The sequence below is a fragment of the Phalacrocorax carbo genome, chromosome 1 (assembly GCF_963921805.1).
Source record: "Phalacrocorax carbo chromosome 1, bPhaCar2.1, whole genome shotgun sequence".
NCBI classification, from domain to species: Eukaryota; Metazoa; Chordata; class Aves; order Suliformes; family Phalacrocoracidae; genus Phalacrocorax; species Phalacrocorax carbo.
The window spans coordinates 147,895,143-147,967,231 of record NC_087513.1 but is presented as its reverse complement, the minus strand read 5'-3'; the positions used below and the strand labels follow the sequence as shown (position 1 = coordinate 147,967,231).

Sequence of the window (72,089 nt, the reverse complement as noted above, 5' to 3'; positions counted from 1 at the left end):
AACCAAAAGTTGTTTCAAAAGTAGTCTGAGCTTTACTTTTTTTTTTCTTTTTCAGCAAAGCTTTTCTTCTTTTTTTCCATTTTCAAATATTTGTACTTTGATAAGAAATCATTATTCTTCTAGCAGTGATGAAGGTGAAATGAAGACATTTGGTACATTTCACTCTGACTCCCGTTTTCATCAGTAGACGAAGGTTTCACACAAGACTTTTCACACAAAATTTTAATCCATTTCACATAACCAGCAATCTCCTGACAGACTATTTCTAAAATTGTCATCAGTCATTGTCCCTATAATTCAGAAGCTACTCTGTTTAGATTGCCCCATTTCAGACAAAAAATAGCACCCATGTTGCTCCAAATGAGAGAAGGTCATATTCCTAATGGAATTGAATATAAATCCAATATGATTTTCATGTTACACATTACATCATTAGCTACAGATTTGTAGGGAGAGAGCTAATATATTGAAGATTGTGACATAGTTCTTTTTCTCAAATGGACCTAATTTTTGAAGTTAGGCGGCACTGAATTTCTTCTTATAAGAATATCTAAAGTATTTTTCTTTTATTGGCTCCTTCCTTTAAGCAAAGACTGCAGACCTGATGAATATTTCATAGGTAGAAAAACACCTATGATACAGGGTTTTACCTACAAAATCTTTGGGGAAAGGGAGAAAATGGCAGGAAGACACTGTAAGGACAGTTCTTTTAAGAAGTCTTTGGAAAAGGGTCCCCATTTCATTTTCTACATCAATAATGCCTCCTTCACCCCTTAATACTTTCTTCCTTTCATTTTATTCCATAATAGTGTTCAGTCATTTTTGTACTTCTCTTTGTATTAAAGAGTGTCTCCTGAGCCGGCTAAACCATTTTAAAGCTAAAAATTTAAATAAAAAATTCTGAACTAGAAAAAAAAAAGACATCCAAATACAGTGGCTGTAAATTTGTACAAATCTGTTATATGGGAATAAAGGTTGGAAAAAAATAATCAAATGTACATTTTAAATTGATTTCTTCCTTCTTCTACTCTTTAATCCTAGTGGCGCTTACTCCTGGATTTCAAGAACACGTTTACACTTAGAAGTGGCAAGAGTGACAAAAATACTTTATTTCACTGAAGACTGTCCCCTCTTAGATATGAGGTTGACTCTCATGACCATGACATGTAGAACTCTTTTCTGACTGATAACCTCTAATAGGCAACAATGACAAAGAATCAAGAAGGAAAATACAGCCAATAAAACCTGTTCCAAGGAAAAGTAAGAATATAAATCTCTCTATAAAGTCCACTGACAGCTCTTGTCCTTATATAGAAGTTTCTTAGGTAATATGATGATTAGAAAATGCATAACACCAAAAAAATTGAGAAAGACTGAAAAAATACCCAAATCTATTCCCTCTACCTACAAGTCATTTCATCTAGTCTTGATTTGAAACCATTCTTTGTCATTCTGATCTTAGACTTGGATGGCACATGGTGGAAAGTAGCTGACTGGTGTGTCCAGCCACTGAGATGGGAAGCCCAATATTCAGATTACAAATTTGTACTTGCAACAAAAGAAACAGTAATGCATGGCAACACTACTAAGCTTTTTACTGGATGGAATAAAAGCCTAGAAAAAAAATCCTTGAGGCTTAAGTTGATGTTCCTCACCCAATCTAAGCCTACACATTAGGTGTTTAAATGCCTAAACATTGGATGGCTAGGATAAGCCCCCTTTCTTCTGGACTTCTTAAGGCAACCAGTGTATACTAGATTTTCTACGTCTATTAGATTTTCTAGACTGTCAGTCATTCTTGCTGCTTTCTTTACCATTTCTCCTCTTTCTAAGTGCAAATTACATACTGGACTCAGTATTTCCAATATTTAATGTAGAATTGGGGAAAATTGCACTGTTTTGCTCTGCTTTCAGTCTTTAGGATTGTGTTAGTCTTCTAAGACTTCATATTTAGCTGGTTCTCTACCTTGCCACTATGTCTTCTTTCAGTGCACTGCTTTTTGGTGTTGGGTTTTTATCTTTTACAAAAAAAGACTCTTGCATCCTGAAAACACGACCTACCTTTTTGTTTTCCCAAATGTGTGATCTTGCATTTAACTGGAAAGCACTAATGCATGTGTAAGTGAGCCCATCTGATTGTACAATACAGATCACTTGCTAGATTTTTTTCTTTGTTATTTAACATGTCACAGCTGCTCAAATTATCTGCAGACTTCACCAGCAAGAGCTTTTATTTATTTCCAGATAACTAGTAAAGATACTGAATAGGCCTGGGTGAAGGATAGTCCTGTTTCCTCTCCTTTCAGGATTTAAATTACCAGATGACTTATTCTGCATCTACAATTACTTTTTCTGATCTCTCACTTGGTAAGTGTTTAATCAATTTACTTTGTATAGTGCACAAAGGCAAATATTTTAGAAAGACCTATTTTGAAAATGCAATAATGTTCATCAAACAAGATTGAAATTTCATCAGACAGTTGTATCAAATTTGTGCAACATAACCTTTTTTATATAAAGCCATGTTGACTCTCGTTAGTTAGGCTACTACCTTTTACCTCTTTCCTAACTGCATCTCTGTCTACCCTGTTCATGACTTATCTTGAGATCAGTCAGCCTAAATGACATTTGTAGTGACTTAGATTGTTCTGCTTAATTTTTTAAGGTACTGACAGAACACTCCTGTTGTGCCACATCCCTCTGAATCTCCTCTAGCATTCCAAATTGATTTCAATACAAATATTTCAGAAAATATTTTGGCTAGTATTTTAGTATGTCTTAATATAATTTATGTGGTTGTATAAATTTGGGTATGCCTTTTCAACTGATAGTGATTTTGTTTCTGTCAACTCTGTTCTTTTCTGAAAATTATTTTCTTAACACAGTTTCAAAAACTGTATACTTACGGGAGGGCAGTTGCCATCTATATCTGCAGCAGAAATGTTTGAAACTTTAGAAAATACTTTGTCTTGTAGTTTTTTCTCTTTTTTCTTTTCCTTTCTTTTTTATTTTCCTTTTTATTTTCCTTTTCAGTTTTCGTTTTCTTTTCCTTTTCCTTTTTCCTTTTCCTTTTCCTTTTCCTTTTCCTTTTCCTTTTCCTTTTCCTTTTCCTTTTCCTTTTCCTTTTCCTTTTCCTTTTCCTTTTCCTTTTCCTTTTCCTTTTCCTTTTCCTTTTCCTTTTCCTTTTCCTTTTCCTTTTCCTTTCTTCTTTTTCTTTTTCTTTTCCTTTTTCTTTTTCTTTTTCTTTTTCTTTTCCTTTTTCTTTTTCTTTTTCTTTTTCTTTTTCTTTTTTTTCTTTTTCTTTTTCTTTTTCTTTTTCTTTTCTTTTTCTTTTTCTTTTTCTTTTTCTTTTTCTTTTCCTTTTTCTTTTTCTTTTCCTTTTTCTTTTTCTTTTCCTTTTTCTTTTTCTTTTTCTTTTTCTTTTTCTTTTTCTTTTTCTTTTTCTTTTTCTTTTCCTTTTTCTTTTTCTTTTCCTTTTCCTTTTCCTCTTCCTTTTCCTTTTTCTTTTCCTTTTTCTTTTCCTTTTTCTTTTCCTTTTTCTTTTTCTTTTTCTTTTTCTTTTTCTTTTTCTTTTTCTTTTTCTTTTTCTTTTTCTTTTTCTTTTTCTTTTTCTTTTTCTTTTTCTTTTTCTTTTTCTTTTTCTTTTTCTTTTTCTTTTTCTTTTTCTTTTTCTTTTTCTTTTTCTTTTTCTTTTTCTTTTTCTTTTTCTTTCTCTTTCTCTTTCTCTTTCTCTTTCTCTTTTTCTTTCTCTTTTTCTTTCTCTTTTTCTTCCTCTTTTTCTCTTTTTCTCTTTTTGTTATTTTAATGGATATTAACCATAAAAACTTAAATTAGTCACACATTAAGGTTAGCCTTTTAAGCTTTTAAAAACCAGGATATGGAAAAGGTTACCTTCTTAGTGCAGTCTTTTATATTTCTGCTTTTCACTCTAAGTATATGTCTTACCTCTAAGTGTGGTAAAATATAAGATATGTCATAAAATATACAGTATGTCTGAGATAATGTTTCTGCAGGAAATGTTATATCCTGACTCTGAAGTGCTTGAAACAGTCACCTTCCCAACAGATTTTCTTCATGTATTCAATCGCACTCTCATTTGTTTGTTTTTATATCGGTGAGCACCCGGTAATATTTGGTTGGACATAAACAGCAGGAGGAACTCACGTAAGCAGAAAGTCCGGAAGTTACTATGACTTCTTGAGGTACCAATTCCATACCAGGGTTTATTCATGTTTTACTGTCTAAAGAATGTCCTCTCTTCAGAAGCTCATGGTTTAATGCTAAATAAAGGTGACCCAGCCTTTTTTTGTGCTGCCATCTGTCTGCTGAATGTCACTCAGAATTATGATGTAAAAATATTACTGCATTTTCAATTCCAGCTGGTCTTCTGCGAGGCTTCAATGTTGCACAGCCTTCTGCTGCAAGGACTTCGGTAGATACAAATGACTGTACTGAAGGGTATTTTGAGAGAGGGGGGAAACAAAAAGACTTGGATTAACCAAAGTGGGTTCAGTAGAGGGTCTGGAGCACTTCCACCAAGAGGCATCATAGGACACTCCAGTTTGGAAGGGACCTCCAAAGATTAGCCAGTCCAACCTTTTGTGAGAAAAAGGAGAGGCTGTGGGAGCTGGGCTTGGTTGGCCTGGAGAAGGGGCAGCTTTGGGGGCACTTCATTACTACCTTCAGCTACCAAAATAGAGAAAAGACAGATTCTTCCTGTAGTCATAGAGCTAAAGGAAGAGAGGCAAAGGACGCATGCAGCAGGAAGGGAGTTTCCCACTGGGTGTAAGGAAAAACCTTTTCCAAGGACTGTGGTGAAAAAGACAGACCTTTACAGGGACTCACAACTCTGCTCTACCTTTGAAATCAGCACTGCTTTGAGTAGGGTGCTCAAATAACCCACAAGGGCCCCTTTTAATCTGCATTACTCTGTGGTTTCAGGGCTGTTCGTAACCCAGTGGAGACCTGCATGGTTTGCAAGGTCAGTCTGTTCTGCTGAAAAGAGCTCACCCTTGGGATAGCCCATCCACAGGCTGTAAGTTATATTTCAGTTCAGGATTTGAGCTGCAGGATCAGTAATGAGGATGGTAGACCCTTTGCAAAAGCAGGAAGCTTGTTCGTTCTGAAACAAGCCTCATGCCATTACCCTCAGTTTCTTCCTCCTGCTTATGACCCTCAACTTCTCTTTTGCTTTTATTTTACTTCAGTTCTGCACATACTTTTCTCTCAATTCCTTCTGTAGATGAATCACCTCTTCAATGTGCCTGGGACTACTCACATGAGTAAAATTTTTAGGACATGATGGAGTTTTTTCAGGATTCCTGCTGGCCTAAATCCAAAATGTCTTTACATCAGCAGTTACATTTTCATTTGTATCTGTACCTTGCCAAGTAAATGGAACCCTCATCCTGACTGTGATATTTCACTGCATATGCAAAATAAATGATAAGCATTAATACTAATGATCCTTTTGTCTCATACACTTAGACTTTACATCCACTACACAGCCACCTCACTTAATTTTCAAGATGACAACAATGTTGGCACTTGATTTACTTTTAGCAGAATTTGATAATGCTCAATTAGCCTTCTGCTCTCATTAATTTTTGGTGCTCATCAGTATTGCCCTCTAATTTACCATGAGTGCTTAAGAGAAAGTAGTAAGGAGTAGGCATACCCTAACAGCTTTTTTCATTCTGCAGCCCCTAGATCATTTGAATATAAAGTAAAAGGAAGCTGTGGATCTCACTCTCTTCCTACATGCACATTTTGTAGGTACCACAAAATCACTAGACAACCAAATTAAATGTGCACACATTAACAACTGCTTTGGAAACCATCACGGCAGATGGGATCGGTCAGTCTGATGGAGCTGCCTCATTTGTACTTAAAATTACTCATTTGGTAAAATCAGTCCCAAATTTAGCACCCTGTGTAACTCTCACAGGCAAATGAGAGATTTAAGTACTCACAAAGGCTTCTGAAGGAGCTCCTGAACAGCTCATTTCTGTGCCTGGACTAGTCAGGCAGGGTTTGCCCCCAGAAGCCTTTAAAGGTTACTTCCTTCCATACAGAGAAGTAATCACAGGCCAAAGTAGAAACTACAATAAACATTAGGCCACGCTGTTTCTGGTCATCACCAGAGCTACTAATTTTCCAACCACTGCAAATGCCATCTTGTAAAGTAGTTATTTATAAAGGCAGAACAGCACTTTCTTGCTCTGAGTGCTGTTTCCCTGCATATTTTACTCTACCGTACAAACAGAATCACAGAACCACAGAACGGCAGGGGTTGGAAGGGACCTCTGGAGATCATCTTCTCCAACCCCCCAGCTTGAGCAGGCACACCCATAGCAGGGGGCTCAGGAACGCATCTGGGAGGGGTTTGGATGTCTCCAGGGAAGGAGACTCCACACCCTCCCTGGGCAGCCTGTGCCACTGCTCTGGCACCCTCACAGGGAAGGAGTTTTTCCGCATACTCAGGTGGAACTTCCTGTGTTCCAACTTGTGCCCATTGCCCCTTGGCCTGTCGCTGGGCACTATTGAAAAGAGTCCAGTCGCATCCTCTTGACACCCACCCTTCAGATATTTATAAGTATTGATAGGATTCCCCTATTTAATTTCATTTCTATTTCAAAAATTTTAATGTACAATTTAATCTGCTTTCTTTGCTCTAATTAAATATAAGATATCAAGATAATGCTTTTACTTACTGAGTTTAGTAGTTTTAATATTAGTTCTTTCCTTTATACCATTAGTACACTTCTGAAATTTGTACTTAATAGAAACATAAACATTTTTATTTTGAACATTAGTTTTTGAAATATTCATTATTGACCTTCTGGCTAATTCTAGTTCTTTTAATATTGATATAATCTGAAAACTTGTGTTCCTTATAATTAATGTATCTATTATTAATAATTAAGACCAAATTTGCCTGTTACTTTTCTTCATAGTGAAGACAAATTATTTTCATTTCTTATAATATTTTAAAAATTTCCTTTACCTAATAGCTACTGTATTTTAATAAATATTTTTCTTCAAAGACCAGCTCAGCCAGGTATTGATACTCTCTGCCTGCACAGCCTGCTCCATTACAGTACACAGTTTGTGATGGTTCAAGCACCAAAATAGATAACTTCATATCAACAGAGAAAATCACAATTATCTTCACCATCAGAAATTGCTGCCTGCTGTTGCTTAACCAGGTTTCATCCCCTGTGCGACTGTGGTTGCAATCTGCCTCCTGAAAAAGAAAGACACCTACTAAATCCACACTTTTTCTTCTGTATTTAAAGATACATCAAGATCAATGTCTGGAGACCTGTTGCCATCTGCCTGGGAATAAATCTCTGCATTTCTTGAAGAACTGTCATCAAAAGGCGAGAGAAGTTCTAGGCACCAGAAATTGAATTCCTCTGAGTTCAAGTGGATAAGAAGGCAAATTTCTTTAAGAATGAGATTAATTTATCACTGGAACAAGTTACAAAGGATGTGATGGTTTTTGCTGTACTTCACAGTTTTCAGTTAAGTCTGATTGTCTCTATAAGTGTATGACATATTTCAAGAAGATCATAGAATCCGAGAATGGTTTGGGTTGGAGGGGATCTTTAAAGATCTTGTAGTTCCAACTGCCCTGCCGGAGGCAGAGACATCTATCACTAGACCAGATTTCTCAAAGCTCCATCCAACCTGACTCTGAACGCTTCCAATGATGGGGCATCCTCAGCTTCACTGAGCAATGTATTCCAGGTCCTCACCACCCTCACAGTAAAGAATTTCTTCCTTATACATAATCCAGATCTACCCTCTTTCAGTTTAAAGCCATTACCCTTTGCCTTATCACTAAAAGTCCTGGTAAAAAAATCTCTCTCTGTCTTTCTTGTAAACCCCCTTTAAGTAATGAAAGGCCACAATGAGGTCTCCCTGGAGCCTTCTTTTCTCCAGGCTGAACAACTCTGACTGTCTTAGCCTTTCTCCACAAGAGGTGTTTCATCCCTCTGACCTTTATTCTGGCCCTCCTCTGGACCTGCTCTAACAGGACTATGTCTTTCTTGCACTGGGGACCCCAGAGCTGATGCAATACCCCAAGTGGAGCAGAGTAGAGGGGGAGAATCACCTCATTCAGACCTGCTGGCGATGCTTTTTATGCAGCCCAGCATACAATTGGCTTGCTGGGCTGCAAGCACACATTGCTGGCTTGTGTTCAATTTTTCATCTACCAGTATCCCCGGAGGGACAGTGTCAAAGGCCTTACAGAATTCAAGATGGATGGCATCAGTTGCTCTTCCCTTATCCACCAATGCGATCATTCCGTCGCAGAAGGCCACAGGGTTATTCAGGCACAATGTGCCCTTTGTGAAGGCATGTTGGCTATCTCTAATGACCTCCCTGTCATCCATACACCTTAACATAGCTTCCAGGAGAATCCATTCCATAATCTTACTGAGCACAGAGGTGAAGCTGACTTGTGGGTAGTCCCCAGGGTTCTCCTTTTTACCCTTTTTAAAAGTGGGTGTGATGTTTCCCTTTGTCCTGCCACTGAGGACTTCACCTGACTGCCATGACTTTCAAATATTTTGGAAAGCGGCTTAGTGACTTCATCTGCCAGTTCCTGCAGTACCCTGGGATTCATCTCATTGGGTCCCATGGACTTGTATATGTTCAGGTGTCTCAGATGGGAAAAAACCTGATCTTTTGCTACGATGGGTGGGACTTCATTCCCTAGTCTCTGCCTTGAGATTCGGGGACTTGAGAGATGTGGGAAGAGCAATTGCCAGTGAAAACTGAGGCAAAAAAAAATTTTTAATACCTCAGCCTTCTCCATGTTGGTTGTCACCAGATCCCCTATTTCATTTACCACAAGGGTACGATTACTTTTGTTCTCTTTTTCTGACTGACATACTTATAGAAGCCCTTATTATTATTGTTCACATCCCTTGCCAAATTTAGCTCCAGCTGTGTCTTAGCTTTCCTGATCCCATTCCTATACTCCTGGGCAATATCCCTATAGTCTTCCCAAGATGTGTTTCCCTGCTTCCACTGCGCATGCATTTCCCTTTTGTGTTTCAGTTTGACAAGGACTTTACTCAGGCGTGCTGGTGTCCTGCATTCCTTGCCTGATTTCTTGTAAATGGGAATGGAGAGCTTCTTTGCTCTAAGAAAAATATCTTTAAATAGCTGCCACCTCTCTTTTGCTCCTCTGTTCCTGAGGGCAGTTTTCTGGCGGGTCCCATCCACTAGTCCCTTAAATAACTGAGTTTGCTCTCATAAGGTTTAAAGTCTTGACTATACTTTTCGCCTGGCCTATATCCATCAAGATCATGAATTCCACCAGGGCATAATCACTGCATCCCAGGCTACCGCCAGTCTTGACCTCTCCTTTAAGTTCCTCTGAGTTGGTGAGCAACAGGTCCAATAACACATCTCCTCTGGGTTAGGAAGTTATTCTCAATGCACTCTAAGAGTCTCCTAGACTGCTTGCAGCTTCCTGTGGCACTTTTCCAGCAGGTGTCAGATATTAGACCTAGTGCAAAATCATGGTGTTAAGTTCTGTAGCATGTTGCATAAGAGTTAAAGAAGATTTTCACATTTTTCCCACCTAAACCCAAAAATATGAGCACCTCTTAACAATATATTCTCATCTATTCTATTTTACTGCCTGATATTCAAATTGCAGTAACACTAATAGTATTTAAACACGATGGCAAAGATCAGGAGAGGAGAGATACATTCAAGACATGTTCAATTACCTCTGTAAAACCAGTCAAAAATAATTACTTGTATAGTCAACAACCTTTCCAGAACTGACAAAATATATCATCTTTCAGTGACCTTGCAATAACCACCCTGAATCTGGAAAGTCTTAATATGTCCGTGACAATATCAGCCCCAGTGTGAATTAGGTTATTAGCTTCCTTAATTTGTATCATTACCAACTGTTTACAAAGCCTGTGTCTTTTAAGATGGTTAATTAAAAAATATTAACAAACATTTTGCAGTTGAATCACAGCAAATCCAACTGCTGTTGTCTCATCTCACATTTTGTTATGAAAAATTATTCATCACTTCAATGAATTACACCTGAATTACACTACTGAATTACTCTACCTGAATTTTATGCTTCGCCTTCAGCAAACTTTTCTACAGGTCCATCAGCATCATTGTGTCTGAAAGCACACTTGCAACATATTTACCTCCCTGTGAATCCATGTGCAGGTCATGACTCCAGAAACACAAACATAAACTCTTTCCAACTGGCCTGTCTATGTGTAAGCCCTTTCCTTTGGATTTGGAATAATGCCAAACCAGAGACACCAAGTGCTGAGATGTTTGACTCAGTGAAATATAAACATCTCTGCTGGAAATAAACTAATAGTAAAATAGCATAATCATTAGCTTATTAAGGTTACCCAAGACGTTGTCGGGGAATGTTCTCATTCCTAAAGGAAATGCAGTGTTTGCATGTATATCCCTTGTCAAAAAATGTATAGTCTCTTGAGAGAGAAGCTGGCATCTGAATGAGTAATAATGACACAAAAATGAACTTTTTCTGGGCCTCTAAGCATTTAAGTTAATAACTATCAGTATTCCAATGTAAAATCTACCACTTTGAAAGTCAGTTTAAAAAGAAGCTTCTGATGTGGCCAAGTAAACTTGGGGGTTGGGTTTTTTTCCTTTTGAATTCTTCCTTCTGGATTCTGGAGGAAAAGCATTGCCTTCTAGTAAGTGCTGCAGAGGTTAATAATCTATTCAGCTTGAATAAAACAAAAAGCATAGTAACATCTGACACATACAAGGATATAGGAGCACATCAAATGAATGCAAAGAACTGGCTGCTGAAAGGCAACAGTTGCATAATATTACCAAAGTAATGAGAAGTGTGCTACATATTAATAAATATGTGACCTTTTTATCTTGATTATTTAAAAATCATGTTATTTTAAAAATGAATAAACAAATGCCTTGTTTATCCTTACATAAAACCATAGTTTCCCTTGACAGGCTATATAGAATGATTTCTGTATTAGTAAAGTGGAATGCTGCTGTACAGGTCATTGTAGCATTTATCCCACTGATCTGTTTCTCTCATTATTTTAGAAAACTGCACATCAGGACAATCATCTTTTAAGCTAAAGCCTAAACTGGAACAAGGGTATGCAAGTGTATTCATTTATACATAATGACATTTTAAATTCCTAAAAGACAAATATAATTAAAATTAGAGAAGAAATAAAAGAGAAAAGAAAAGCTGTACAAGTAAGATTTCATTTAAGATGGTTATATACTTTAATGAGACACAGTTTCTTATTTAAAGTTGTAAAGATTTGATTAATGTTTTATTATCCCTATCATTAATAACCATAACTGCAACTTCAGAGGATTCATATATATATAAAAAAGGCAGTTTTTGAAATTGCAAAGTAAAAAAAGTGGTCTACAACTGCTCCATTTCACTACTGTTCTGTTTGTAATTATTTATCAGACGCTTAAGCCTCTGGGCCAATTCAATACAAGTAATTTATATTATAAAATAAGTGCTGATGGTCAGTTAACCTAATATGACCTAAGTGGCTCAGCTTATTATGAGGGAATTTATCGACTTTCCCGCAAGAGTTGAATTGTCGCAGGAATTCATACCTCAAAGCCTCGAGTCCTACCATGTGTTGCAGAGACAATACCCTGAGCTGCCCAGGAGTCCCGTGCAGAAAGTGGTGGTGTTGTGAGCCAGCTGCACCAGACACAGCACAGAGGACACCACTGAAGTGCTCAGTTCATGCAGGGACTTATATTCCAGAGGCACAGGCAGAGCCGCATTGCTTGGGCAAGGAGATCCAACTGCTAAGGGCACTGGGCACTGTAGCCTGATGAGTTATGTGGAGAGCTTTACCCATAAATCTGGCAAATTCTGATTATCAAGGAGCCTCTAGAAACCCTAGCTGAATCCATCAGTAACATGCCATAGGTATCCTTGACCCCAGTCTCATTTGCCAGACTGAGAGATTAAACCATGTCCCTGTAGTTGCGTATTACTCTTGGAATAATTACCCTGTAAAGCATCAAAGTTGCTGGTTTTCATAAAGGATATCATTTATACAGCAACAATGGCAAAGACAACAGGTAGAAGTGCATACATCATTAATCTTTCCAGAGCCTTAAATAGCTATTACGAATAACCTAAACAAACCAATCTCTCCTCCCCCACAGATGTATAGGCTTGGTTAGTTGAATGGCAGAGGGAGGAATGGCCTCCCTTTCCTTATACCAATCATGTGGCAAAATTTTTTTTTCCCTGCAGACCAGCAATTATATACCTCAACTCAAAGTAAAACCATGACTGAAGAACAGAGGTCTCATGAAACATCATGCTGTGATAAAGCAAAAGGCATATGGGATGTGTAACAGTTAGGGATAAACAGTCCACTTGTAAATCATGCTGACAATCTTCTTCCTTCTCCCCCCCCACCTCCAGTTTATTATTATTTCTATTATTATTTCTATCACTACAGCTATTATTTGAATTCCAGCAGCTCCTATTGACTCCAGCTAAAATCAAGCCTCTATTATAATAGACACTCTGTGGACCCAGCTACCATCCTGTAACACTTTCAACTGTATAGAGAAGATAAACAAAACGTGATAAATGACATATTTAGTTCCTGGTCCATAAATGGGTAGCCAAGGCTCTGAAAAATCAAGTGACTTGCTGAAGCGTGCAAAGGAAGTTTGTGGTAGAGACAGCAACTCACCACAGTTGTCTTACATTGCACTTCTGTGGTCTGAAGTCCAGGATCATTTTGCCTGGTTTTGGCTCTTTTCTCAAGGACAAAAGCTTGCTTATAGGAGAACCAAGTATCATGCAGAGAACTGATACGGTATAAAGCCTGAGTATAATATTAAAAAAAATACCATTTCTATTAAAAAATCCAATAAAAAAGGATCAGGCTACATTCCCGGTAGCTTAGTAGGTACCACAGATACTTGAAATTACTAGAGGACTAGAAAAGAAAATATGAAAAATCTGCAACAGTCTGAAGTAGGTATTTTAAACAATTCAGAGAAGTTTGTAACTGTGCAGATTTATTCGCCATTAGTAGTGGAATAAACAACAAACCACTTAATGTCACTGCTAACAAAACCAGCAAAACTTACCTACAAGACGTGTGCCTCACAAGGAGAAAATTGACTGAGCTATTACCAGGAAGGACAACTTTCCTGACTGAAATAATCACCTAGCTAATCTACCATCGTAAATCATAGCATATTACTTTTTCTTGGTCTTCGTGAGAGGTCATCTTCAAGTAACTCTGGCACTACATCATATGGTGGACTCTGGGGTTTTTTTTAACAAGTAGGCACATGTTAACACTTATCTTTTGTTTATATCTCGAGCTTCATTTCTGTATTTGAGTTCATTCTCTTTGGGATGTATTCAAATGGTAGACAATGCATCATTCTTACACTGATCCATTCACGACTATTGTATTAAGAAAGCATTGTGTACTCTGAATAGGTTAATTGGTTGGTAGCTTAATCTAAGTGGGAGACTTCTGAAGACAATACGTGTTTTTTTTAACCAGTGGTGTTATACACTGAACTATTTCATTCATTTGTGTATGCGTTTCTCTTTCTTTTTTTCATTTCAGAATGCTATTGTATTTTGCTTTTATTTGCATGGGCTTCTGTAAGAATGTTGCTATTAACTTATTAGACTGCAAATAGGTTGCACTGCTTGCTAAATGCTGCCTGTTTTCTTTCCACTGAATTCTCTGCATGCCATTTAGAATTCTGTTTCTAATAAGATTATCAAGGAAATAATGAAAACCAGTAGGATTGTTCAGCTAGCAAGTTTCCTTGGTGATTAATGAACTAAATAATAATGTTTCTCTCTATGGTCAAATTCTGCCTCCAGCTGCACCAGTGAGAAGCCAGTAGTAACTCCCTTGATGCCAATCAAGCTATTCTAGATTGACGATGGTAGATTTAGTTACTGTGGTATAAATGATCAGAGAATTTGATTTCACATGTGTCAATAGTTTAAGGCTTGTTTGTGGTTTGTGGGTCCTTCTTTGAGAAAACGGTATACTGTATAGTCTTAAAAATCAGACAGCCAAGAACCTTCCTAACAGGAGCAAGGAAGTCTCGCTTTAACCATAAAGCACAAAAAGAGAAGATCGAGCCAAGAGAGACTGATTGTGAGGCAGGCTTACACACATGAAGAATGACAAATGATAATGGTTTCAATGCACCATCCTCATTCTGGCTTCAGGGTTCCTTTCAGACCAATGCATGTGCACGCTGGGTAATGTTTTCCAACATAAAACCTTGCAGTTTATACAGGGCTGGATGGAGCATCATACTGGGCAGAGTGGGAAAAAAATGGAAATTTTGTGCCATCACTCTGTAAGACTCAGTAAAACAGTATTTTTTGTCACTGGATACAAAGAGCAGGTCTAAAACGAGTTCTGGGTGGCACGTGTTTCAACATAGTAACTCTTTCCTACACAGATCAAACAATTAAGTTTAGATAATCACCTGCCATCTGCCTAAAGCTCTCTTTTCAGATTATCTATCAGGTAAACCTACCTAAGCTCCCCCTTGCTCCCGCAAGAAAGTTTAATGAGGGATAAGCCATGATCCATTTGCCTATTCCCTAGGGCTTGTCAGCTTCAAGAGTGGGTTGGTACTAAGGGAGGTGGGTAGGAAAGCAGGTATCTTCTGGTGTTCCAGAAAGAAGGGTGAAATCAATTAAACAGCCTAAAGTGTTACAGGAGGAATGGCCCTCAAAGACCCCCAAAAATACCCTGTGCTATTCTTCAGGATTTTTCCATACTGAAGTCAAACATTTCAAAGGTATTTCCACATCATTTTCTTTTAGAGGTAGACAGAAGCAAACAAAAAGCAGCGGTCAAACTCAACAGTCTCTTTAACCTCCTTCCTTCTTTCCATTGCAATTTTGTTTCAGAAATCCAGAGGGTCAGGGGTTTTTTCTCTTTCTTAAGAACAGAAAGTGTAGAGGTTGCCTCTTCTCTCTAACTCCAGCATAGTTTTTGACAAGCAACCATGTAAGATCAAATCGTAAAAGTCTTTCTACAAGGTGATGGATTTTTTTTTCCTACACCTATCTTTTGTTGCCATGTGTGGAGACTGAGGATTGACAGCATGCTTTTCTTTCTCTTAAGTACACACTCTCAGTCAAGGACTTGATTAACGCATTTTTGCCAATAAAATGGGCTGTAATTAGCTTTTAATAACCGGTGTGTTTTTGCTATATCAGCATGTGATTTAGACACTTGAGTTATTTTAAAAGCTGTATTCAGGAGCTCAGTACCACCTATTACATTTGGGGCAAATAAAGCTTTTAGAATAATGTTTGGAAAAGCAGCACCCTGTAAATATAAGGTGGTGTTGCACCATATGGAGACTGGCTCTATGACATATGGTTTGAATTAACAAGTTTAAAACTGTTAGGATCAGTTTTTCTTTCACTGAAGGCAAAAAAAAAAAAAAACCCACCACAAGATACGTACAGTTAAATAAGCTTCAGTAGCGGATACAGACCCAGCTTGTGCCAACATGTGCTAATTCACTTAAAATACTATTTAGGCTATACTAGTTGGTTTGGGTTTTTTTTTTAAGCAAACCATATTGCCAGCTGCAAATGTGTTTTATTACTGTTAGTACAAGGGCCATCGTCATCACCACCATCATTATGATTGTGGTCCTCATTAAAATAAATGATTGGCCCTGGTTTTGTATTAAAGCTATTTGAAAAGACAAGGCTGAATGACAGATGAAAACAAAGGATGGAAGCGGGTCTTCTGATCTCACCTAATTGAATCTTTGTTGGCTGAATTGATCTGAAAAAAGTTCAAAGATCTGGGATCCATATTACATAAACATTGTTTCGTTTAATCAAAACACTCTTTGAAGTGCCATGCTTGTAGACCACCTGTAGCTTTGAAATCTGAAGTCATAGGAAAGCTTCCCTGATGGTCCAGAGTTATGATATACCAGAGAAAAAATAAAAACAGAAAAGGGAGAGGTCCATGAAAATCTATTTTCTATCAATATTTCTCTTAAGCACCTTTTTACCCATGTCTATGTTAAGTCACCTGGAGCAGCAAGCAAAGCACTCAGTATAATGGAGTGCATTTTTTTTTCATGTGTTTTCTGTCTTGTTTCACAGCTTTAATTGCTGTTGCATTTAAAGACAGTTTCAAAGACAAAATAGCCATGAGGTGCTTTGGTCTCAAATAAATGTGGCAATACTGTGAGAACTTCCTTTCTCAGGACTCATTTTGCATCTGAGAAAGTTCGGCTGTGTACCGAAACAAGAAACAACCACGACGTGTATTAAAATAGTGCAACAGAATAAGGAAAAGAAACGGAAAGAATCAAAAATAAACTTTCAGGGCCAGAATCTCTTCCAGGCATGCAGGTTATTGGCACAAAGGGGCTACAACATAGCACTGATGAATGCTATCTCATTAGCATCAAAAAGATAAAATTTCAGACCTTCATGTCCAGTGGGTCAGATAGGATGAGCATTCTCCAATCCTATTTTCCTAGGAGTTTCTAGGTGGAAAACAACATATAGTTTGTGATAAACAAACCATGTGTCCCCCACATAGTGGGGACATGACTGGCATGCTCTGCTTTTCACCAGTCATCAAGCATTATGTCTTCCCTTTGGAATCATAACCATCCAGTTTAATTTAGAGAAGCTCAGAAGTTGCTAAGGACTAGCAAAAAACAGCACAGGATCACTGAATTACAAGTGGTGCATTTATAGCCTGCTATCTATAACTCAACCTGTGTTGGAAAAAGCTGAGAACCTGGGCCAATTTTTCCTCTCAGTGATTCAAATCTCAGAGAGGAAAAAAAGTAAACACACTGAAAATTATAAGAGATTAAGTTTTCTCAAATGCATTTTATACCTAATTTGCTGGTATTGGAATTGTGGGAATACAATCCTGTAGACCTACCTGGAAACTGAAAATCCATTTCTATATTTTTCAGATAATTCCTAGTAACATTCAGATTTCCACCCCGCTTATAATCAGTGTCTCAATTCCATGCATCCGTTTTCAAAATCTCATGTCCTAGTTATAAAAAAGAGATCTTCTAAATCTGGTTAGGTTATTTAGCTACACGCTGCCATTAAAATTGATCCTTTTCTGGTTTAGAATATCCTATCCTAGTGGCTGCGCCCTAATATTGTACTGCAGCTCTCAACTGATTAGAAGAAAAGGGACAAAAGCCCACTGCGTTGGTCTACCTGAGGGATTCATAGCAAGTGAATTCCTGGGATGTTCAGAGCAAACAAAGATCTGTGCTCCTCCTTACTCTGTAAATTACCTCTTTATTGCGGCGTAAACAGTCAAGTCTCTTTTTGTATGTAACCTAGGTCTCTTCCTATATGGAACTTCTCAAAACAGGGTGCCAAGCGCAGAACTCTTATTTTAGAGTAAAATGATCAAATAATAGTTCTTTTATTAATAAAAGAGAATGAAAACATAGTAGTCTTTGGGTGCTGCTTTAGTGATAATGCATGACACAAGTCTGTATGAATGCAAAATGTTGAGAAACATCAGGGAACAATCCATACCTATGCCAACCATAATGGGAACAGTGTGTGGTCCACTGATTGTCTGTCACAACACACTCAGCAATTTTCAAATACACCATTGACACTTTATCTCATTCTACAAAATATAGTAGTATACCACAGAAGAGTCTAAGGTCTATAAGGTAGAATATATGCATGTGCTGTCATGTAATTACACACATATTCTATAAAGGCAATGTAAAATAACAGAAATCTAAAAAATATTACATATTATTCCTTAAGATCATTGTGATCTTTTTCTTTCATGTTCTTTTTCTATTTGTACTATAAAGCCCAGTATTTAAAATAAAGCAAGCATGATAGTTTTACGTGCAAACACATATTAGAAACACCCAATACGTTGACTCATGCAAATAAGGATTTGCCCTGTTCATCTGCCTAAGGTACAGGTGTAAAAATTGCTGGGTTTGCCATTTCAGAAGACATGCGGCCCTTAATCTCTTGTGCTAGGGTGTACACAAGATAAGTCTGCATGAGGCTTTTATGTATTTTTGTCCTGCATGTCACAGTCAACGTGTGTATTTTGGAGCTGTGGAACAATGCTAAAAAGTTAATGTACAACAGATTTATGAAATATATAGGGATAATAGCTACCTCTGTGTGAGTCTTTCTGTATAAATGTCCAGATAGAGAGATAGATGGATAATTTTGGCAAATTAAATGCTCTTCCCTTGCTGATAACACATCTGCCACCAAGTGTGCTGTGTGACAGACATTTGCCCTTCTCTACATCAATACCTGATAGTTAGGCAGAAAAGAGGCAACATCATATTAGCATATCTATTTCCCTCTCTTTCCTCTACAGGTGCTAAATAATTAGTACTGGTTGAATTATTCATTGCAAATAATATTCATTGTGAATTTAGCCTTTTTTTTAATTTTGCTTACAAATAATTCAAGAGGCAATCCTGAATTCTGCAAATATATTCGTTACTCATAAGTATTCAACAAATACTTGGACAGAGCTCTTTTGACCTAGAAAAACACTGGTTCATAAATCAATTTCTTCAGACAATTATAATGTATAGCTGGCCATCCAAAGTAGATGTCATGGTTTCTCTGTCCTTGTTGGTAGACTTTAAATTTTTTAAAAATGTGAAAAGTGCTAACTAGCAAATAATCCACGCCAGAGTAAATTTTCTGGCTCATAACCTTTTATGAGAATTTTGAGATTAGCAAATAGAAAATACAGAGAAGCAAGAAATCTGTGAATATGCTAGTGAATCTATTCTTCATTTTGCACTGCCACTCTGTAATAGTTTAAGTCTAACCAAGAGTATTTGGAGAAAAGGAGTTACAGTGTGACTGTCTGTATTTGTAGTAATTGAGTCCCAATCTGGAATGCAGCTGTATCAGAAACAGTAAATATAGTGATAATCTAATAGACTAGCATAGGCAAATCTACCTGATTGCAGCTAATTGGGATAAGAATGGCCACGCACAAATGCACGTTCTCTCCAGCATTCCGGACTGTAGTTTCCTATTCAACTATTCAACAAGTTGAGAATTAAGAGTTTCTTCATAAGCAGTATAAGTTTTCCACCAGTGTATGCATATACAGATATACATATCACCTATTATTATAAGCTAGACAGAAACCTCAGAAAATTTGAGCTGAGAGAAACTTTTGCAAAATAAAAGAAATGAAAATGTGCTTGTAAGACAACTTTAGAAGAGAGGTTACTGTTAGCCCGCTTACAGGTGAGGTATCCCTAAAGCCTTTATTAAAAAGAAGTTGTTCTCTGATCCAGAGTTCCTAAGCAGATAGAAATCAAGGGCTGTATACCAAGAAAGGCCATGCACAATTTCTTCTAATCAAAAAAAATGGAAGAAGTCAATCTTAAAATCTGCCAGTCACTCAGCTCTATATTCATCCAACACAGGAGGACAAATTATAACGAAGTCTATTGCACTCCAGCTTCTTCTGTCCTTATGCATTTTTTTAAAGGCTTCACGCTCTCCCTTACATATGAAAAGAGGAAAATTCTGCTGATTTTTTTATCACTATGGATGAGGAGAAATTCTGCTCAGTTATGGACATCCTGCAGGTTAACCCCCGCCGAGTCTATTTGCTGAGTCTTGAGAAGGTTACTGGAGCAGAAATATCACCTACCCTTCCATACAGAGTGACTACATGGCTTGAAAAAGTTAACATTTCAAGATTACACAATATTGAGTTCAATGTGCAACCTTCCAACTCTGTAAATCCCTCACATTTTATAAAATGGAATATAATCAAGTGGTCTAATGTCAGTCACCATCCAAAGGTAATTGCTTCTCTGGAAGAAAAAAATAATAATTTTGCAATATTCAGCACAACATTCTTTATCATTTTTGGCTAAACCAGTTTTATTTTGAGACCCTGTATATTTTAATCTGTATTAGAAACATTGCTAAATTATTTTTCTTTAAAGTAACCTCAACTTTTAGTGAGGACTTTAGTCTTTCTGCTGTTGAAGAGCATTAGGGCAACAGAAACACCACAGATCCTTTGAGCCCACAGACATTATTATTTACCAGATTGAGATATATGTTATTATCCTGAAACACAAACATGGAATTAGCCTCACACCTCTTTCCAGCTGCAGAGAATATAAAAATCCCCATGCGTGACTGAATGGTTTCCCATAAACAAGTGTCTGAACATCAAAGTACGAATGTGACACTTCAGCCAACTGCCTCATGACAAAGCCAGGTTCAACACAAGACCTGATGTTCCATGTAATTTCACTGACTATGACACCAGTGAGAACGCAACTGGTAAGAAGACAGCACTTGAAAATTCTCCCTGTGAGGATCCTTTAGACAGGAGAGGAAGCTTCCCTTAGTTCACACGGGAAAAAAAGTAAAATGTGGCAATTTATTCACGTTCAGTGTTTGCTTGTGGCCACTTGTTTGTCTCAGACAGCACAAATCCTTCACTGTCACTTAAGCTGCTAGCTACTTGTTGCTATTTTGCTGAAGGTTGCTTCATCCTTGATGCGTGAACTAATGAGCCTGCATTATTGCTCATTTTTTAAGGAAGCATGTGAATAGTCAGGCTGCAGTATTGCATTGCATTTAATGTGATCTAACTTTTGCTATTGCCGGAACGGTCTGTCCTGCTCCTCTAACCATCTTCTCAGGCCGGGCATTTCTTCTATTTTCCATATGGTGATAATGAAAATAGGCTGGATCAGCCAGTCTTATTTTGGAGTTAGTTTTCTACAGGTTCAGGGAATGAGAATCTAAAACAAGGGAGGCTGTGAAGATGGAGGCTGCCATTTTCAGCAGCATCTGAACTAGGTAAGAGAGAATGTGAAACTGCACCTTCAGGTTTTGGGTGCTTACTGCTGTCAGAGTAGACTACAAGACATATCAAAAGAAATACCTTTATTCTCTCCAGAAACTTGTTTCCACAGGTCAGATTTCATAATTTCCAGCTCCCTCCTAATATAGGGATATAATTGTGCATAGCGTGACTGTGTTTTGAACAGAAATTAAGGAACCAGACGTAGGTAACTGCAGGCCTGTTGAGGGCCTCAGGCAAGACTTGGTAGAAACAGGTTTACCCCAGAAGCACACACTGGCAGCAGCATGACATAGGTTAATCAAGTTCTCATTTTGTGGCTCTCCCAGTGGCTGACACACTGCGTGCTGTCAGGCCTAAGGAACTGAACCCAAAATCCTGTGCTTCTAGTTCAAGCCATCTTGACAGCATTTCTCCTAAAGTAAGGAGCAGCAGTGCTGTCTCCAGCCGTGCTTAAGCTGTGTTAAACTTAAGCTTAAGGACCGCCCAGCTCGTAATTGGAGCTCTTTCCTATTTATTCAGCATAGTTTTTTCTTTCCAGTTCTTTTATCTCACCAGGTCCCATCAAATGTTCACCCTCAGATGGCACATTTTGCCACTAGTCTCAGAAATGTGGAATTTTAACTTTTTTTTTTTCAAACCTCCAAAAATTTCTGCCTTAAAAGATTGTTTTACTTTTGACTAGTTAATTACTGGGCAGCTGGAGACAACACTTATGTTTATTGCAGTGAGACACGTTTTTGAATACAATTTCTGTTGAGCTGAGGCCAGAAATTTTCTTTTATCCTTCCCTTGTAATTGTTTTTCACTATGAAGCTGTGCGTAGTCTTCTTCGTATTAACACAGGCTCAGCAATATTATATTCTTCTGACCACACAATATACTGTTGTACTCAGTGCTGTCCTCTGTGAGGGGACTTGAAGGCTGATGCCCCTGCAATCATGTCATTTATACTAGTCAGAGCTCTGAGTTTAACTTATCCCAAGGCATGCCATCTGTGAAGCAGAGACAGAATTCTATGGCACAGCAGAGCAATTTACCCTCCCTATAAATTTCATGTGTATTTCTAATCTTTTATATGTATTTTTAAGTGCTTTTCCTTTTCCCTCTGAAAATGGCAATAGTAAAATATCCTCTTCATGTGAGGGATTTCATATCATGCATTTCTCTGTGTCCCTGGGCTTTTTATCAAGTTATTTTCTCTTTTCCATATCGTCCTAATGAGCAACTCCTGTTCTTTATAAGCAAAATAAAAGAAAAAAGATGTGTTTGCTTCTACCATTAGCTTTAAATATTCACCACTGGAAATAACAATTCTATACCAAGCCTGGTGGTTGAGGCTTAATCTAAAGTGCTTTTTATTAGTACTTGTGATGTTGACTTTGCTGCTATCCTGGAACACAGGTGCCCTAAGAACTCTTAGACTTGCTGTACTTGCTTTGGCGTTATCATTCACAAGCACATATATGCATTGTCTGCACTATACTAACAAGTAGCCGGTTTGTTGTAATGGAAGATCATCTAAATCCACTAAGTCCTTTAGAGCAGTTAGAATGAGCTGCCTTGCTCTTGTCATGTCAGCCTTAGACCTTTTAGCAAAAGCAAGTAACCAGATGGGAATTTCTGGAATCATGACCAGAGTGCTGGAGATTAAAATTGTTCTTTTTTTTTTTTTCAGGTATATCTTACAGATGATTCCTCCTAATTTTGACAAATCTAGACTGATTTGTAACCTAGTGGTGAATGCAGCTTTGATAATTTCTTGACTATGAAGAAAACCAATGAACAAGGTAAAGTTCTTCCCGTCTTCCAGTCCTGAGCTGGTAGCTTATTCTCTACATGGAAGAGATTTTAGTTATTTGAAGTGTGAAAGAGAATGTGACTATAATTTGCCTCTGCTTTAATAATATGTTTGTATCATATAGTCAGTTAATAACTTCATGGCTGAATTACTTCTCATTGTCCACTATACTTTTCTTTATTTTTTATTTGATTATGCCTTACATGTTTTCTACCTACACGCAATATTAAAAGGAAATATCCATCAAGTTATTCTATAGAATGGCCAGACCAAGGCCAAAAACTTTACATCACTACCAAAGGCCTGCTGAAAATAGATCCAGTTATTTATTTTAGAGATCTTAAAGGGAAGATTTTCCTATTTGGACTTAGTTCATTGAATTAATGAAATTCACATATAAATTGTGAGAGTGACATATCTGTAAATCTTCCCAGATATCTAAAGTATTCAATCATTTGTATAACTGAGAAACAATGAAAAAATTAATAGAAGTGGAAACTAATAGATATTTTATTCGGGAGACACAGATATGTGTCTTCTATGACAGGCAATAAATGTTTACAAATGTTTACAAAAAAAATCTCAGCTTGAATTACTTTTCTACTCACCTGAATAATTTGAAACATCTCCAAGATCTTGGCTGCTGCCGCTGAAAATACAAATATAGTAGATTTCTAAATATACAATGATGTAGTCTATTTACTGATATTTATTTGTGATTTCAAGTCCTTTAAAATAAACATGGAAATTATTCTTCAGTAGAAAGCAATGACTGAGTATTTTCTATTTTATACAGAACTGATAGTGACTTCATACATAGACTGCAGCAGTGCACAGTTATGCAATGGGCTTGCCAGACTCTTCCACACATGGTATGTGGACTTTATTACACAATGAAAACATAGATGTGAAAGCCATAGCAGCAGGTCATCCTGTATTATTACACAGTATGTATTATCATATGTACAGGTAAATTTAATAAGTATCACAGGCATATAAAAAAGCAAATGCTAGCAAAACCAGCTGCCAATACCCAAATCAGGAAAACGTCACTAACAAACTTCTTGCAATTCTTTTGTAAAAATGGTGAAATAAATATTTGATTATATGAGAAAGGGAAAATGAAGTAAAATTATCAAGTGGAAAAAAAAAGGCTTTACACAGACAGGAGCTGAAAGACATCTCTTACAATAAGAGGCCAAGCAGCTCAACCTACTCAGTTATCAAAAAGGCAGATAAGAAAGAATTGAACACTGTGTATAGAAAGGCAGAAACAATATTGGGGCAAGTGAAGGGCTCTTCAGTTTAACTAACAGAGATATTAAAGGATGCATTAGCGGAAAGATTATATTAGCGTCAGCCTTGAAATAAGCCTCAGTATCCTAGTGGAGAAGGTAATGAAACACTGGAATGTGTAGGCTTAGTAGGTGAGTGTAGGGTCGCCATTGACTGGCATCTTTCAAATTAGATCCTTCAAAACGCTAGTGTTGAATAACGTTTCCACAAGAAAAGCTGCCTGGGTTTCCTGATGACATGGCTGTGTTTTTACCCGCTCACCTTTGGTACCTGTCAACAGATACCTGTGAAACTCTTTCTTCATTCCCTTCCTTTACAGAAGATCAGGAAGCTTTGCAATTTCAACAGGGAATTTTCAACTTTACATTAGGACATAAACTACAATGAAATCTCGTGCTGGCAGGCACAAACAGTCATCTCCAAAAGCCTGTAAGGATGAATCAACTGACCAGCTATATTCCCATGCTTAGGTGATTGGTAGACTTGGTGTAAGGAAAGAATTTGTCTACAAATGTGTATTAGCTGAATTTTCAGGGTGTTTTATTACTCTCTGCAGCACACAAGATGGAATTCCCAGGGAACTGTCTTCAGATTGTTATGGGGTTTAGGATTTTAAATATATGTTTAAATGTAAGCTGGTAGTTTCCACTGTACTTAATACAGAAACAACCCAGAACAGTTCAGGAAGGCCAGGATGTAGCCGAGCTGACCAAATGTGGGTAGATGCTTCCTTTAGAGTGAACTGAATAGCTCCCTGGACACCTCCAACCGTATGGACTAAATCCACATTTTTGTGGAAACTTTTGTACTTAGCTTACATGGAGACAACAGCACTTAGCTGTCTCAAGTCTGGAGTTTATCCCCACCTTTGGTAGGAATGCACAAGCATAGCGCATTTAATGATCTGACATTGCAGGGCTCTGGGCACTGGGAGAACCCTGGCATCACCTGTTCTCTTCTGGAGACAGGAAATGGTTCAGAATTTCAGTGAAACCCAAGCTGTTGGACTCAGTGAAGGGACAGCAACAACTCTGTGAAATTCAATGGTGTGTAATACATAAGAGACAGGACTAAATGATCTCTTCTGGTTTAAGTGTTATGTTTGTTCAACCCTGAAACTCAAGTTGGTGACACTCTCTTTTTGTCAGAGGATATTGCTGCCTTGAAAAGAAAATAGAATCAAAATTCACAAAGTGTTTATTTTTACATTTGTTTATTTAGAGATGCTGGCATTATGGTCCTTCCCAGGACATGGATGGACATGTTGTTTTCCTCTCCTAGAAAAAGAAATCTCCTTTTCAGTATAAGTTTCTCTACAGGATTTATCAGCTCTGAAGCTTAGAATCAGTTTATTCTTTGAACAAGCTGTCCTAAAAGGCGCGTGTTGAAAATGTGCCCCAAGAAATTAATTGCCAAAGACAACCCCAGGGAGAACAAATGCATCCAAAAGTACTTAATGATACTTACCATCTATATAAATTTTTATGTTTTCAGAGCACAGCCCAAACACTCGCAGTTAAAATTAATTATATTATCACTTGCAAAGCGGTACCATTTCATGGTGCAAAAGCTCATACAACCTATTTTCCACGAAACTCTGAAGCATGGGATTTGCAAAGCTGTAATGGAAGTGGGTTTTTTGTTTCCCCAGATAACACAGCTATGATCTCAAAATCAGTACATGAGTCAGCCCTCAAGTCGAGTGTTTCTGTAGAGGTTGTTAGCTTGGCTGGCACCACATCATCTTACACACATGGAGAGTCTGACCAAAAGCTTCTGAACATGCACATGCACACTATTCTTGCCAGAACTGCACCTAGAGACTTAAGAGTTTCCCACTAAATACTGTGCTCTTTTCACCTGACCTACCTGCTGACTAGATATAGAAAAAGTTCAAAGATACACCCATTTCATCAGTGCTGAATTACGTGAAAAACATGAAATAATGACAGAATGTCTTTAAAAGGAAGGAAATAGTAATGAAGTAGAAAAGAAATTAAAAAGAAGGAATAATGAGACGGGACAAAGGAATGACAAGAATGAAAGAAAAGGAAAGGGAGACCATGGCACTGTATCTCTGGATGGCTAATCAAGTGAAATTTTGTTTGATATAAAATTAGTGTGAGGTCATCTTCAGTCACAAGGTATGTAACGGAGTGCCAGGCAAGGACTGCTGATACTCTCAGCCAGTAATTTTAATAACATGTAAAATTTGACCAATACACAGTTAGGAGTCATTTGTTGTTGTTTTTTTTTCCTAAAGATACTTGCGTTGCTAAATATCCTTACTTACAGGGGAAGAGGAGAAGCAAAGAAATCATTGAGGTCAAATGACTTTTTAGTACTAAAAGTGGAATGAAGTCTGGAGAGCTAGTAAGAGGTTTGCTGTGACTTCAGTCTCAAACATTCAAATGTTAGTCCAGGCTTCTTGGTCTCAATGAACTAAGGAGGGAATTTAAATATGAAAGCTTTATTACAGAGTTCTTGCAATACTCTCTGTCCTGGCTGAGACAAAGCTTATAAAAAAAATTCAGTTGAACATCGTTTTAAAAATGTAAACTGATACGTCTTTTGAGGTTTGGATTTGGTCTTAGGTAAAGTTTGTCTGAATAATAACAGAAATTTTTTTCAGGTAGGTCTGTGCCTTCCCTGCCCTTTTTCTGTCAATGTGCTCCTCAATTGCTGATTTTTCTAATAAGCTTGCTCTTGGAGGTTGCTGAGCAAAAGACATACACTAACAAGGAAGATGGTGACACCATCTATATAGAAAGAGCTATCAAACACACATATTGAATAAACAGAAAAACTATCTGCATCATTTGAGGTGATCATAGGGCTACTTGTCACAGAAGCAGGTAGAGCAGTTTCAAACAGAAGTGCGGTTTCAGAGTTACCCCCGTACTTTTTATTTCTGTAGGGGGTTCATTCAAAAAGACACACTCTGCAGGACTGAGTAGAAAAAGCTTCGATTAGGGCTGTACAGTATGTGACTAAAGGATTTGTTAACCTTAGCGCTTCAAAGCACACTTGAAAATAAGATTCAAATGGGCTCTTTCTTCTGTGGTTCTGTAGTGATAAACGAGTTCTCCATGCACCAATGCTCATGATTACTACTTCTCCAACATTGTGACTCTGGATGAACACTAGATCAGTCTAAGTAATGTCCAGCACATTTCATCCATACTAAATAATGTATGTCACGGCAGGCCTCTCCATTTTGCTTAGGAAAGAGCTGCAAGTCCAGTCATAGCTTTTTCTGGGGTTATATCATCAATCTTCAGGTGCTCCACAGAACTTGTATGCTTTTTCCAGTAAAGAAAGGAAGGGAAGGGGAAACCCTATGGGTAATCAGTAGTTTTTTATTGGGTTTTCTTTGTGGGTTTTTTTTTTAAATGTGGATTTAATATTAAAGAATGGTTTGCTTTAAGATTCACTCATAAGCTGTGTTTTAAAACACTTATGCTTGAATTTCTGCAAGAAGCTTACTTCCTAATGATCAGTTTATGAATTAGTGGAATAATTCATGACATACCCCTAGGATCAATACCTTTAAATGTGCCTGTGGGTAACATCACTCATATGATTCATCCCAGTATAGCAAGTATAACTATTCAAATACTTAAGTTATTCACGGGTGTAGCTGCTTACAAGACACTTTACTGTTCATATGAAAGTGAAATGCCCATTTTGCTACTGGACCCCACTGAATACTTTATATTTAGGGTTATTCCGATTCTCGCAACAGTGCATCATTAGCAGTGTTAGATGTAGTTATTGTCTCTCTCTTCCCCCCACTCCCCGCACCTCTCTTCTCCAAAATTTTATTCTTCCTTGAGAGTGAACACATTCCACAAAGGATACTGGGACACCTTTACATGAGCCATCACTTCCATGTCTTGTCTATAACTGATAGCTCTTAGTCCTGGTGACTTGTTTCTTGATTCAGGACTTTGTACTCTGATGGCTTCTTTTTCCTCTTCAAGAGCTGATTTGCCCTTTAAGTCTAATAATTTAGAGCCTTGCCTCTTCTGCTTGTTAATGCTGCTGTTTTATCTCTGCGTCTTGGATAGCTTAGTTTAGTCAGTCTGTCTATCTGGCTGTCTACTTATCCTATTCTGTTGTCTTCTACAGACAAAGCTTTATTCATGACTATTCACAGTTTAAGACCTAGCACAGCTCTGCCAGTAGTCTTCCCAGGAAAAGAAACTTTAACTTTGTAGCAATCATATTGGCAACATCTAGGAAACATTTGCATTATTTTTATATAAATATTACATATATCTTGCATGCATCTGAATAATACAAATTTACGTCAGTTTATGTAAATGACTTCAGTCTTCCAACATTTGCAGGAATATTCAAAGGCATCTGTAAAATAGAAAACAACAAGTAATGACAGAGATAAGATATTAATGGTTGGGCAATGAACAAGACTCTAGCTAGACTAGAACAGTTTATTTAGTTTCCCAAAAGCTACAGCCTGTAAGAAAGGGGATCAGAATTTCTAAAGCAGTAATTCAGGTGAATTAGGCTCGAGCACGCTGGATTTTTACCTGGTCTTAGTCAACACACATGAGAAAATGAGAGTAGATACAGCCAGGGAAGAAGATTGGTGTGATCAGAGCACGTTTCTTCTCCATCAGGAGAGAGGAGTTCAGAAGAGAGTTTGAAAACCTCTACAAAGGTATTACTAAGGTCCATAGCTTGGAACATTTTGTGGCTTTATACTTATGGGCTTGAAACCTGAAACAAATACATTGTGCTGGGATTTGCGTGCATGCGTGTGTGGTTTTAAGACACTATTTCAGCACTGCGGCAAATTTACATTGTCCCAGAGGAAGTTGTGATGGGTACAAAAACTGGGAGTGTCCTGCTGTAACTAATGCTGCTGCTAAACAGAAGCCTGGAAAGGAAAATAGGGACCCTAAGAGGAGACGTGTTTTTGCCAACTTGCAGTATAAGTCACATCTCACTTGGAGACAGATCCAGAGCCTTCTGGAAGCTGTCTCAGGCATTAAAGCACTGTGTTCAGCAAACTGGAGAACTGTTGGTATTCCCCATTTTCCTCAGACCTTCACTTTGGTTCTCTGGGGTAGCACTTCATAGCAATATAATACATACACTTTCTCAGCTTCTAATATATAGTGCAATAGTTTGTCCCTCACACTAAATCAGTTATGCTAACTGAAGAATAGCAAACATGCGTGCCAACTCCTCAGCAGGCAGAAAAATCCATGTTTGGATTCAGTTTTGGTTTCAGTGATCTTAGCTCCCACCTGGTGTCTCTAATTGACAGCTTCTTTGCAGAAGATGGAGACAGCAATATGATCCTAGGCTTTAGCTTTAAATTATATTTTTAAAACCTCACAAAGTTACAGAGAAGTGATTCACTCTGAAGAGAACGCTGATAAACCCTCTCAGCAGAAATGAGGGAAAGCGTCATCATAGAAATAGCACCAGTTTTAACACTGATGCAAATAGGAGGATCACTCACACGGGACTGGCATGCAGCCACCGCTGGGGCAGAGCACAGCAGGCTTGCTCCATCCTCTGCACAACCTGTATTTAAAACATAGGCAAGTGAGAAATAGTGTTTTTGACTGGAAGTGTGAGAGCGTTATGCCATCAGTAGGTGCAGTGTAAACCTGCATCTTGGATTTCAACACAGGTGTTGGTGTTGGCAGGCGAAGGCTTAGGTCTCTGTTACCTTGGAAATCCCTGGCAGGACAACTTTGCTGTCGGAGCTGTAAAGCTCTGGAGCTAAGCAATGGGAGCAGGTCTAGGTCGAGCTAGATGAATCCTACATAAAAAGCAGCACTGTCTTCTGTTTTTCTAGTGTACAGCTGGCTGAAGGAATCCACAAGTTGCTACACCAAGCTTCATTCCCTTCAGGACTCTGAAGACTTTGTTTCTTAAGAAGATATTATCTTGCTATTGGTTTGTATTTGGTTCTTATGTAAGTCCTGACTTCAGTGAAATTTTGCCTGAATAAAAAGGAAATCACATTGGCAAAGTTATCTGAAAGGATGGCTCTGTGTGTGTGTAGGAGCAGGGGGATCCCAGGTCACTTATGGGCAGGGAGCATGGGGCAAGCATCTTGGGTCACACATGTGGAGATATCCTGGGATGCTTGTGGGGAACTGATGTAAATGATGTAAATGATGTAAATGATGTAAAAAGTACAGAAGTAGAATAGAAGCTGGAGGCTGAGCCTTAAACCAGCAGCAGTTAAGCAGGTGTCTGTTCTCCAGGATCCCACTGCTCCTACACACACAGAGCCCTCCTTTCAGATAGTTTTTCCAGTGTAACTTCCTCTTTATTCAGACAAAAACTCACGGAAGTCAGAGCTCCAGTCACTTCTCCAGTGTTTCATCCAAGGCTAAAAACACCTGCCTCACTGGGTGTGAATTTAGCTCCCTCAGACAGTGAATGAGCAATACTTTGGCCTGTTAATTCAGCTGTTAAGTGATTTTGGTTGGATTTGGAAGCCCAGTTTTTCTGCTTAAAAGCAACAATAAAACTCTTTCAGCTTGCTGAGATAGTCTGGGTCAAAATTTCAGGTACGCGTGGTGCAGATGAAAGGTGACAATTTGCCACCTTGCAAAAGGAAATTACTGATTAACTGTTTAATGGCAATGTAGGCTGTTCATTATTAGGATAGCCTGAGATGCACAACAGCTGCCTAGTGCAGCTCCTACATGGGTCCATGGTACTTTTTACTTTAACAAGGAAACAAGTTAGAGCATAGAATCATGGAATCAGTTAGGTTGGAAAAGACCTTTAAGATCACCAAGCACAACCATCAATTTATCGCTGCCAAGTCCATCACTAAATCATGTCCCTAATTAGGCACAAAATCTACATGTCTTTTAAATACCTCCAGGGCAGCATCTTCCAATGCCTGATAACATTTTTGATGAAGAAATTTTTCATAATATCCAATCCAAACCTCCCCTGGTGCAAGTTGAGGCCATTTCCTCTCATCCTATCATTTGTTACTTGGAAGAAGAGAACGACACCTGCCTCGCTACCACCTCCTTTCAGGTAGTTGCAGAGAGCAATAAGGTCTCCCCTCAGCCTCCTCTTCTCCAGGCTAAACAACCCCAGTTCTCTCAGCCTCTTCTCATAAGACGTGTGCTCCAGACCCTTCACCAGCTTTGTTGCTCTTTGCACATGCTTCAGCACCTCAATGTCCTTCTTGTACTGAGGGACCCAAAACTGAACACAGTATTTGAGGTGTGACCTCACCAGTGCCAAGTACAAGGGCATGAACACTTCCTTACCCCTGCTGGCCACACTGTTCCTGTCACAAGCCAGGATGCTGTTGGCCTTCTTGGCCACCTGGGCACACTGCAGGCTCATGTTCAGTCGGCTGTTGACCAGCACTACCAGGTCCTTCTCTGCTGGGCAGCTTTCTAGTCACTCTTCCCCAAGCTTGTAGCATTGCATGGGGTTGTTGTGACCCAAGTGCGAGACCTGCCACTTGGTCTTGTTGAACTCCATACTGTTGTTCTCAGCCCACCGATCCAGCCTGTGCAGATCCCTCTGTAGGGCCTTCCTACTCTCAAGCAAATCAACAACTTGGTGTTGTCTAAAACTGAGGGTGGACTCAATCCCCTCTTCGAGACCGGTGATAAAGATATCAAACAGAACTGGCCCCAGTACTGCGCCCTAGGGAATACCATTTGTGACCGGCCACCAACAACATTTAACTCCATTCACCACAACTCTTTGGGGGCAGCCATCCAGCCAGTTTTTTACCCAGCAAAGAGTACACCTGTCCAAGCCATGAGCAGCCAGTTTTTCCACGAGAATGCTGAGGGAAATGGTATCAAAGGCTTTATCAAAGTCTAGGTAGACAGCATCCACAGCCTTTCCCTCATCCACTAAGTGGGTCACCTTGTCATAGGAGATCAGATTAGTAAAGCAGGACCTGCCTTTCCTAAACCCATGCTGTCTGGTCTGGATCACTTGGTTATCCTGTACGTGCCACATGATGGCACTGAAGATGATCTGCTCCATAACCATCCCCTGCACCATGGTCAGACTGACAGGCCTGTAGGTCCCTGGATCCCCCTTCTGGCCCTTCTTGTTGATGGGCATCACGTTTATTAACCTCCAGTCAACTGGGACCTGCCCAGTTAGCCCAGACTGCTGATAAATGATTGAAAGTTGCTTGATGAGCACTTCCACCAGTTCCTTCAGTACACTTGGGTGGATCCCATCCAGCCCCATAGATTTGTGTGTGTCTAGGTGGTGTAGCAGGTCACTAACCCTTTCCCCTTGGATTATGGGGGCTCCATTCTGCTCCCCATCCCTGTCTTCCAGCTCAGAACAGCTGGATACCCTCAGAACAGCTGGTCTTGCTATTAAAGACAGAGGCAAAGAAGACATTAAGTACCTCAGCCTTTTCCTCAGCCTTTCTCACTGTGTTTCCCCCCCTATCCAATAAAAGGTGGAGATTCTCCTTAGCCCTCTTTTTGTTGCTAATATATTTATAGAAACATTTTTTATTGTCTTTCTAGGCAGGGCTTTGGCCCTTCTAATTTTCTCCCTGCATAACCTCGCTACACCTTTGTAGTCCTCCTGACTTGCCTGCTCCTTCTTCCAAAGGCCATAAACTCTTCTTTTTCCCCTGTGTTCTAGCCAAAGCTCTCTGTTCAGCCAGGCTGGTCTTCTTTCCTGCTGGCTCATCTTTTGGGACATGGGGACGGCTTGCTCTTGTGCCTTTCAGATTTCCTTCTTGAAGAATGTCCAGCCTTCCTAGGCTCCTTTGCCCCTCAGGACTGCCTCCCAAAGGACTCTGTCAAGGAGGCTCTTGAACAGGCCAATGTCTGCCCTCTGGTAGTCCAAGGTTGCAGTTCTGTTAAACCCCTTCCGTACTTCTCCAAGAATCGAAAACTCTGTCCATGTGTGATCGCTATGCCCAAGACAGCCTCCAACCATCACATCACCCACAAGTCTTTCTCTGTTTGCAAACACAGGTCCAGTGGGGCACCTTCCCTGGTTGGTTCATTCACCAGCAATGGCACATCCTTACAAAAAGTCTATGTTTTATACTGATGTGCTCTTCCAACAACACACGTGCCTAGTCAGTGAATCCCACTCCAAGTAGCTATCTTTTACAACATTTTTCTGTGGCAACTTTTCATTAGCCCATCTTCACCAGCAACAAGGCAGGCAGAAATTCCTCACACCTGCAGACCCCAGAAAATAGGTGCATGTTTTTCACTTCGCTAGACACATGACACCCCACGCAGGGATTTATAATAGTGATGACACATCTTACTAGAGAGGTTGACTCATGAACCAGCTCCCTTCCCATTTGTGATCACATAGCATCTCTCTGGCAACTCTAGCGATTGCGATATTAGGCAAGTATTTAGAGTTTTTAGGGTTTTTTTAGTGACACTTGACATCTGGAACCAAGGTCAAGAGATAAAGTCATACAGCACATTGGCCCATGATAATAACTGAAAAGTGATTTGTGTCACATGATACATCATACATGACCACAACTGGTCCACATGCCACAGTTTGAGAGTTCCGATTTAATAAAAAAAAGACAAACAGACAATAATTTTTAAAATATTTTGTTCCAAAATAGAAGACTTTAAAAAATAAAAAAACATTAGCCTCTCCCAGGATACTAGAAACATCCTAACGGGGTTGATAGATATGGTAGAAAAAGGCACACTGCACTCTTCTGTAGAGGTAACCAGAAGCCAAACAAGGTATTTTTGGCCTCTAAAATTACTCTAGTGACCAATCACTAGCAATTGCACTGCATATGCAGTTTTTCTGCTGCTTATGTCTCTATTTTACAAAGCTGGTTTTCCCCTTGAAAAGAGACCCTTTTCCACAGTCACATTCCTCAGTAGGAAGAAAAGACAGTCTGCTACCTGGGGATGTCATTACTTTGAGATAATTAATTAGGAGTGTTAGGAGATAGTTTTAAAGTTAAGATGGCCTGCAAAGAAAGAGTGTGACTTGTGTACCTGTTCTTTCCTGTGTTCACATGCTTTCAGGGATGAAGTTAGTTATAAAAACTACCAAGTGAAACATGTTCTGCTTTCTCTGCCTCCATTCCCCAGAGAACCCACCAATGATTTAGAAACCTGACATAAGGAGTGTAAGAACATCCATACGGGGTCAGAGCCAAGAACCAACAAGTCCAATACCACATCTCGAGAAGTAGGCAGTATTCTTCCAGGAGGACAAATTTTTATTTCAGTTCCTGGGGTGTTAATGTGGCATTAAAGCTGGACCCTGGGCTCATTGTGGACAGATTAAGGTGCAGTTCATTGTGGTGAATGCACAGAAGCTCCTGCAAAGAATGACAGACAGGTTTTAGTATTGCAAGAGGAAGCCAGTGAGTTTGCTGGGCAACTGGAGCAGAAGTACATCACCATGTGTGTGGTTTGGTATCTGGATGCCTGGAGCATGCATTCAGAGGCCTTCTGCTCCAGGGAAGCACCAACATGAGGCCAAATCCCAGCAGCTTGCAGTACTGCTGCTTCTTTGCCTGAGTTCCTGACTCTGGAACTATCAGAAAAGGATTTCCTTGGATAGAAAGGGGTGACTTGTTTGAGTAGTTGGGAGTGAAATTTAGCTCAGGAAATTTACGTGATGTTTCCAGCCTCTGATGTGGCAGAGCAATACACCCTCACTCAACCCTCAAAAGGATAGAAGCAGACAATATCAGATGCTGAGGGAGGAGTGCCAGAACAGGATGAACATCACAACAGAAGTCCAAATATTCTGCTAGCATGCAGCACTCTGTGGCTCAAGCATTTCCTACGTTAAAGGTGTTATCTTTATGTTTACTAGCTTTCAATGGATTTTTCTTCCATAAATTTAGGAACTTAGGTCTAGAGGATGGAAGAAATAGCTAGAACTGAAAGTTTTCAGAAACAGAGATTTTGCTCTGTTCTTGGGAAAAAAGCTTGAGTTAAATGGAAATTAACAGGAGAATGAGAAAAAGCACAAATTATTTAGAACAGTCAAATATAGTATTACGGAATTTTTAATCTAAGAATTTCAATGCTCTGTTCAAAGGAAGCAGTTATCATTATTCCCACTCTGCAGATAGACAAAATGAAGCCCATAAATATACAGATACTGACCAGAAGCCATGTAGCTATCTGTCATGGTTCAACCCCAGCTGGCAACTTAGCCCTACGCAGCCACTCGCTCACTCCCCTGCAGTGGGGTGGGGATGGGAATTGGAAAAGTAAAAGTGAGAAAACTCATGGCTTGAGATGAAGACAGTTTAATAGGTAAAGCAAAAGCTGGGTGCACAAGCAAAGCAAAACAAGGAATCCATTCACCACTTCCTATGGGCAGGCAGGTGTTCAGCCCTCTCCAGGAAAGCAGGGCTCCATTATGCCTAACAGTCACTTGGGAGGACAAATGCCATAACTCCAAATGTACCCCCTTTCCTTCTTCTTCCCCCAGCTTTACATGCTGAGCATGACATCATATGGTGTGGGATATCCCTTCGGTCAGTTGGGGTCAGCTGTCCCAGCTGTGCCCCCTCCCACCTCCCTGTGTACCCCAGCCCACTTGCTGGCAGGCTAGTGTAAGAAGCAGAAAAGGCCTTGGCTCTGCAAGCACTGCCCAGCAATAACAAAAATATCACTGTATTATCCACACTGTTTCCAGCACAAATCTAAAACATATCCTCATACAAGCTACTATGAAGAAAACTGACTCTACCCCAGCCAAAACCAACACACTGTCAAATAATAGAACTGGACATTTATTTCAGAACTCAACAAGTGGGTTTTTTTCAGGTGAATAATAAATACACTAAACAAAAGTCCTATTATTTCAAAGCTTATGTTGGTAGTGGGGAAGCCACTTAGGAGAATGCTTCCAAGATCTGTCTGTGTCTACTTCAATACAAAAGCCAAACAGACACCATCACTGCTTCCTGTTTTCCTGTTTTTTATCAAAGTAAATCCAGACATGCAACATGGGAAGCAGCCACTGTGCTCGCTGGCAGAACCCAACCCAGACTACTGGAAACCAGGGCTGAAGATTTTTTACTCTTTTGCAGTACAGGAACAGCTACAGGGACCACAACGAGTTGCAAATTCTCAGCAGTAAATATCTGTGGCCAGAAAATAAGAAGGGAGGGGAAACATTAAAATTGTTCACAAAGATTTCATTGTGATATTTTTAAAGGAAATACTTCCTTTGAAAAGTGATAAAGTAGTTCAGAATAACATTTTTTGCCTTTTCAATTTAAAATACTATTTTCCATTTCCATTCTTCTAAGAAAAATTACCTAAATTTGAAAACAGACTTGAAGTAAAGCATGAATTTTTAAATTTTGCTTGGGTTTTAACTACAAAACTGTTTTTAAAAATCTACTTGAGATTTTTCCCAATGCTTGAGTCTGATCAGTGAATCAAAAAAAACCCCACCTTATTGTTTGCCTAGTTATGTTAATGAGTCCCAGCCCAATGAGCTAACCTTTAAATCACACAACCTCTTCATTAGCCTCTCAGAATGCTGCAAAACCTTTAATTCTTTTGCCAGTGAAAGATTGTCTTAGCAGAACTTGAAAGCAAGACTTTTTATCTCATATACGATCAAAATTTTAATTATTTTCTCAAGTACTTGTCTGTGTCATATACATAATGGGAAATATCAGCAGGAAATTGATTTGACAGACACTAATGTTGCATGTTCACCAGTTCACCAAATTACACCAGCCATGTTATCACAACGGGCATGAATGGTTCTGGCCCTACAGTAAACCGAGGACGCCTAATGTGGTCTAATTAGGACAGCAGTACACAGAGAAGTAATACAGTCTTAAATAAGGGTTAGGGTGTCATTCAGTGAGTCAGCTAAGAACTTTGCTTTGTGGATGGGCTTTCACACACTTTTCTATGTATTTATGTACTCTAATGTTTTGAAGAACTAAGGCCTAAATATATCCAGTTATCTGAAAATTGTCATGGATAAAAATCTTGTTGTTTTGTGGGTTTGTCTTTTTATCTAGCTGTTTGCAGGTGGCATTTTTAAGCACTACATTTAAATCTCATATTTCACTTATGCCCAAAAAATTTCTTGATACTCGGCGATACTGTTTGCTTGTCGTTGCGCAAGGTGAAGCAAAAAAGTAAAAGTTTTTGTTTTGTCTCCCCCCCACCCTTGAAGTGTTCTTCTGGAGGTAAACTATAAAAAATTCCATCATTGAGGACCACAGTGCACAGTGGTTGGTATTGGTGATAAAGATTACATCTTTTAAAAATAGAAGATATAAGATACAACATTACTGCAGGAACTTTAAGAGCAAGGAAGCAGAAATGAGCTTTCGGAATAGAAGGTGTTTCGGGGTTTTTTTTTCCTCTTTATTCCTGCTGAACAGTAATTGTGCATTTCCCTTTTTTTTTCTCTCACTCTCTCTATTTCATTTTTTAATACTGCTTTATAGACAGGACTTGGGAAAGTTTTCTCAACTTATGATTACTTTAGTCTAAAGTGCAGATGACTGGCATCCCAGGCGTTTCTGCAGTACTGAAGCTCTTTCAAAATTCCATCCACACACATCCCCGCAATGATAAAACAGAAACTCTATAAAAGTATGAAGAAAGGGACAAAACTAAACCTCTGGCTTTATATGGGGTATTATTTTTTGTTGTTTTTGCTACAAGGCTGTAATTGGCCTAGTGAGATCTGATAAATGTCTTATTATAAACTCGAACGTCAACTGATGGTGAAAAAAAATATGATGGAACTTGTGACTGAGGGAAAAGTAAAAGGGTATAAATGACTGGCAGTTCCCATTTCTTTACAAGTGTTACATTTCAGTCCCCTGCCACTACCACATGTTTCCTGTTCACAGATAATTTGTACAACATATTTTATCATTCAGTTTTAGACACAGTTGAAAGGCTTTTGCCTAAGGCTTGGAACACTTTGAAAATTGTATACCATTTGCAAGGCTTTCTTCTGCTTCACTGTGCAATTAGGTGACTGCCTTTCTGCAGACACTGGATTTATCATATGTGGAATTGGGTTTTTTCACCAAGGTGAACTGGGAACAAAAATGCAAGTAGTTTTCCAGTAACCCACAGACAAGGGATTAGTGTGCCGGCACAAAGCTTGTAGGCTGCCTGTCAGTCCCAAACTGGACGCGGTCCCCTCACAGAAGGAGTATTGTGAGCCACAAAGTTTCATACAAAAATGCTCTGTGTCCCAGCTATATGTGATTCAAACTTCCACGGTGCAACAAAGACATCTGATCAGAATACTTTCTTTTCTTTAATTTTCTAATACGACTATTTATGACCCTGTTGATTCTTTCCTCCCTTCCTTCGCCCCCCTCCCCGCACCACCCCCCGCTCCATCTTGACTAAACTTTGCTCTCTCCTAAAGAAGTGTGAAGATACTGATGTGCTATGAGCTTCCCCTGCTGGAAGTTCCCCGCAAAAGGTGCTGTAGCCAAGTAGGGATGGATCTGGGACTAGCTCCCAGTTCAGCTAATTTATGTGCTCAGTTCCTGTTGAACAGAGAGTACATAATGTGACTTGAGATGCTGATTAAATTTCATGTGTATTTCTATGTTCTAAATAAACCAAATTTTAAAGTCAGATTTGAGCTATGGTAGTTTATAAACCTCATTACAGCATTTTGTATTTTTCCACTGATTTATGTGAGGAAAAGGGAGACAAATTCAGCCCCTACACATGTATGATGTATCTACGTGCTCTTACAAGGTCATCTTCCCTTCCAGTAGAGGATATGGAGTATTTCTTAACAAGTAAATTTTATCTATTAGAAATGCAGCATTGTTTATTGAGAATGGAATTACAAATTCATTATTTGCTTTCAGTTGCAGGCACCCTACTTGTGGAAACTGTGAGTGTGTAAGTGCACCAGTGAGCTGCGAGGAACACTGGTAGCTTATAGCATGATCCCATCAGAAGAAAGGCATGTTTCTTCAGACTACATGTCTCTCTCAAGCAATACTTGTCAAACTATATCAACTACCTCTTCTGAAAACTTTGAAAAAGCTGCACTTTGGAAATAAAAACTAATAACATTTTAATCTAATTGTTTAGCTCTCCATATCAGAAATATCAGGCTGCAAATTCCTCAGTTTCTTGAAGGGTATGAGTAGGCAGAATATTATTATTTATAAAGTGTAAGCACAATAATATATTTCTGACAGACTGTGTTGGAAAAGTGGCCACTGTCTACTTGCACAGTGTGACCTAGCAGGCAGGATTGTCTTGGCCACTCTGTAAGTTCTCTGCCCTTGCACAGCCCAGCAATGGGACTTTGGAGCAAATTGCTTCCATGGTCACTCCCATCCATGTAGATTTTGTCTGGTTAGAGTGTAAGGTCCTTTTGGGCATGGGCCGACTCTCTCTGTATGGTTTGTAAACTCCCCAGTGCTCTGAAGCAGGTGGCGTCATGGCTGGGTTAGTGTGGTATTGCCCCTCTGCTGGTGGGCCCCAGCCCGCAAGGGTGTGCAGTAAGGCTGCGGCAGTCTAAGAGATAACTTAGAAGTCTTACCTCTGCCAAAGCTTCTCCTCCCCCACCTGAATCACTGGGCTCACCTGGGGAAGTATTTTGCATCCTACTGAAATGTAGGCAGTATAAGAGAAACGTTGCCCTCTCCAGCTGTAGCCTAAGGAGGGCCGAGTCACAGCAGAGCTGGCTTGATGTGTGTGTGAATCAGCGAATATTTGGAGAGCTCCAGAGCTCCCACCATCTGTACACATGCAGATACACTAGTAGATGGAGAGCTTCCAAAGGAAGTTCCCTTTCAATCCCCATAAAATTCCCTAGACCCAGCCAGCAACTTGAGCTTGGTGCCAGAGAAGCAGAGGATTTCCTTCAAATTCTCTACCTGGCTTAATTTGCTGCCCGGTAGAAGACCCAAAGACACTGCAAAAAAAAGAAAAGGATCATGGGATTTCCCAGTCTAAATGTACTGGTAAACCCAGACGGACTCCCTTCTTTCTGTGGTATCAATTGTGCTGTGTCCCGAATGGGAAATGTGGTTTGCCAATGCAGAAGCAGCATACACTGTAAACAATGACAAGAATAAAGCTAAATATTATGCATATTCATTGCACGCAATCCTAAACACAAAGGTCCCTACCGAGTAAAACAGAAAAGAGGATGGGCTGATTTTTTTTTTTCTACTGAGGAGCTTCTGGGTCTTTTTAACCCCTTCTTTTCTCAGTTGCGCAATTTGCAATAACATACAACAGTGGTTTACTTCATATATTATAAGCAAGTACTCTTTAAGTAGAGTCTTTGGTACAACCTTGCTGCATGATAATTTCATTGACTAGTTTCTCAGTGCAGTTGATCAGTAATGACTCATTCCAAGTTTCCAGAAGGCAGTGGTACAATAGCCCAGTACGTGCACTTCAGCTTTTCTATAACTTTTAACTTTTCTAATCAACTCATCTGGCACGGGTTCCATTTCCTTTTATTCATACTGACGGGTAAGTATAGTTTCACGTTCCTCTTCAGAGTGCCAAGAATTCTGTTATTTAAATGCAAACCCTCAACAAACGGTGTAGCAATGTTCTCCATGCAGAACACTACTTACTTTATCCAAATTCTTAAAGGTGTAACATAGGACATATTTCCAAATCATTATGCCCTCACTTACATGCTTATTTGTCAAATGTAGTTAAGATGGAAATAATTCTTTCCTTTAAAAATCAGGTCTCCACCCTGAAAAGTAAACCAAGAAAGTCTATTAAGATCCTGACCTAATAGGGCTAATTTCCAGAAGGGCAGTAAAACCTTAACAAAAACCCTATGGAAGCCAGCTCAACCTCACCCATGGATTTCTTGAAACAGTTGCTCCCAAGTGGCAGTGTACCAAGGTAAGCCAGGATACTTCATTCCAGAGCCCCAAAATTTCCATTTATTTCTGAAGCAATGACCTGGGCTGTAACTTATGATGAAGCGAACTCTGGGTTAGATTGGCTGATAATAAAAAACTAATTCTGTGGCATGCATTCTTTTGCTATGCCCTGTTTTCCTCTCATTTGAAAAAGAAAAATGAAATATGATAGTTTTCATTTTTATATAAGCACTATTCTTGATCATTTTCTTGGTATGAAGCCTCTGAATTCAACACTGTGAAATACAGTACTAACCTTCAGCAGCTGGCATCTGTTGTTCCTGTTTTTTTCTGGATATCAAGCAGCATACAGTACATGAGGAAATATTCAGCAACTTGTTTGTTAAAACAAGTGGGCATATGTACTCAGAATTCTGGTTATTTAAAATATTAAGACTGTGAATAAAAGAAGTTGTATCCAAATTCTACATGCACCCATAAAGAACTCATGTTTTGCCATTGTGTGCTTGTATAATTATTTGCATTTGCTTGAAACATTCACATATTAATTCTGAAATTAGTTTCTACCTTGCTGGTGCATGAATATTTAAAGATAAAAACTATAATTTCTTCTATTGCTTTATTACTATTATTAATGCATAGCTATTAATAATGCATTAGCAGAAGGATACTCCTTGGTCAAAGTAGATAAGGGAACTGACACAACAACATGTTATAAGTATATATATATATATATATAAGTAATAAGACTGTAGAGCCAGGGCAAAACCCAAAGTAAGTAGTTTATTTAAAGCTGGACTATAAATACCCTGACAGACACACCATTTCTCAGTATGTGCACGGGTGATCTCGTAAGTCTGGGGCCTGCCCGCTATGTAGAGAACAGGCTGGAACATGTGAAATAAAAATGAAGGCTAAACCAGAAATTATTTAAATAAGTGCTTTAGGAGAAACACAAAATGCTATTGGAACATGTGTTCTATCTGACCACAAATAATTAGTGGCACCAAACAGGGCATTTTACAAATGGATGAGAATCAAGCATCACAGAAATGTCTTAGGGCTATAAGCTTACATGTGATAGGTCTACTGCACCTCTGATAAGCAAGCTCTGAGTTTCTATTTTACATAGGTATCATAGTGGCATATGTAAAACCAGCAAAATGTAACCTGTATTAACTGGGAAATTTTCTTTTGTGTGCTTGTGCTACCATGACTATTTTGGATCCTGGCCTTAGTGGTCACACTAAGGGGCAATCAGGGATTTATAGATTACTTAAATTCCAGGTTTTATTTAGATAAACAGAGCTGATGTGGGAAGAGTCCCATGTCCAGAAGGCAGCATTGGTTCAATCCTCAGAAGCAGAAGCTCTGAAGCAGCCAGACACTCCGTGGCCATGGGGAGGACTGCAGAGCAAGTTCTTTCTGTCTAGACCTGCTCCTCTGCAACGCCCCCAGCTCAGCGCTGTAGCTGCACTCCTCTGGCTTGTCTGGGATGGGCTTCATCCTAATTAAGAATATCTAACAAAAAATCAAGTAAATATTCAGACTTAAATTTTTTTGTTAGACTGAATTGTTGCTCTCTAGCCAGCCCCGCTTGAGTATGCTGAAATGCTTATGCGTGGGCTGAAATTTTCCATTGCTGAGATGAAAATCAGGTTTATGCTATTTTCCCATTTACATCTTTCAATGTTTGAATGAGCTGGTTTTAATTCACAATAATGCATTAGCTAATTACTCCAGGAGAAACAAAGTTCATTCGGGTTTAAAGCCGTCAGAACCAGGGCCAACAGTGCCTCCCACTGACAAAAGGGAACGTATGTGCGAGGTAAGAAATGACTGAGGCTGCAGCCACTGGGGTAAACCGCAGCTGCTTCTGGGTTAACAGAGCTGAGGAAGTTCAGATTAATCTACGTCATTCAGAAAATGACAGCAGCGTCTGGTTTTGCATGTTTGATTGAGTCAGGTAGGCACAGTTTGGTGTTTTAAACATCTTTCTAGCATCTGTATTTTGTGCCATGTTTGAGCAGGAGGAAATCCAGTTTTCCCTTGTATAAAACATTTTTTTGGTCTTTAAAATAATCCTATACCTTAAATGCTTCAGATTTGACATGGAAATTTGGCATGAAAATAGCCCTTTTGGAGAAACAGGACATAATCTTATTCTGGATAAATTGATTTTGTATGAGCAAGTGGAGGCTGAGAACACGCAGTTGATTTTTTTTTTTTTTTCACTAAGTTGATGTATACAGTGATGAAACTATGTGCAGGCACATAGTTGATTTGAGTAAAATGAAAAAAGCTTCATAAGTGTTTCATCCTTTCAGTGTAATATTTGCTCTTTTGGATGTGCCAGGAATTGTCTGTGAAAATAATTTCTATCCAAACTGAACAGTGCTTTGTATTTAGACTGTATGTCCTTCTATAGCTTAAAGTTACACCGTGTCTAAAAATGAACTTTACAATCATATACAGGACTTTTCAGCATAGTTAAAGCTAACACGACACCTACTTGCATTGGAGGCATGCCAGTATCCCGAGAAACTATTCGAATACATATTCTAGGATGAAACTGCTTAGGCCACTGCACTGACATAATGAAATTAAGTAATGCACCAGAAACTGGTATGTCCATCATAGCCTGGTTGTCCCCTGCCAGGCACCTCTAGAGCTTAGAGTAGATGCTGCCTAAGACCAGTCACACTAATTAAATGAGTTTTCCTATAGATTTGTGTCTTTTGCTTCTTTAAGGCTTTACCTGGAATAAAGCAACTTTCCCTTAAGGTCTCTACAACATCATCCCAGACAAGACACAGCAAAGCTGCTAGACATTATATCGTTGCTGATCAGCTGCAAGCTGCTGCCAAATGGGGTACATGAACTGAACACTACCTGTCTTACTCTTACAGGAGGCTATAGGCGCTCTTTTATTCAGCTGCCAATATTTATGAAAATATTAAGTATTTCCCTGGCTTTGAGACATCATCTTCTTTTGAATCTGTTTGATTCAAAAACCTGGTTGAACTCAAAAGGTTCAAAAATTATTAGAGAGGTAGGCAGATAAAAGAGATAGTACAGCTGTATAAAATGTGGGGGAAAATGGGAAATATTTTATGGATATCTACTCACAAAAAAATCAACAGCCCAGAATGTGCTAAATAGTCAATGTCTCAGACTGGCTGCTTGCTGCCTCCTGAGTGCAGTCTGAGTTATTGCTTAAACATCTTCAATTGTTTTGGAATCCAGACAACAGAGACACAACCTTTTTCTATATGTAGTTGATGATACTGCAACAAGCACTGCTGATCTGGGCCATATACTGGATCCTCTGGTTCCTAAAAGAATGACGTGCAAGTCCCTTTGGCTTCACTTCCCTTTAATGGAAGGTCTACACCTAAAGAAGGGCAACACATGGGACAAAAGCCATCTGTTTTCAAATTCTGAGGTAGAGACCAGAATTGCAGATGAGATCACAGACGGTCTTCATTCCTGGCTTTCATTTTCTGTCATAATCTTGTTTTTTTCTACGGAGCTCTGGAAATGTGCAAAATATGTGGAAGACAGGTCACAGCTTTATGTCAGACAGCAATGAGCTGCCTGTGAGCTGGCCATCACTCTGCATGGCTCTCGACAGCCACCTCTCTGCTAGTGAGTTAATCGGTGTTCAGGACCAGGCTTGTGATCATCCATGCCGCTTAATTCCTTATATGCTCCTCGGCACATTTTGGGCACATGCCAGCTAGTAGTCTTCCAGGCACTGTTCAAAGAATAGGATGGAGCAAGGACATTCCCCAGGAGGCAGTGGGGGCAAGGCAGGGAGAAGAAAATTTAGCCATATAGACATGAGTGTGCCATCCATTTGGTCTCAGAGAACAGCCCCTGGTCATCTTTTTTAGTAGTATAGACTTAGATCCTAGACCCATGCCAGGTACTAGCTCAGGTACTAAAAGCATGCTAACTGCATTAGGGTGGTGCTTATACTTGAGCCAGTTGGCTGAGTTTTCAGAAAACCCTGTATGTGAGGTTCGATACTAGCTAGCAAAAAAAAAGAAAAAAAAAAAAAAAGTGGTATCTTATTTTGTACCATCCTTACAAACAAGTCAGGGCCATGGCGATATGAAGAAAATGTCTTTCCATGGTTGTAGGGGAATAGACAGGGATCGGCGACCGGAAGATTACGGGATGTGACGGAAAGATAGACTCCTCCCCATAGGAGTGGCAGGAACAGGAACCGCAAGAGCTATATAAGCGTGTGACGCAGCCAAATAGACGGACATTTTGCATCCATCATATTGATGTCTGTGCATCACTGTCCCCAGGGTGGGTAGAGCCCTGTGTCCCGGAGGTATGCGGCCCAAGATAAGTTCTCCCGTAGAAGCGTACAGCTACACATGGTGCTGTCCAGAGCCAGGTACGAACACCTCCACCTCAGAAGACAGACATTCTCACATCAGTTGACCTGCCCACTGCCATGAGCTGAAGCAGAGCCCCGATGCTGCCCATTTGTGCAGCCACGCTGTCCGTGCTGTCAACCAGAAAGGGAAGTGGGGTCAGAGCAGCTGTGAACAGTGACTCTGTTTCCCTCAAGGCAAAGAAAACGTTCATCTGCCCAGATCTCCTACAGTGACTGCTGCTTTGTTCCAGCGAATGGCTACAAAGGCCAAAGAGTGTAGGTGAATTTAAGTTTGACCTGTTAGGCAAATACATAAGAGAATTAAATTAAGAGTGTGTGTGCAGTCTTAGCTTTAGCATTCAGATGGTTCAACATTTTTTAACTGTGAAGGTTACTATTTTATATAAGTGGATTTCTAATACTATGTCTCTGTACACAAATGTACATATAGTCTCAGGCTGCTGAAAAATTTTTCTTGGAAGATATTTTTAACAAGACACAGATTTCCCACCAAATGTGCTGGTTATTGATGAGAAAACCAGAAACAGATAACAGAAAAAAATGAGAAATTGTTTAGCTTTCAATAAAAATGCTTAGATTTTCTTCATTCTTTTGCTAATTGTGGTGTGGGATTATTTTTTTTCCCAAAAGAAGAGGCACCCCCCCATCTATCCTTTTTTATTATTCTTGTTGGTGTCATTGAAATACATGGCTTTGCTCTCTTCTATTCAAGAGAAAACAAAACAGCATGGGGAACATTGGAGGGGAAAAAACAATAAAATTTTGACATTTCCCAAGAAAACTAAATTACTTCTTCAACCAGCTAAAATAGGCACCCAGGAACATGCTGATGCTTTTGAAATTGTAGTAGATAGAGGTACTTAATCACCAGTTTAAGTAGAAAATGGGCACCAAGGGAATTCTTCATGGGGTGATTTAGCTATATGCAAATCTGCTGTGTACTGTAGTAGAGGCACCCAGGAGTTGAACACTGTAGAGCTTGTCAAGGGATTAGGTAACAATGAAGATTTAAGAGCCACAACAAAGCAGATGTAGGTGGGGAATAATATCCTGGTCAATATATCCTCTGGTGTAGACAGATAGATAAACATGGAGATAAAACTTAGTACAGCAATGTTCGAGCAAAATGCACCACAGGCAAGGAATTGAAGAGAGACTCCCACAAGACACTGACAGCTTTTTCCCTTTTTCTTCCTCTTTACTGAATATATATTGTATTAGAAACATCATGACAAAAACCTCAGGACAAAGCCCATTGTGAACCCAAAACTTCAGAGGATGCAATTGGCAATATTTCTCATCACTAACATGAATCCCACCGAGCCTGTGGGTGCATGGTAGTTAGTAGATAATTTATATGTGTGGACTAAAAGCGGTACTGCTGTAAAGTATATGCATAAGGCATTTTTTATAAACAAACCAAAGGTGTAAATAAATTGCATCTTCATGTATTCATAGAGTCAGTATTATGCATCATAAAAAGGTCTACATTAAAATACAGCCTGTCGTCCTCCAAGTATATGCATTAATTTCCATCATGCTCATAATGGCTCAGTTACTACCTGTAAAGAAGCTATAGTAAAACCACACCGAGCTTCCAGGACATGAGGAAACAATTTATGTTCTTACCCTTGAACTCCCCCTGCCTGGGAATGGGTGGCTGTTGGTACAGGAAGGTTCTCCTGAACCACCCTAGACATGTGTGTGAGTGGTTGGTATGGGACAGGGCAGCCAGCACGGAAAACAAACAGAACAAAAGTGCGTTATAGAAACACAGTGTCGCAGCCGTTTTGTTTAGAGGGAGGAGAGCCGTGAGTACACTTTGGACGAAGCAGGAAAGCTTTAGGCATTTGAACCCATGCATTAGAAGCTCTGAGCACCAGTGTGTTGATCCACTCAATGCTGGACGCAGGCACATTTCCTGTGGAGAGGGTCTTGCCCAGACTTGCCAGGAGCACCAAAGGGGAAATCAGGCAACATTATATAGCAGCCAGAAATGTTTGGCTCAGAAGGATAATCCATGGCAAAACTTTAATGATGAAAGGTAATCAGGATCTCTGCTGAGGTTTGTTTTGTTCTGTTTGTTTTTTTAATCTGGAGAAAAAAATATAAACAATCATATTGGTTAGAGCACTAACATCAGATATAATTGACCAGTTCATGTCGTGTTTGAGATGAAACAAAGATTTAGACCAAGGTTGCCCTGGTGTTCTAGGTCCTGCCTTTGTCAGTTTCTCCTTGCCAAAGGTCCCTCACCATCTGCACAAACCAGAGTAGCTCCAGTAGAGGTAACTAGAAGGGAATCATTGCAAAGCAACTGCTAAACTGTCAGTCACCTGGGGTGCGTTGGGCCAGGGTGGGATCCTGCAAATCTGTAGGCACCTAAAATGCATTAGGCCAAGATAAGCTATTCCAGAGCGTGATTCATCTTACATGTCTCTCTTAGGATGGGGTAAACTGATCTCAAGAGGTACATATCTCTCTGCACTGAGGAAGTTTATATGTCTAGCCAAGAGGAATGAATCCCATCCATACGTGTTAGTCCCGTCTCTGCCTGACTTGGCAGAACTCCCCACCTCTTATAAGCCTGATAAATGACCGAGCAGTGACTTTGCAGCTTTCTCATCCTAATTTTCATGAAAAATTTCACAGTCAGCTCCATGCAAAGCTGAAACACTAAGAACTCTACATAGGACCAGAAAAATCATTCCCGAATCATCTGTATTGTACAGTGTATGAGACATATTGATCCTGAAGCCCACACGAACACAAATCAAAGCAAGGATTCTGCTCAGATTTTGTACCACATGTTCAGCTCTGTGGGTATCACTGAGCGTGAAAACTGACTCCCCAAGCCAATGGCTCCAAAACCAAGTATTTTAGTCCTCTGCCTCAGTTTGTCATCTTAAAATCAATGAGGTAATAATCTTTTTTCCTCTCCTTTATCCTTCATGTGTGTCCTTTGTGGATTGTAAGTCTCTGGGAATGTCTTTACTATATTGCAAAGGTGCTCATAATTAGGTGTCTATGTAATATACAGGAATAATGACAATATCAATATTGCAGTTCATTAGATTCACTGAGTTCTGGCCCGTTAGTTGATAGGAAAGAGTTTCTTTAAAAATGCAAAGTCAAAGTTATTTTTGACTGGTTTTTGATTGTTTCATTTGGGGCATTTCTGCACTGCAGACTGAGGGAAGACTTGCATTTGTCTGTCTCATGTTCTGAGTTGAAAGTCCCATGACAGTGATGGGACAGATTTGAGCCTAAGATACAAGTGGTACTGAGAGTTAGCATACCCTGATACAGAATCAGTGTCGTATTTTTATGAGCACGTGGCTTTTGGAGTAGGAATGCCCAGTTTTCTGCCAGATCCAAAGCCTGGCAATGAGGCTTATATTTTCCCAAAAGCTGACATGTAAGTTGTAACTTTAAGTAGGTCTCAAAATATTTAGGACTTGAGTTGGATGGAACAAACTCTTTTTCCACCGAATTAACCCTAAGACCCTTAGTGATGGCAGAACTTTTAATGTAGGTAGTCAGATAGGGAAAGGCACACTTTGTCCTAGTGCAAGTGCTGTTGGGGAGGGTGGACTGCTGGGACAGGAAAGCAGGAGGCACGGTGGAATCGGTGCCATGAAGAACAGCAGTGCAAAAAGTACACAGAGCAGCAAACCAAAGTGTGTGCTTGAGGAAGGATATGTCCCTGAGCAGTGTGACACAGTGACACCTCTCAGCTCAGTGGTACATCTCATGGGCATTACAGATCTAGCTTGACCCGCACTCCAGGGCTGCTGATCAGCTGTGGAGGGTTCTTCACAAGTGGAAGAGGCATGATTACTTTTTATGTGCAAGATACTCTAATTATCCTGTAGGGATTCATTTCAGGTTACAGAGTTTTTATTGAAAACCATTTAATTTTCAGTGGCTGTCACCTGAAGTGGACAAAGTAGAGGAGCACAGGCAAATTACCTAGCACAGGTCCAGACCCTTCATGATTTGCATACACTCATATAATATAATTTTTATCTTCTGCTCATACAGAATGGCAGTAAAACTGCTAATATGTATAGAGTACAGTGTGTTGCTAGTGTCAGCCCATTAATAACAGTATGAATAAATGTATAATTTTACATTATACCTGTACTTATTTTCTGTTTGAAATAAATATTTATGTACAAGTGTGTGACACAATATTGTAAAACTGCATATACTGAACTTTTATGGACAACAACCAAAATAACTACAGTTATTGTAGCAAAGAGCAGAAAAACAAACAAACAAAAAATATTCCAAGACTTTCGGAAAGAATGTAAATTCACATGCTTCAGGCCATGAAACAGTCTGCGGATTAGGAGGAAATTTTCCCTGTGGGCAAGTTGCCTCTGTAACAACCTACTGCAGAGTTTCTGTCATGCTTGTCTAAAGCTAGCCAATTTTATAAACAGTTTATTGAAGAAGGTGGACAACTTGTCTGATCCAGTATGTCCTCTGCGTACTCACATGAAAAATGAGAGCCTCTTCTATTATGCCTACCATGAGCTGTTGGCCGTAGGAACAGAAACAGTGACTGGCTGCAAGTCTCTGCTGAGTTTTCCCCTAGGACTGGGTGACACAGCTGAGGCTCCTTTTCATCTTCCTGATGCTTGTGATGCATGGATTTTCCATGACAAGGTGGCTTTAATTAAAATGGTAGTTACTGTTCACTACACAAGCCCCATTAGAGGGGGACGACACTTCAGAGGGCTCAAGCAGTAGCTACAAGTCTGTCCACTCCCTCAGTAGAGGGCAAGATGCATTTTTCCAGTGTCTACACGACTTGCTTTATGTGGGCTTTTTAGGCATGGCTGTTGTATGCTGTGGTCACCAACAGTACTGTATGTAGACGTGGTCCATTCACAGTCACACATACCTTATGCTTCTTCCCTCCACCCCTGTAAGAACATGGTCCCAGGCAGAGAACACAAAGGGAAGCCGTACCCCAGTCTTAAGGAGAGGATGCAAGTTACAAAGTATGAGTACCCAGCCTTCCTCTCAAAGGGGCTCCGCTGGGACAGTGGTCCTGCTCCTCGAAAGGGGATGGGGGACCAGGGCTGGGGGACCAGCACTATTACAAGCATTTAATGCTATATTTATTGCTTTGGTTTTGGGGCATATCTGTGTGAAGTCAGTGACAGCTGCAGGAATTCAGCACATTGGAAAATCAGACCCAGCTTGTCTTAAATTGACTATCCAGACTAAAAAGCCTCCCTGGAAAAATTTTGCTCTGGTCTGTATATATATTTTCTTGTCAACTTTTTTATTCAAAGGTACAAAACACTTTCCCGTCACAATCATTTTAGTGCATCTATTGTTTTCTGTGAATATGGAATAGTATTTTTTGTATTGCTGGTTAGTAACTTCTGCTGCATCTCAAATTTTGTGGGTTTATTTGCATGGAGTATAAATCACCTGTCCCAGGATGTGCCTACTGTGCTCCACAGAAGCACAGACAGTAAGGCTGTAGTGAGGGTGAGACTTGTCAGTGAGGGCTGGTGCATGGATGGGCCCAAGTGACCTGGTCCTAATCCCACAGGAGCCTTGGTAGCCTACATTAAGATATAGGCTCAGGCTCCTGCCATGATATCCAGCCAGCTAGAAGTACCTCTGGGTATAGGGGGATTTTGACAGCAGGACTAATTTTTAGAGCACTACAGAAGTTTTCAGTTCTATTAGTTCAAATAAGTTTGGGAGCTGCAGGATTATGGGACAACTCACAGTTTAGCAAGTTGTTGCCTGAGGATTTTTCAGAAAAAAATAGAAGAAAAGAGGAGAGCAAAATAAAAGCATATGAGCTTATGCTAAAATGGTCCTTTGACTTGGGGCATTTCAGTTTTAATTCAGAGTGGAGATTGTGGGAACTGAGAATTTTTACAAAGCAAACCTGAACCCAAGTGCCTCAAATTGACCACCCTAAGTCAGAAGCCGCTTCTGACACTTTTTGCTTTTAACTTGCATATGAATTATTAAACTGCTATGAAATACCCATTCATCTTCAGGCTTCTAAACTGAGTCTGAAAGACTGTACATTCTGTATAACACAGAAAATGGAGATTATGCAGATGGAAAATACTTCTCTGCTGCAGTTTTCTCCTAAGACGTCTTACAAGTACTGAGCATCCAGCCCCTGCACAGAATGCAGCTGGGTGTTATACAAGTAGTTCTTGAAGGATGGTACAGGGAGATGTTATATGCGTGGAGATAAAAGTATCTGGTTTCCACTGAGAGGCAGTAATCCCAGGAAGCAATGCTCACAGGAAGGTGTGGTGCTCCTTTCAGCAGTGATATTAGCGCTTGGCAACTTGTTTGAATGCCACTGCCTAAGCATTTCATGATTGCTTACCCCTTCCTCGAGAACTTCTATGGAGACTGACAAACATTTAAGCTAGGACTACTAACATATTAAAAATGCACCGGTAAGATCTTCAGAGGCCTTCCTCCAAAATACTCGCAGCTATTCTGGGGGTGACCAAAATTTTCTGAATCTGTTAGTAAGTAATATCCATTAATCCAATAACCCACCAGAAATTAGGACTTTAAGCAGCTTCCTGTATTAGCTCTTATGGATTCCTCTGAAACTTTATCACGCGACAGTTTCCAATCTCAGCTAGCTACTCCAGGTCAGCAAGTAAAAAGCAGTAACAAAGCAAAGCAAAACATGTAACAAATTCAATGAGCTTCTATTATCAGCCTGATTACACACTGCACCACACAGAGTCCTAATGATTTCAGTGAAGCTCCATGCAGCATAAGGAGTCTCCCATGCAGATTAGTTTACAAGATCAGGATCTCCATATGGAACATCTCCTCCCTCCACCCCTTCCTGTTCTGTAGAGAGCAGTGTAAAACAAAGGCCTGCCTTTTTGCATATCTGCAAGGTTTTAGTTGTCAGTAGGCTTGTACAATGATTTAAACAGTAACAGCTAAGAAAATATTTCTCAGTGCTATTCAAGCCTATCTTGGCTTTTCTTACTTTGGTCATTCACTGCAATCTTCTCTGTCCAGTCACCTTTCTAATAATCGTTTTGATCTATTCCCACTGCCACAGAGTTATATATAGATGTCCAAATTCACACCATTCAGTTCCCAGGCATAGATTTGTGGAGCGGAAGGACTAGGCGTGTAATATTAAGTGAAAAAAAATCAAATGTCAGAAACTTCATATTGATACTTTGATCAGAAGCAACATGAGACTGAAAGTTTTTGAACAACAAACCATTCGAGAGTGTGTAACATGCTTGTGAAAATATTCATAGCATAATTAGATAAATAACAGATCCAGTGTCTATTTTTACTTTCCCTTGATGAGAAGCTTTGCAGGAGAGACTGCTGGTAGTTAATTCTCCCTAACAACAATCTGTGTAATCACAAACCCCAATTAGCTGTGCCTGTTCTATGCTATACAAACTATTTCCTTAGCGCTTCACATCACTACTTTGTAATTAGCTTTCATCTACACGAGCTTTGACTAAAAAAATATAAAAGAGTGTAAGTGATTGTACTGCCACTCAGTATTCTGCGAAATAATCGCTAGCGATTTCAATCAGATTAATTTTATCACCCGTATTAAGGAAAATTACCTCCCTCTTCACTCTCTACAGCTGAGGGCTATTTCATTTCCTGAGATGTTCATAAAAGCATAATATAAAGCAATCTGTAATTGTAAATATCCTTCCCTAATAACTTTGAGATATTTCCTTAATACATCTTTACATTTGGAGTTTCCGTTCCATAAAATACAGTAACAAGTGCTCTATTATGTTTTAAGTGTGTGCTGTTAAGCTGGACAACTTAGCGCTGTCCTTCCTGTTTTTACATAGGGTTATATTTAACTTGCAGATAATGGGAACAAGGTTTAAAAGTGATGGAGCGGAATAATGGTGTTACGGCAATAATATATCTTGCCTTTGTGAGGAATAGAACTTTACGGCCTATTTCAGGTCAGCCAACACCAATTCCATTTTTCACAGCCTGACAACTTTCACCTTCACCCACACTCCAGATGGGTATTAAAAACTACTTTCCAAATAAGACTGAGGTTTGGCTAAACCCATGCTCTGCACCCATGGAGAGCCCTTCTGATATTTAAAATCCAAATAAAATAATATAATATAATATAAAGTAAAATAAAATGGGCAGCCTACAGTAGCCGCCTGCCACTGGCTTGTGTGGTGAACCTCTCAGGTATTCACAGAGCAAAGGAAGCTGCTTGAGTCCTGCAGGAGGGGTCATACCAGGGGAATTTCCACAACTGCAATGCTTGCATCCTCAACTTCTGCAGGGTGGATATGGCATCAGCACAAATTTAGCACCTGGTTTATTGTAAATGTGAGGTGTGTGTTAGGAGGATCACAGCAACCCAATGTATCACCACCAACAGATTCATTAAGGTGTTCAGGCCACCAGAACTTTTTGCTGAACACAGATTTAGGAGATGTGCATATGGGATAGCTTGTGTGAGAAGCTCCCACCCTGGGCAGGTGGAAACACAGCCAACCAGTCCATGAGTTGGTCAGACTCCCATTTTTAGCTGTAAGCGTTGGTGCTGAATATACCTGTGTATTTAAAAAAACAAAAAACAAAAAACAAAACCATAAAAATTAAACAACAACAACAACAAAGAAACGAACCGAAACAAAAAAAAACACAAAAAGCACTGGCTGACTAAAGTACGTTCTCAGCTATGCATGCATGGGTTGTCTGCATTGCAGGGCTTTCCCCCCAGCATCCTGAGCTTCACCACAGAGGTACAAGGTGAGTGATATGGAAAACATGCTACTCACATCAGAGTCAACACAGCCCAAGGCTGTTTGAAGCTGCCCCTGTTCTCCTCAAGAAGCAGTCTTCCAGCCTTTCAAAAGAAAAGGCACCTCATCGTCTGAGCAGCCTCATTTATATATCTTCCGTATTGTGCTTTAGCTGGCTTATCCCTTGGACTGTCTCACTTGCCCCTAAATACTGCAGCTTGAGAGTTGCCTGTACATAGGAAGTCTACCTGCCATGCTGGAGAGACAACTAAAATGTGACAAAGATAGAGGTGGGAGAGGGAACATCACCATTGGAGAGGGGAAGTTTCCCTGCCTGCTGCACTGGAGTTTGAATTGTTGTCAAATAACAAAGCCCTAGGGGAAAAATGAGGGGTGTAAATCCCACACAGCAAATCACACAGGATTCTCCAGCACACTGCGAAACGCGTGCATTGTTGTATGTCCCTTGGCACTTTGAGACTCTGTACTCTGTGCGAGATGATGAATAACTTGGTGTATCTTGAAATCTTATGAATGGGGTGGGTTGTTAGAGAGGTGATACTGTTTTTCAGTGTCATAGTGTCAGGATGTGGAGGATGTTACAGATAACAGCTCACTGGAATTAGATGTATTGTTCTCACCCTTCTTTCTACAGGAGCAAGGTGAACCTCCCAATGTGAGCAGGCATGGGAAGAAGTTCATTCTCTTGTAGAGCAGTGCCGTGACTGTTTGCAAACATGCCTCTATATATGCAGCAGGTAGGCTGCAATGGGTTAATTTCCTTTGCTGTTCACTTAAGACAGAGGACAGATACTTAACCTCCACTCTTTCCCAGTGTACATGTTTCTACAATGGTAGAAGACACTGAAGATGAGATTATACACTGCAGCTGAGGATGACAGAGATCCTAAAGACATATCAGAAAGTGATTTTCAATTGCCTGATTCTCTGCAGGAATCCCTGTGCCTGAATCTTTCCCAAGGATGTTGTCAAAAAAGAGGCCTGGAGCTGGTATATCCCCACACAGCGCAGGTATTCCCAGCAGAAGCGTCTTCTCCACTTACTTTTTTTCTGCTTAAGAATTGCGCAGGCATAGGGGCACATCAGGCAGAAACACTGGATCCCCTGGGGAAAATGAGACATAAACATCGCAAGAAGAAAGGCTCAAGTTTATACGTTTCCAGCAAAACACAAACATGCTGAATTTTCATTTTCTCATGCTAAAATTTCCACTTCTGAGAAGGCTGGCTAATAAACAAAGTCACTTATTACAGTTATACAAATGTTGCATCCCCACTGTTTTATATTGTCAGGAAATAAAGTGAAACTAGTCAAAATTCAGTATCCCTGGCAAATATCTGAAACTCTTTTTATGTGGAATCAGGATACAGATGGGGCTGAAAGAACATGTGTTTTCAGTCCCACTGAAAATTTCACTGTCTTCATATTTGCTTTTATCCCAATTTGCAACAGAAAGCCAAACATTGACTACTGAAACTTCTGAAAATCATAAAGTTCAGAAATGTCAAAACATGCCATTTTAGTATTTCTGATCTAAAGGAAATGCTGAATATTACAAAACTGCAACACTGAACATTTTTTGAATGAAACCAAAGCATTTCACTTTAGCTCAGTTCAATACCAGTGTAAGTCCCCCTGATACGATCTTGATACCTCAGAAAGGCTGGAGTATAGATGTCTTGCATTATTAATTTTTCACTATGGACAGATTTTCTGAGTGTGCCACAAGGTACATCACCACATGAATCACCAGGTTCACCCCAAAAAAGACATCTGTTTGCATCTTGTGAAATGTAATCAGCCACGGAGATGTTTCTGAATAGATATTGGTCACTGGGATGTTAGACACAACAACACTGTAGGGCAACACAGATAATGTTGAACAGATCTGAAACAAAATATTTAGTTTAGTTCAAGAATCTAAAGGGTTTGGGATTGTGTTGATCCAGTCCCAAGCAAGACACTCTTTTCCAGATTTCTAAAGGCTGGTGATGTAATTGCTCCATGTTATACTAAATGACAAGTATCTGTAGAGTGGTCATTCTTAAAGGTACTCTGGACTTCACTGGGGTAGATTAAGATGCATTACTGAGTAGTTATACTGATGACATATGCCACTTTATCATTGTAGTTTACAATACTTTGAATCACTTTACTGAGGTAAAGTTAGCTAAGATAATGACAAATTTTCTGACTACTATAAATACATATTGCTGTCACATTTAAACTAGTAGATAATTAATGCAGAGCCAGCTGCTGCTAATATAGTGTACTAAGACTTGTTAATACAAGGCTCTAATAAAGCTGTTAATACTGATAATACCATACAACATTTAAAACTGTTGCAAAATTTCCCTTAGAATTGTCTCCTTACTGTGGAAGGTTTTGTTACATTTTGGGTTTCTTTTTATAATTAATGTCCAACAGCATACATCATGTTATCTGTCATAAATAAAGTCAGCCCTTGCCTCAAGGGTCCTTCAGTTTAAAAGGCAAGAACAAGAAAGTCAGGATGTGTTAGAAATCTAAAACAAGTAGGATTCATTATTTACCTTATAACAGAAACTGGAGACCCAGTCAAGCACAGGACTTCATTTTCTGTATGTACATTGCAGACAGATAAGAAAAGATAGTCTTTGTCCTGAAGAGCTTGAATTAAAATAATATAGGTCTAGAGGAAAGTATAGCTTAACAAAATTGCTTTTTGCTTGTAAGAGTCTCTTCTTTCAGCTTTTCACTCAAACCCAAGAAAACCTGCAATAGGGATGGGCAGTTAAAGGCGCAATCAAAACCTCTTGAAATCTGTGGAAGTTTTGGAGCAGGCTCTTAAGAATTGAAATCGAGTTACTCAGATGTCTGAGGAATACCCTACTGTAAATGGAAGGAAGACATTCTCTGCTAATGCACTCACTCTTACAATAAAGCTAACTGAAAACAAGAATAGTTCTGATCACCAGAGTCGGAAATTGGTATTCCAAGAGTTTCATAACAAAAATTGGTTTGCCTCCATTCTACTAAATTATACTGTTCAGTAGTTAGAAATTCATATTATAAGCAAATACGTACTTACCTATTTTGCAAGGCTCTGACCCGCTGCTCACCTTAATGGCTTATAACTAGGAGTGTTCCAACTGGTTGATACCATCTGTCTGAATCTGCTGGACAAAAGTGTGGCGAACTAAATCTGTGGCTCTAGCTCTTTTAGTTTGTATTCAGGAAACTGTGACATTAGTCTTCAGTATGGAACACTGCTGAAATAGTATGAAAACAAAATTATTGTTTTTCTTTAACAGGGAAAAACAAAGCAGTGAGCAATTAAACAGGAATAACAAGGAATGACATGGCAGCTGTGGACTGTGTTATTCTCTAATCCCTAGACAGGTATGGGCATTGAAATAACCTGTCTTCTGGGAATTCAAAAAAGAAGCACAGAAGGGGAAAAGTAGATTTCTCAGTGCCCAAAGTTAAAAGCGCCTCACCAGAATAAAGGCCAGAGGGAAGGGGAGTAGGTGTCTGCTCTGAATTGTGTCTGGGGACCGGATCTGTGGGCTTGTGTAAAGTAGCTGTGGATGGTCCTATGGTTGGTTCCTGTGTGAATTCAAGGAATCCAATCACCTCCAATAAGCAGAAAAGACTCTCAGTGATAGATGGAAAAATCCTCTCTGCTGCAGGAGGTGTCAGAAGACCTTTCAGCATGCGGATGCTAACTGCCTTCAGGCATATGCAAAAGGCAAGTTTGTGTCAGTGACCAACATAGTTTCTGACATGCAATGCCCATGACACTGAATATTAAGGGTAAGAGAGATCAATGCCTTATTTTATAGAACTCAAGGTTTGTACTCTAGAAGCCTGTTTAGAACATGGTTTCCACCCAAAGAGTTAACACTGACTAAAACCTTTTTAACATAAAGGGTCCAATTTGCTAATGATATGTGTCCATGCACAAATCAACTTAATAGCACTATTTCTGGAAATATTACAAGCAGAGAGATAAGTTTCACATTCATCAAAGCTGTTTAAACCCATTTGGAGCCTTTTTTTTTTTTGAGAAGCATTAAAAAGATTTAGCAGTTTAAGGAGAGATCAAGGCTATTTTCACACAATTATTTGAAATTGTTAAAAACTGCCTCTGCTTTTTTCTAAAATGCACATTGTGATGCCATTAGGGCAGCTGTGACAGGACTATAGACAATGGATTTCCCCCCACCCCCTTTTTCTTTTTTTTTTATTTTTGACATTGTTTGGAATTTGCTTTAAGGACTCTACTCTGGCCATTTGGCTCCACAGCGGTTTTGTTCCCTTGAGGAACAGATATTATTAGTAATAATTGATGAAGAATCAGAAAATTATTTGCCTTTTGATGCTGATGACTATACTTACACTCCAAACTCTTACCAACCAAAAAGCTGTCTTCAAGAAGACTTGGTGTTAGCAAGAATTGCTTTTCTCAGGAAAAAAAATTTTATCATCCTTCAGCATGAGGGATGATCATGAAGTTTAGATCATGGCAAAAACTAACAACTTCTTTTTCTATTTTTTTTTTTCAAATTAATTAAACATATATTCAGTTTGCTGCATAATATAGTTTGTCTATGTTTAATAGGGCTTATCAGTCCCTGTGGCAATTCTGAGCATCTTCGCTGAAAGAAACCTATATAATAATGTTTTCCCTCAAATCTTGTGTGTGCTGAATCAGGCAACATAGTTAAAGATACAAAGTTTCCATTACTCCTCTGTGATTCAGCTCTGCAACAGCCATCAAAATTAAAATTTTCTTTTACTCCAATCTAATTAAAATTAATTGAAGTCACATGCTTTAAGCCAGCTTGCCATACTGTCAATGTAATCACTTTGTCTTATTCTAGATAAAGCCATACCTGCTTGCTAAAGGTACACACATTTTGGCTTCTTCACTCACCTTTGAATATTAATAAACTACCCAGAAGGCAGGTGTGAACAGTTGGCAGGTGTTAGTCTCTTCTCCCAAGTTACTACTGAGAGAATGAGAGGAAACGGCTTCAAGCTGCTTCAGGGGAGGTTTAGGTTGGCTATTAGGGAAAATGTCTTTACTGAGAGAGTGGTCAGGCACTGGACCAGGCTGCCCAGAGAGTGGGCAGTCACCACCCCTGGAGGTATTTAAAAGATGTGTAGAGGTGGCACTTCAAGACATGGTTTAGGAGACATGGGGGTGTTGGTTTGATGGTTGGACTTGATGACCCTAGAGGTCTTTTCCAACCTTAATGATTCTATGATTCTCATTCAGTACTTTGGCTTTTGGTGAAAAATATTTTCAGAAGTTAAAACAGTAGCCATACTACCCAGAGACCCCAGCCAGCCCATGAAATGAAGCTGAAATGATCTTTCAAGGGACTCCTTGTTCAGTGTCTTGGGAGATACATGACCAGTGTAATTCAAGAAAGTAAGTCTGGAGGAAAAGGGACGGGGAAGACAGACACAGGAATGAAGAATGCACACTGCAAATGTTTAGCTTGCACAGGTAAACAACCAACAACTAATGGCATCATAAACCACAAGACAAAACTCCTTTCCTCGTCCGGTACAAGGACTGCCAGATAATACTGCAGGCTACTGATTGTACATAATATATGCCTTCTTACTGGATGAAATGAGTTAAAAATAATAATCTGCTCAATATTTCTAATGTACTCAAAAAGGGAAGGCGGTTTCTTCTTTTCCTGCACCTCCAGTCCTTTCCCTGCCTATTTGTATTCTCCTTATTTTTGTTGGCAAACACAGCTTTGTAGGTGAGCTACAGACACAGGTGTGCACACACACAAACACGCACACATGTGCATGTGCACATGCTCACATGTTTTAACTTGACTTTTGTTTTCAAGGTTGCTCTGCAAAGTCTGGTGGATTCATAACGTGCGTCACCAGGATATAGACACCCTTACTGCGTGTTTTGGAGGCACCACTTTGTCCCAGAAACATCTCCACCTTTCCCAGCTTCCAATAAATATGGTAACTAGGAAAAAAAATGCAGCCTAAAACTCAAAGGAGAGATATTCTTGGCACTGCTGCATACAGAAGGTGTAATGTAGCTAAATCAGGAAAATCAGCTTCTATTATGTCTCTTCCTTTCTGTTTGTTTGCTTTTGTAAAAATGGACTCCTTCATTAAGGACTGATCACTTTGCACATCTCATGACCAGTGTTAGTGAGTAGAATCAGTCCACTAATGCCTTTCATTTCCACTGTGACTTTTATCAAAAGATCTCAGAGGATGTTACTACAATATATAATCCCCACAATGCCAGCTTCAGTATTAGCCGCTCTGTTTTACACGTAAGATCGCAACAGGTTTTTGGCAGCAGTGCCAATATAATCAACCCCTCTCCCTTTCTAAGGTTCTAAACAAGTTTGTTTGTTCCTACCTGTACATCTTGCACTGGTCCAGCACAAATGTTGGTGATCCATAGGGTAGATAGGATCAGAGAACTAAATACGCTGAAAAAATACCTTTGTTTGGGGGCAGAGGAGCCTGTGTTTCCACCAAGCCTGTCCCCAGCTGTGATGTACCAAATACGATTTTGTGGCAGTATAGCACCAGGGTAGAAACAAGTGGCCAGGAGAATAAGCAGAAGTACTGTGCCTGCTGAAGCTATCACTGCTATGAATCTACCTGTAATTAAAAAAAAAAATAATAATTTAAATCTAGGGTCCTGCCTCTTCTCGGATCAGGACCAAAAATCAAATCGTTAGTTATCCTCTCAAGGTCACAGAGAAAGTCAGCAGAGACAGGATACAGTCCCAGAAGTCTGCTTACTGCGCCTGCATTGCCCTGATAGAGAAACCCTGCTTAAAATAGCTCTTAAAAAGTTTTCAGTGACTTGCTTCTCAGGATATATAATTGCACATTACTTGTGGCATTTTAATCACTTCTGAAAGAACTGTCTGGAATGGTAAAGTTATTTGAAGACAAAGCAATCTCCAGCATGCAGAGTTTAAAACGGGCTAATGGTAGAAGTCTGCATCGTTCACAGGCACATTAACTAGGCCTTTTCCCCCCTCCTCCCTTAAACTGCATGCCAAAAGATGTATGATCCACTTTCTGAGCTGGGTCACCTTTAAGAGCACAGTGACACGCCACAGAATTATTCGCCAGTCCTCACCAGCGATGTCTGCAAGTGCAAAGCCTGTGACAAAGGACTGAAATGACAGCACTTTGACTCACTTCTACATTGTGTTTGTTTAGGAAGGTCCCAGAAATTGTATTTCACCAACCACATTCGCTATCAACACACAATTATCTGGCTTAATCATGTGGAACAGTGGCAAATTCACCTGGGGCTTAAGAACTAATGACATTCTCGTCTGAGCTGCTTTAGTGAAATGGCCTAGCACCTGAAGCAGGAACAGCAAGATTGCTCAAGAAAATTTGGTTTTCTTTTTTCATTTCACAGCATAGGGACTCTGCTCAAATCAACAAACGCTCCTGATTAAATAGCTGTGGTAGTTGACTTATTTGCACTTGTGTGTATGGCTCTGAATGTACATTGAGAATCCCTAACCTTTACAGGAAAAGAATTGTCTGTGACTTGTTTTTAATACCTTGTACTTTTGACATAGAAAATAGTCAAATAATTTGGTATTTGATAATTTTGGTATGATGAGATCTGTAAGTGTGGGTAACCCCAAATATTCCAAACTAGCACAGGGGCAACAGCAAAAAAAAAAAACCAACCACTTTTTCTCATGCTCAATGTATTTGTATCTATTTTTTGCCTGCAGCCTGGGCAGGGCCATTTAAATTCTGCTTGCTCAACAGAAATTCAGACCCTCATGTTGGCCTCCCCCCTAGTATACAGGAGATGAGTTGTGTTACTGCTGACTGTGCCACTCAATCTGAAAAGTTTACAGGCTGTCAAAGATGAGAAATTGAGTGTTCAGGCTACTGAATGTTTCAGAAAAGGGGTAGGAAGGTTTGAAGGATCACCCAGTCCTCCTATTTTGGCTGCAGGAAAGAAACTAGCCCCATCTCCATGAATTAAGTCGGGGGAAAAAAATCAGAAAGGTATAGTAGGTGAGACTTTCACACCGACCTTTCATAGTCACCTCTAGCCCTTCATGCTCCAGGACTCTGCACCAGAGCAAAACACCCACAGACTTGCACAGACAACTGCAAAAACAAGGCAGTCCAAAATCGGGCATGGTGTGACCACTTTCCCTGATAGAAAAATTAATTAGTGTTAACTAGAGTATAGATATTGGCTCAGACTGATACACAGATGAAATTTAGTTCATACAGATAAGCTGCACAGTCACCCACTCAAAGCTGATTCTGCATTTGACTACTAATAATACTGCATCCTACTAATGCAGCATCAGCACCAAGCTATATTTGTAGCAGAAGCCCCCCACACAGCCACTATACCCTGCTTACACCCACACGAGCATGAGAAGCACTCATGTAAGGTTCTGCACAAAGCAGTTTTTGCTAGATCAGCCCATGTGGCCCACATTTCAGAAGCCCAGTGCCCTATCGCTGGTTGCCTGGCCCATTGTAACAAAGGTCTGGCTGCAAAATCTTTGGTAATTGCTGAAGTCAGTGATTCAGTGCTTAGTGAGTAGCACTGTCATAGATAGTCCTGCTAGGTTATGTGCAAATATACGTTTCCCCTTTTGGGTTACTGTCTAGACACAGGCATAAATTTGGCCAAAAGTTTTGCTTTTCCTGAAAGATAGCAAAAGCAAGTCCAGACTTGCAAATACAGGGCTAGACAACAGCCGTAGCCTGAGAGGCCCACAAGGAAGCTATTCAATACAGTCACAGATGAAGCAAGTTTGGTTTGAGGTTGGTTTCCAGAGGAACTGCTTGCTGATGTGTTGTGCCATCTAACTGGAAAGATCTGAAAGTCTGCAGCAGATGGACTGAGACAGGAAAGAGTAAAAGGGCAGAGTTATTCAGATTGGCTTTAATGTAATGTTCAAGCATCTCAGGAGGAGACTAGAGTGTTCTCTTGTTTGCTGTGGTACTATAGGAGCTACCTCAACATAAAACTACGTAAAACAAGGACAATTTTGGAGGCTATGAGGGGAATCAGTTCTTCATAGCAAGCCCTCTGTGCTGCAAAATGCTGAGGCTTACCTGGAGATCCCATTACAGAACAGCCATCAGAATCATCTGTCACCACCACCACCTTTGAAGCCCTCAGCACTGCCCCTGGAATTTCTCAAGCATCCAAAGACTCAGTTTCTAACATATACCTCAACATTACTATTATTGATCTCAGGAGGAGGTTGGGGTTTCTAGGACCTCCAGAGACAGTCCACCTATTTACTTAACAAGCACTGGGCTCGGCACTGTCTCAGTTGCTGCATGACATGACATCCTGCCCTTCGCCTCTGCGCTGGCCTTCGCATGACAGCAGGGATTATTTCTTGATTTCTCACTCTGTCATAACTAGTTTTGTTAGCACTCCAGATCTCCATGCTTTTTAAATCTTAACTCACCACTAGTCTAAATCCATATAGCTAGACTGAAGTCAACAGTTACAGCAAATAATATTGACAGAGTATCCAGACAGTAAATCCAACTCACTGACATGAAAAAAGTATTTTTCCATATATCTGTTCCCCGCTTCTGTAAGACTCCTATGTACTCTAAGAAAAGGCCATGCTTTAATACCGAAATGTCTGACGTCTCAGGGAAAAGACCATAGTTACCAAACCAGTTGTATTTTTGGTGACAGATAGGGGGATAAATGCAGTCAGCACAGATTTGTATGGCTTCTAGGACACCAGTGCATTGCCATCAATAGCAGTTTAGTCAGTGAGTTCAACAATTTGAGGGCACAATAAATTCACTGTATGCCAGCAAAAAAGTGTCACTGTGATAATGGGGAAAAGTTGCTCCCAAAAGGTCTTACCCTATGGTTGTTTTGGACATTTTGCTGTTAAGGCTGTAGTATTGGTTAAATGACAGAGAAGCAGAAAATATGAGACTAGGTGCATCAATGAAGGTATGTACGTGAATCCTATCATTAAAGCATTTCATGCCAGTCCCTGCAGAAGTTACTATATGTACAGTCACTTATCGCTAATACTAGGTTTCATTGGGCATATCTGAATCTCGAAATAATATGGTAATTTTCACAGTCACCAAGTGGAAAATATTTATGGTGCAGCAGTTTAATATATCTGTATTTTATATTTCTGAGATTGTACCTGATGACATAATAAGAGTTTGAGTTTAAATAACAGCTGGATGATTTCAGGAAGAAAAAAATATCTTCACTGGTAGAAAGCTTAGTCCTTTATAAAAAACCTTTTCCACGTTCATCAGGATTGCCAGCCTGGGGCAAGCTTAATTAAAGTCAATGGAGAAAAAAATTGAATACTTAAAAGTGCTATTTGGGGCTCACAGAGCTTGAATGACTCAAAATATGAAATATTCAATTACTAATAATTGTGAGGTTTTGTTTGGTGAGCGTTTTGTCACTCACTCCACACTTCGCATCCTTTCCCTTTCTTTCTCTGCTAGAGAGAAGGGTTAAAAGAGAAGAAAATTACCAGCTCAGCTCCAGGGGTGAAGAGGAACCCACATTTCCCCAACCCTTCGCTCTTCGTCATCCTGGTCTCTTCTTTTGATTCGGACCTTATGCTTGCTGCTTGCTGGCTTGCTCCTTCCTTCTCCCCCTGAAACACACTGTCTCTGCTCAGTCTTTCTTTTTCGCTTGTTCAGAGTGTGATCATGATTCATGAGGCGATGATCTGGTTTGAACGTGACCTTACATATAGCAGCTCTGTTGGCTTAGGTGCCTGGGAGAGTTTGAATTTCTTACTGACTTGGGTACACCATTTAACAAACCCAAATGCTTCGAATGGTGATTTGGAGGAAATAATGCCAGGACTTACTTTTCGACACAAGCTCAACAGGCCTTGTAAAGGGAAAATCTGTTGGGCGAGGAAAATGAAACCTGAAATGGTTTTATTTACTGGATTGCAGTCTTAGAGGAGGTGAGCTCAAATTTAAATATATGCTCTGCCCAAAGGTGCCTCCAATTCCAAATATTGAATTTTATATCATGGGAGGCAGAGCTCATTGGGAATGATGCTTCAGTAAAAGAAAAAGTGCTCTGCAAGAGGTCAAGCAGTTTCCTCAGCTTTAGAGTTAAAACCAAATCAAACCAAGGCTTAGATCAGTGTATTAAAATAGGTCATGAAAGAACTGAAGTCAGCCTGCCAGACCAATGTTTAATGTTTCCTATTTTATTCCAAATATACTCCAACTATCATGAATTAAGCACAGATTGGGCTCAGTTTTGGACTACTCAACAATTCCAGAATTACTGCAAGAAACAAGAGTAAGGTTCATTAAGTGACTGATGAGGACAGCCTATTTGAATGAAAAATTTTTAGCATATTTTGCTTTCTTGTAATAAAAGAGAATCCTAACCTGGAGAAATGGCAAATTAATTAACATATTCTCCCATACTTAATGACACCTCAGTAGAAGGCAACTCTTAAAATGTGAAACCCTTGACATTGCCAGCATAGAAAAATAAAGTACATGTCTCTCAGTGGGTACCAGGGACCTATATTATGTCCTACTGTTGGTTACAGAATTTTCAATATTTTCTTATCCTTTTTCACTCATATGAACTGCAGCTTATAGCAGTGGTAATCATTTCCTGTGTTTGAAAAAGAGATGAAAGCATTCATGGATGAAAGCAAGTTGGATTTAATCTCCTTCTCTCTCATCCAGTGCACTGTACTGATCATTTTCCAAAAAAACAAGACTTAAGCTCATTTTTGTCATGACAAAACTAGTTTCATAATAATCAGATGGCAATTCCTAGTGTACACAATTCTAATATAATTACCAGGAGGAAATGTAGAGGGAGTTGCAGGTTTGAGATAAAGAAAAGCCTGTGAATTTTGTATTAATGTCTCAGACTCTCTTATTTGTGCAAGTAATCAATCTTTCGGGGAGTAGAATAGTAATTCTTTGTGAAAAAATGACAAGAGTCTGAGGAAGAAAGAAGATAATCTGAGTTTCATTCTGTACACAGCAGGTCAGCTATGATTGACAAAGCTCATCACAAAACTATAGCTCTCGGAATAATCCCAATAGCAGAGTTTCATTTGCAGCCGAAGCAGTGTTAATGACATGTTTAACAGCTGCTTGTTGAAGTTTGGAATCTGCATTAACCTGCAGAGCAGTGAACAGAGAAATGAGGGGAAGTATTGAAATCAAGCCTTCATTATGCCGACAGCCCAGGGTAAGGGGTAGCAAGGGGTTCGTGGAGCAGGAGGGCAGAGAAGCACAGGTTTGGAGGGTTCAGTTGCAGATAAGGATAGTCAAGGAGATGACGGCGTCCGATCAATGAACACAAAAGGCTGCAAAAGGGAACTGACGTGCTTGACTCAAGGCACTGAGGAAGGGAAAAATTAGATAACTGGAATGAACAAAAAGGGAGATGTGGAAAACAAAGGGCTGACAGCATGGCTTGTGAAGAGGACAACCAACAGCACCGTGCCTTGCAGGATATCACAATCTTCGGCCGGCCCATTCTCCAGGCTGTAGTTGTTCTCTTTTAACCAAAGGCCTTTGCTTACCCTATGAAAGGGACTGTTTTCACAGCGTTCAGTCTCCTGCTGATATCCATTTCAAGATAAAAGGTTATTCCCTAATGAAGAAACAATGACAGGGCACTGAATCTCTTTCCATGCCTCTAGTATCCAGCAATCAGAAATTTAGAAATTCTGATCTGACTCTAATCTTCCTGCACCAATATACCACATTAAGAGCCAGAGTGTGTGCCTGAGTTGCCCATATACTGTGCTGCTCTACACCAACCCCTTCTCTCATACCGCTCATACTAATGTCAGTGACACACAAGCAGAGAGCAAAGGGCTGGAAGTCTCTGATCTCTACCTGCGTGCTTCAAAATGTTGGCAGTGCCAGCAGGCATCTTTCAATGAAGATGGAAATTAATGGAGACATATACATACGGTACCTTCATAGGTTAAACAAAACGCTTCATGCTGTGCTTTGTTACTCTGAGTACTGGGATCCGCTATGGCTTCCATTAAAAGTTATCGGAAAGCCATCCTCCACACCAATCATGCTGACCTTTCTTGTCTGAGGGGCTACTTAGTCAGCATTTTTCATTGGACTGGGTTGTTCTCTGTTGCTTCATGATATAAATGGGACACATTTAATCCTTTAGAAAACCGTATAATTTAGACCATAAATTGTAGGTGGAAGGCACTTAGCTTGCACCTCAGTCCCAGACTGTCTTAAGCTTCCAGGCAGGTAAATCCAAGTACATTACAGCTTGAACTGAAGAGCTCCCTAAGCACCTGACAAAATGTCTTTCCAAAGATAGGCACTTGAAAACAGGCATATTTGTGGTTAAGTAGGTCTACCTAGGCTAGACTCAGTAGACCCGTCACAGTGCCTCTAATCTACTACTGTAGGTGCCTTTACCATTAACCCAAGTGACCATTCCTGGGGAGCTGGAAAAGATTTTTGTCTTACAAGAATATTTGGTATTCAAAGCCAAGACATGCCAAAGGTTAAGCACAGGCCATGAGAAGCAAATACAAGTTTGGAGGTGTGCAAGTCTGAGCCAAGTTTGGAGGTCATACTAATAGTAAGGTCTACCAATGGAATTGCCTATGATTTTCTTCACATGCCTACAACTCCAGTGTTTTATTTGTTACCTCTTTTTTTATTTTTAATTCATATGTCTTTGTCTCTAGTGAGGGTCAAAATCTCTGCTCTGGAACAACATTGTCTGGGAAGCAAGCCAAAACACAGTTGATGCTCTCTGAAAACAACAGGAGAAAGCAGAGCAACATTGAATTGGCATGGTCCAGAGGCTAGAGCAGGAGTCAGAGACCTGTGTTATATAAATACCTTCAGAGTGACTTATCATAGGACCAAGGGCAATATTTCTTGACATTCTTTGTCAGAAGGGTTTTTGTTTACAGAAAAATCGAAATTAGGCTAAATATTGAACGTTGCTATGGTCATTTTCTCTCGCTTGCTTGATTGCACGTGGTGAACACGTGTGAAAGTATTCTGGTGGGGAGTCTTTTCACAAGGATTTTTGCAGACAACCTTCTGACATCTTAAGGCACGTAGCAACCCAAACACTGCACTAGGGCAAAAATAGAGATAGAAATGCATGTAAGGTAGAAGTGATATGTGTCACCTCTCCCAGTTCAAATCTTCTACCACCACAGAAAATATATTTATTTTGTCATTCTAGCCTCTTGTCCAGAAACATCTCATCCTGTGAGAAATTTCACTTACTCTCTCAGCTGTACTGTGGACTTAGGTGTTTATAAAGAGCCAAACTTTGGGATAATTTTCTTAACATTTAAACAGCCATTTGCTGACAGTGAATAATGTCAGATACTGCTTTTAGTCTTCTTTATGCATACCTGCTAGCTATTGCATTATCAAAAGACTCAGATAGTATTGTTAATTTGTCCCCTAAAACATACGCAATGGATTTACACAGATCCTGACGGTTTTGACAGTAAAATCTACTCCTGGGACAGTCTCCTTAATCCTTGTTCCCAAACAAACCTGAGGGCAAAGACTGAATGATAGTAAGCTGTTGAACGTGAAAATAAATAACAAACAAAAGGAAATTAGATATATCTATGGAACAATTTGGCAGTGTGTTTAAATGCCTTTGTTTTGATTTTCACAGCTAAATAAAATGACTGTGTTAGATAGAGCAAGAGCTTAGGAAGTTGTATTATTTTCAGCTCAGCCTTTAATTTTGCAGTGGCCAGGAAGTTTATTTTAGGGAATATAAAGTCAGAAGCAGGGTTAGTCTTTGGATCAAAATACACAAAGATTCACAGTCACTAGAACTAACCACCAGTTCAATTGCCACTCCATTCTGCTTCACAATATCAGAGTATTATAACTGCAGTTGAATTTTAGCATAATTTATGAATTTGAATATTTTCTATCCAATAATAATAAACATTGAGGGGTTTGGTAGCATCATGTACTACCTGTACTCTCCATATCTGACTTTGACAAGTGCTCTATCTTCTCCCCTTTGGCTTCTCTGCAATAAAGTTAGCTAATACATGCTAGTATTACACTTGCAACAGTAAAAGCTCAATTCAGCTTCACTGGGCAGAGGCACTGGAAGACAAGGCTTTGCAGAAGCTGGGAGACAGAGAATGCAGAAGCTGCAATCTATGGGAGTTTCCTTGGAGATAAATATTTCCCGACGTAAGCAAGCAGCTTTTAAATCAAAACAGAAGTAAGTACAACTTTGTTTGAAAATACCCTTTGGGAAACAATACTGCTGGTTAAAGTGTGCTGTTGCCATCTCCAATGACCGTGACTTTATATCAGGTCTGCTTAACGTTCTCCATTAATATTATCCAGCTTTGCAAGTGCTTTAGAGAAGCAAACAGTATCACAGTATCTGAAGCACAGAGAGGTGAAGGGACTTACCTGAGACTCCTGAATCAGACCAGAGTTTTACTCCTTCCTACCCCTTCAGCCACACAGCTTCCCTATGCACAGTACGCAGCAACCTGACAGCTGAACTAGCAAGGCTTTCAGCCTTGTCCAAGTAAATTGTCAGCAGTATTCCAGGAAACTGGGATAAACGTGCATAGAAATGACGGTTAAGCTACCGAAATGTCCTCAAATCCAGCACTTGGAGTTAGATATACAGGATAATTACATAATTTTGCTTCTTTTACTGACCACTGAGCACTCATACTGAAAACCCCATTGAAACTAAGGATATTAATCTATGGTTGTATTTATGTATCACCATGAAGAAGTCTCTCCACAGCCAGTGGGATCAACTCTTTGCAAAATAAGGAATTGTCAAAACAGGGATTGCCCAGCAGGAAAGGGGGAGTATGCACAAGTTAGAGAACACATAGATTTTCATTCTGCATTAGTGTAAAAATATTGCATTCCTCGTGTGGCTTTTTTACAGTTGTTCAATATCAGACTGAGGAAAATAAGAAAAAAAAAAAACAACCCTCAACTTTTGACCAAATACACATACATTACATACACACACTATAGCCTAATATGGTGTAAGGAACGGAGAAGATTTTGACACCTTTTAAAGGGAGCATATGCTATATTTACTGTTAGCGTTTCAGGGCCTTTTTAATAGCCAGATAAGAATAAGGTGGCAGTAACAGAACTGAGAATCAAACTCCATACCTGTCTGAACAAATATCTTGCACTAATGGGTTGAATTACAGGAGATGATCTTGTTGCCATATGTGCGTTTTGCTCCTCTTAACCATATGGCTTTATTGCTAAGCAAAATATTTCTAGATTTCTATTTTTTTCATCCTCAAGCTGGGACAAATGTCAGCATTTTGAAATTTTTCCCACATTAAGAATCAGGGGGAAAAATTTCATCACAGCAGTTAAAATATTTCCTTTACATCTCAGACTTTTAGAAAAGTTTCTAGTGTAATTAGTCTAGCTTACAAAGCAATCACTTATTTTGAGTTGGAAATAGGGAATTTTTATACAGAGAAGGTCAGAACAGAATGGTAATTTATCAGGATTTTGAAAAGCTTGAGGTTGAATGAATCAGCATATTTAGCAAATAAATACTATTTAAGTTTAATATTTTTTCCAGTCATTTCCAAATAAACATAATGCATGCTTTGTTATTTGAAGCGAAGCCAATAATCTTTGGTTTAGTGCAGGAACTGACTTAGGGAAATGTGAAAGTGGGAGAGGGAAGGCAGACAGAGGTAGGTTTTGTAGAGGACCAGAGGATTCTAATCAGGCATGGAATGGGACACAGGAAGAAGCAAAGTAAATTAGCAAATAAATGAGGAATAGCAAAGCACAGAACCCTAAAGATAAGGAGTAAGTAATCGGAAGAACTTTGGTAAGGACTGTGACCGCTTGTGACAAAGAGAGAAAATGTGAAGACCTCACTTTGTCATTAACCTAGGTATGACAAGCAAATTGCTGCCCTTATTTTGAATTTGAGTCAAAGTGTTGATGAAACCCTACAGTCACGAGAGAACATTAAACTGAGCCTGTGGTTTCAACACCCATTACCACATTCCTGGAGTTTATCTCCTCATTTAGTTTCAACCAAAAGGATTGGTTTCACACACCCTGAGACTACCCCACGATGTGAACCAAACTGGTAAGAAGAGCTAAGGGCAGATTTGTTTCAACAGCACACTCCTGAGCTGGAAAGAAAATGCTAATGTACCATATCCTTGGCTAGCTTTGTACAGAAGGATAGAGCCAGCCAGAGCATCCTGCCTTTGAAATGGCTTTCTAACTGGAGGGAGAAATGGTGGAGAGCTATGTACATGAGTGACAGCCATCTTTTAGCTTTTTCCCACTGAAGTCCAGCTCACATTACAATAAGAATATATAAGTGATCCTTCATCTCTCCCTTGGTCACAGGCATGAAAGAAAGATCAAGACCACTGATAACCTGGAGAGTGAAGATGGGAAAAAAATGGGGAAGTGATCCCCACCACATTGCAGGGCAGAGATGCTGGTTCTCTGCCACGTTTTGGGGCAGAAGGCAGCAAACAGTCCTGCTCTCCAGTGCCCATGGCTAGGAAGTACATTCCCCAGCTACATGACCCAACACTGTAAACACTTCTCCCAGTCACATAATCCAAAACAAGGTTATTCTATGGTAAGAAAGAAGACACCTGGGACACTCACCTCACCACAGCTGAAATGGCAGAGAGGGCCTGCTCTTGTTTCCGCAAAAGTCTTCCCATTCCTGAAGTGTCCTTAGATAACTCAGAAAGAGAGACCTCATCCTGTTTAAACCTGCAACATTGATCTAAAAGCAGATGCATTCTCTGTGAGTATTAGTCCGAGCAAAGATATGGGCAATTATTGCATATTCCATAACCATTTTAGGTTTTAAGAACTCAGTTAATGCAAAGTTAATGCATGTTTTCCCCGATATTTTCAAAGGTCACCCAACCTTTTCTTTAAAAGATCATATATATGAACTAATACC

At 39.6% G+C, this 72,089-nt stretch overlaps 1 long non-coding RNA gene across 1 annotated transcript; it reads right to left on the bottom strand.

Annotated features, from left to right (window-relative positions):
• Nucleotides 1-45,266: 45,266 nt before the first annotated feature.
• LOC135310655 (uncharacterized) lies at nucleotides 45,267-69,685 on the bottom strand. The gene is made up of 4 exons (XR_010370751.1): nucleotides 69,554-69,685; nucleotides 57,162-57,246; nucleotides 55,135-55,195; nucleotides 45,267-47,378 (listed from the first exon to the last, which is right to left on the bottom strand). It is a non-coding gene; the product is annotated as an uncharacterized LOC135310655 (long non-coding RNA).
• Between the last annotated feature and the right edge of the window lie 2,404 nt (nucleotides 69,686-72,089).